Source organism: Quercus robur, chromosome 9 (genome assembly GCF_932294415.1).
Source record: "Quercus robur chromosome 9, dhQueRobu3.1, whole genome shotgun sequence".
NCBI classification, from domain to species: domain Eukaryota; kingdom Viridiplantae; phylum Streptophyta; class Magnoliopsida; order Fagales; family Fagaceae; genus Quercus; species Quercus robur.
Genome location: NC_065542.1, coordinates 56,094,067 through 56,166,155, shown reverse-complemented (window position 1 = coordinate 56,166,155; position 72,089 = coordinate 56,094,067). Strand labels below are relative to the sequence as shown.

At 35.2% G+C, this 72,089-nt stretch overlaps 3 protein-coding genes and 1 long non-coding RNA gene across 5 annotated transcripts in view; 3 read left to right on the top strand and 1 right to left on the bottom strand.

The window, feature by feature from the left end:
* LOC126699199 (uncharacterized) overlaps positions 1-3,328 on the top strand; it is a 5,959-nt gene extending 2,631 nt beyond the window's left edge. The window contains exon 3 of the long non-coding RNA XR_007646711.1: positions 2,347-3,328. This is a non-coding gene — a long non-coding RNA (uncharacterized LOC126699199). The remainder of the gene's footprint in view (positions 1-2,346) is intronic.
* Positions 3,329-4,053: 725 nt separating this feature from the next.
* On the top strand, positions 4,054-4,437 carry LOC126701241 (extensin-like). Its single transcript, XM_050399344.1, has one exon. The coding sequence runs from the start codon at positions 4,054-4,056 to the stop codon at positions 4,435-4,437; it is 384 nt and encodes a 127-aa protein (XP_050255301.1).
* Positions 4,438-33,041: 28,604 nt separating this feature from the next.
* Positions 33,042-45,849, top strand: LOC126699197 (protein ASPARTIC PROTEASE IN GUARD CELL 2-like). Of its 2 annotated transcripts, none has more exons than XM_050396870.1 (2): positions 33,042-33,282; positions 44,030-45,849. In XM_050396870.1, the coding sequence occupies exon 2, from the start codon at positions 44,037-44,039 to the stop codon at positions 45,303-45,305; it is 1,269 nt and encodes a 422-aa protein (XP_050252827.1). In that variant the 5' UTR covers positions 33,042-33,282; positions 44,030-44,036; the 3' UTR covers positions 45,306-45,849. The 2 variants fall into 2 exon arrangements, with proteins under 2 accessions (XP_050252827.1, XP_050252826.1); XM_050396869.1 differs by lacking the exon at positions 33,042-33,282 and adding an exon at positions 34,114-34,447.
* LOC126701240 (protein ASPARTIC PROTEASE IN GUARD CELL 2-like) lies at positions 41,614-42,744 on the bottom strand. Its single transcript, XM_050399343.1, has one exon. It carries the CDS (start codon positions 42,742-42,744, stop codon positions 41,614-41,616), a length of 1,131 nt encoding a protein of 376 aa, XP_050255300.1.
* Positions 45,850-72,089: the final 26,240 nt, after the last annotated feature.

The following is a 72,089-nucleotide window of genomic DNA, read 5'->3' as shown; positions in this document are numbered from 1 at the left end:
TGAACTTATTTTTGCTGAAACTGAAAACTGAAACTGAAAACACTGTAGCAAAATAATTTTTAAAGGTGTGAATAGTACTGTGAGACCCATTTTTAATGAAAAAGTTGCTGAAAAGTGTAATTTGTGGGATTCGTGAATAGTGCACGAAACACTGTTCACAGTTGACAAGTCAACTATTGCGGGCTGCACCAAAAAAAAAAAAAAAAAAAAAAAAGAGCTGAAACGTGATTACAAAACGCAAACGGGCATTTCAGCCGAATCCAAATAGCCACTATGTGCGGGTCACATGCTAGCTCTCTTAAAACTCAAAACCTTCAAAATTTTATCACCCCAAGATTTGGGAGGAATCAAAGAGAATTGAATTAAGTTTAATTAAATTTTACTAAAACTCTTCAAATACCTCTATTTTTAATATAATAGTAATGTTGTTATAAAATTATTCATTTTATTCCTTCTAATATTACTCCAAAATAAGGTTACTTATATTTTATTCATTTTCATTAAGGACGAACTTAGTTGGGGGTCCAAAGGGGCCTAGCCCCCCCTGGCCCTATAGGGCGATAAAAGAGTAGGTTATTTTCTATTAATTTATATATTAAACACTTCAACTTTTTTTTTTTTTTTTTTTTTGTATCCTTTCATAAGTATATGCTAATAATTAATAACTAAATTATAACTAAACTTATAATTTTCGTTAATTAGATAAAATAATTTTCATCTAGATTAATTAAATTTGTTAAAAATTATATATAAATTAACTCCACTATAAAATTGATTATATTATCAATAATTTACAAATAATAAATTAGATCTTATTACCTTATTTACAAATTTATATCTAGGTGACGGCAATCCAAAACCATAATTTTGTCATGCACAAAGATCTTTCATCGTACGGTGCCAAATTCAACAAAGTGTTGGCAAATTCATTTATTTTTCTGTAGCCTCATTTTCTCAAGCGTATAGAATTTTTATTAAATTAGAACACAATTTACACTGTTTATCTCTCCACCTGTGTCTCTCAGGATCACTCGTTTTCATGTTCTAATTTTTTTTTTTTTATTTGAAATAGAATTTTACTCTAGTATAATCTAAGTATATATATATATATTTGTGTGAAACTCTCTCTTGAAGATTTGAATCCCGATACTTACTCTCCATACTTTACAAATACTTATATTTGTAAAATGACTATCGCGCCAAAAGTGCGCTGTGGTACTCGACTTCATATCTAATTAATCCAGCATAATTTACAATTATTTAGAAAATAAAAAGCTTATAACTTGTTTGGTAATCCAAACCAAGGATAATTTTTCTTGATTCACAACCGTCAAAACTAAACGATACGTACAGTTTAGTTTTTCTTTTTATAATTAATTAATTATTCAAACATCGCGGGCTAGACTAACTGGTGATTGGCACGAGAGTCAGACTCTCGGGATTTTGGGACAGTTAGGAAGATTCTAGGTTATATATATATATATATATATATAACTGTGCGTAGGCCTCATATGTGCTCATATGGAATGCTCTTAGTGACTCAGCAACAACTAGGATACCTGGTGTGGAAGATTAGTAATAGCTCATAGCAGTATGGTGATACAACTTGTTAGAATGTGAAAATATTGGTAAAATTTCTAGTTTATTGGTTTGCATTACTTATATGTGGCTATAATGGCTTTATCATTTACACCCAATGGTGAAGCTAATTTTATATATATATTTTTTCCAGGGTCTAAGCTAAATGTATTAATAATTTTTAGATTCACACACACATACATATATATATATATATATATATATATATATAAATAAAGTATAAATGCCTCTAACATGATTCATTAAGTAATGTATTATTTTTTCTTTTCTTTTTTTTTTTTTTTTTTGAGAGGGAACGTATTATTTATTCTTACATAAGAAAAACTTTATAAAGTTGGTTTTATATAATTTGAGGCAAACATATTCTTTCTTTAACTCATGTGTAATTATTCTTTGAATTTTTAAATCAAGGTTTTTTTTTTTTTTTTTTTTTTTTTTTTTTTTTTTTTTTATAAATATTATTAAATGAGTTAAAGATTACAATTAATATTATTTTATATGCCTTAGAGCACCCGCAGCAGATGTGCTAAATGTGCCAAATGCCAAATTTTTGGCACATTTAGCACACCAAACACAAAAACGAAGCTTTATCAGATGTTCCAAATGGTAAAATTTATACCACATATGAACAGTACCGTTGCAAATTTGCAACGGTACGGACGAAATGTGGTATAAATTTATTATTTTTTTATTCGGTTTTTCTCTCTCCTCTCACTTTTTTAATTGATTTTTTCTCTCCCCAACCAGTGATGTTTCCTCTCCTCACGAACACCTCTCCTCACAATCGGTCTCTCTCTCCCAAACCGGTGTTCTTTCCTCAAATCAAACCCAGAAATTCTTTCTTCAAATCCAAAAATCAAACCCAAAAATCCTCAAATCCAATTCCTAGTTTAAAACAAAACCCAGAAATGGAATCCTCACAAACCCAGAAAGAACAAAGGAATCGGCGATGGAGGCGAGGTAGAGCTTGGTGCCAGGGACGGCGAAGCCATGAAGATCGGTGTGCGAGCAATAAGCGAGGTTCGTGAGGGCGAGGTCTGCCACCGGAGTGTTCGTCACGATTATGGGATTGGAATCGACGTGGCCATCGACGTTGAGGTGAGATTGGAATCGTGGGTTGCCGGTGCTAATGGGTTTTGGTTGCCGGTGCAAGTGGATTCGGGGCTTTGGGTTGGCGGTGCTAGTAGTTTCGTGGGTTTGGGTTGCCGGTCTAGTGGGTTTTGGTTGTGTTTTCTGGGTTTGAGTTGGTTGTGTTTTCTGGGTTTGAGTTGCTGTTTTCTGGGTTTGATTCATGGATTTTCTGTGTTTTCTGGGTTTTAATGGGTTTTGTGGTGGGCGGTGGTTTTGTTTTCAATTTTTTGTTTTGCAATGGATTGTGGCTGCCACGATGGTTGTGTTTTCTGGGTTTGAGTTGCTGTTTTCTAGGTTTGATTCATGGATTTTCTGTGTTTTCTGGGTTTTAATGGGTTTTGTGGTGGTGGCGGCGGCGGCAGCGGTGGCGGTGGTAGCGGCGGCGGCAGCAGTGTGTGGTTGTTAATTACTGTGTTAGATATATTATTTTATTGTATTGTTTATATTATTTTAATGTGTAGTAAATATTATTTTAATGTATAGGATTGAATGATAAAACATCTGATAAATGGGATGTTGTAAAATGATGTGGTAAAATAATAAAGTAGGTCTTTAGTGTGGCAAAATGGCATAAATTATACCACAGCTGCTGTGGATGCTCTTAATATGTACAATGTAATATAAGGGACATATGATAATAAAAAAACTACTTGATTTTTTTTTTTTTTTAATTATGGATGATAAAGTAGAACATGTTACAAGCTTTTAATCATAAAAATCATAGAACATTTTATTATAATACAAAAAAAAAAACAAAAAAAAAAAATCATTCATTCCCACATCCCTAACTCTATAAATACAAAATGAAAAAAAAAAAGTTGGGAAAGAAAAAAAGATTTACTTATATATTTTGAGACTATATACTTTAATTTCTTCTAAAATTAACAAATCATATATGGCAAAAAAGTAAATATTAAAAGAAAAGTACAATAATCCTTTAATTGAGTGTTTGTACATTTAAAAAAAAAAACATATGAGGGAGGGCCAATAAGTATAATTTAAAGTGAAGGGAGTGGGGGAGAAATATGCAAAGCCATATATAATATTACTTTTTGACCAATGTTTAGCAATATCGTTGGTAAAGACTAAAGAGTACACATAATGTCGTAATAGTTAACGTTTGGGCACCTAGTTTGCCATGCTCGTGCTCTCTCGCTCTTACTTCAACTCTATATATATCCCCCAGTCTCCAGCTGAACTTTCACAGAACAAATCCTAACGAGTTCTTCAATTTCTTTGATCACAAAAACACCTCGTCCTCCATTCCCATCAAATCTTTCCATCTTTGAAATTTTCTTTGATCCAAATCTTCGACTGGAACTGATGGCTTATCCAACTGGACCTGGTCATGGGGTTGTGGGTGCATATCAACACCAACCTGCACCTACTTATGGCGGATATCCACCTCCACCTGCACCTGCTTATGGCGGCGGATACACATACCCACCTCCACCTGCTTATGGCGGCCAATACACATACCCACCTGCACCGGCTTATGGCTGTGGAAACCCACCTGCACCGGCTTATGGTGGCGGGTACCCAACTTTTGTTCCTGCACCATATGGTCCATATATGCCATACACTGCTCCGGCTGCACAGCCAAATAGTCCTATCATTTCTGGTACTGTGGCAGAAGTGATTGAATCGCTGGCCATAGGTATGTTCAGGGGTGCAGTCACTAATACCTTGTTTGGTGATGGTAATTAATGGTTCCAATTTCTGATTTTAGTCCCTAGGATTGTTTTATGTTTTGAGTGATGCTTTATGTTTCGGGCTTTTGTTTTTATATTTTGATTGTATATATTTAGGTCTTATGATTGTACCTTTGAATTGCTGAGGGTTTGGAGGGAGGGAGAGGAGAAAGGAAATATGGTTGAAATATCCTAAAGATCAATACATTAAGCCACTTTCCTCTCTAGTCTTCCCCATCTGAAACCTCCATATTAGGTTTGGGTGAAGTTAAAACTTTGTAATTTCTATTTGGAAGGTTGTAATATTGTTGGGTATGAAAATAAAAGTATGGTTGTGTTTGTAATTTCTGTTCCGAAGGTTGTTAATTATTTGATTGTTGGTTAATTATGAAATAGAAGTATGGGTTTGTGTTTTGTAATTTCTTTTGGATGTTATATTTGAGAGACAGGATACAGTACTTCATCTTCTCTAAGCTCTGTAAAATTCATCTTTGTAATTTTTGTTTTGACCTTTGAAGAAAACTTATTTTCTATGGTTTGTACACAATTTATTCTTTTTTATTTATTTAATTAATTAGAAAGAGTTTCACACTATTTATCCATTCTGTTTTATTATTTTGGATGTTCTCAAATAATTTTCTGGGTATTGAATCCCTGATATGTGTGAAGGGGAATGATGCTAACAATTTCATATGGAATAGATATTGGACTTGTTGGTTTGAGATGTTGGGGGATTTGTTTTCCTTTTTTTTTTTAATAATCATTTTCCTTTTCCTTTATGTAATACAATTTTGACGTTTTTGTGAGTTACATTTTTTTGTTTGGGGGGGGGTTAGGATTTAATTTTAGGTTTAAAATCCTGCAAGGATTCTTTGTACCCTACAATTATAAATCATAATTTTTTTAAAAAGTGAAAAAGTAGGTAATACCACATTAAACATGATCCTAGCTAGCTAATAATTTAGCCCAACTAATCTTGGCGATCGAAACAAGATTCCAATAATGGGAAAAAAAAAAGTGATGGAAGATATCCACCCTTGCCGTGCACCAACACTACCGCTGCTGGCATTTTTTTAAGTAAATATTGTGACATATGTGGTTTGGTTTAGGGGCTATTAATTAAAAGCTTGTCAGTTTGGACAAATTAAGTTGTTATTTTGGATTTGCACTGGGTTTGGGGGAGTGTAGAACGTGGCGATCTTAATTGGTTGTTGGGTGAAAGAAAAAGGGTCTTCAAGTTTCTTATATATGTTGGTTAATTGTAAAGGTAAAAATACTAAGCACAAACAAAGTGAAGCAATGGGTATGCCGACGGAGGTGGTGCCCTGGTGGAAAGATGGTGTATATATTGCTCTAGATTTTAGGACCCAAAAAAAGAGGGAGAGCAAGATTAAAACCACTATATAAGCGACTAAACGAGGGTTGTGTTTAATACGAACTTACCTATTCTTTGATTTGTAAAAGAATCTGATTTGGAGAAAATAGAATTGTACATAATTGGAAATTGTGATGGGTAATTATAAGTTTATATTGTACTAATAATGTAAACTAAGAATTTTTCATTTTCAAATTTATTTAGGTTTTATAAAGAATACTTGTAGAGTTTAAGTCCTTATTAATCCCCAAAAGATAAAAGAATTTAAATCTTTATCTTTATTTAAATGGCTTGAAGTTGGTTGGCCGTTTTCATTAACGTAGACGTGACTTAATTTGGTACTTTCCTTCTGATTTGGATTTTGGACGTACTGAGTTTAGGTAATATACTAATATATTGTCTACAAAAGTAAGAAAAAGACTATATGTGCCGACCAAGAATCTGAAAAATGCTTGTATGAGCTTGGACTAATTGAGCTCTACCTGTTTTTGGATAGAATCAGCACGCAATACATTGACTGTTAGGTGCGTATATAAGACCTTTTCTACTATATATATGGCACAAAGTCTCTATATTTTTGAACTCACAAAAAGAACTTAGTTTTTTTTTCTTTTTTTCAAATGAATATTTGGTATGTTCAGGGATTTGGTGATGTCCCATGATGCTCTTGAACTTGGTAGTGTGGGGCTTATCTTTTCCATCGTAACTCACAAGTTGTGCCTTGACCAATAGCGTTTCTTTTTTATGGTTTGCGTTTCGTGCTCAGTTCCGACGAGGTAGGAGGTCTCTAGTCTCTACGGCTGTTGCAGTGACGGTTACGTATGCCCACTCAGCTCAGCGACTACAACTGAAGGTGTTCTTCGTTTGCTGATGCATCAGTCTAACTAACCTAGACTCTCACCGCAATAAAATACACAAAGAAATGTCAAACCTAAATAACATAACCAGTCATTGTGGTGTGGAAATATGTCTTTTTGGGTATAAAACGACTTCATCATTCATCAAAAATTCAAAATAGCTAGTAGAAATAGCTGGAATAAAAGAGGTTAGCTTCACGGCATACACATCAGTTGAACCCATTAAATAAATAGATAAATAAACTCTAGTCATCAACGCAGACCAAGCATGAAAACAGTAAACACGTATCAGTTTTAAATTTATCAACTTTTTGTTGGTGAACTCAGAAGTAATTAAGGAAACCGTGGAAAGGAAGTAAGGAACATAATTCGCTATGAGTCTTTGTCATATTGATTGTAATCCTTTCATACTATATATGTTTGAAGGAATTTCATGACATTATTACCCACTCATCTTCATTTTCCGTTGAATGATACAACTACTGGTACACGCTGTTACAGATTCCACCTTATAGCTCACTTCCCAACCCATGACAAACATAAGGTGCCAGATTAAAGTAGTTCTACGTACCCTATTAATACCGAGATCACATCTTTATTTGATTTAGATGATCACCCACTACATAAGCTTTAAAGTGTTCTATATAAACAATCCCACGAAGTTATTTATGATGTTAGCATGTCCAACTAGAGTCGAATCAAGTTGTGAAGTTGAGAACCACTTCTAGTAGATAACTTTACTTATACATGTCAAAACCAATAACATGGTCTTAAGAACATAAGGAAAATAGAGAATTCCTATAAAAATAATTAGTTGAAGAAGGTTGAATTAAATCTATTGCTTAATAGTACATAAATAATTATAAGCATATATATGTCAAGAATCTAATTCAAGACTCACGCTCATTTCATTAAACTTCTAATAAGATTAGCACTTGTACCCTTTTTCCCCTCAAGGTTGAATATAATTCAAATTGTCACACAGTAAAATCAAAATTAACATGAAATTAAATAGTTAAAATTTTCAAACTCTCAGTACAATGTTTTATAGGATTGCCGCATAGAGAATGTTAGAAATACAGAATAATTGTATTGTATTTCATGAATAAAAGAATATACATCACTGCCTTTATATAGGAGGCATATGTGTGCAGTACAAGTAGAGTGTAGTACAAGTACAAGTGTGCTATACAAGTAACCTAATTGGGCCTAAAGCCCATAACACAATACACGTTAACAGCCCCCCTCAAACTCAAGGTGGATGTGAGACCAACTTGAGGTTGTCAACCAAATCACGAGTGCGTCCCTTAGGAAGTGACTTGGTGAAGATATCTGCAAGTTGATCTTTGGAGGAGACGGAGAAAAGCTTAAGAGCACCATGGACAAGATGATAACGGATAAAATGACAATCAATCTCGATGTGTTTAGTCCGTTCATGAAAGACATCATTATGAGTAATATGAATGGCACTCTGGTTGTCACAATAAAGGGGAGTAGCAGAGGAGGTAGACACACCCAAATCCTTAAGGAGCCATCGTAGCCAAAGGAGCTCAGATGTGGTATCAGCAAGAGCACGATATTCTGCTTCAGTACTGGAGCGGGCCACAAAAGTTTGTTTCTTGCTTCGCCAAGAAATCAAAGAAGAACCAAGGAGAAAACAGTAACCTGTAGTAGACCTGCGATCAGTAGGATCTCCTGCCCAATCAGCATCAGAGAATGCACGGAGTACAAGAGGAGACTGAGCTGAGTAGAAAAGGCCATGAAAGAGGGTGCCCTTCAAGTATCGAAGAATGCGCAGAACAGCAGCATAGTGAGTTGATCGTGGAGCAGACAGATACTGGCTCACCTGATGAACAGCATAGGAGATGTCTGGACGAGTAACTGTGAGATAAACTAGGCTGCCAACCAATCGTCTGTAAAGAGAGGGATTAGACAATGGTTTCCCCCCTGAGGGAGTCAGATGCGCATTAAGCTCAACTGGAGTGTCAACAGTCTTGCTATCAGTGAGTCCAGCTCGAGACAAGAGTTCAGAAGCATACTTAGCTTGAGTAAGATAAAGTCCATCAGTAGAATGAGTGATTTCAAGACCCAAGAAGTAGCTGAGATGTCCAAGATCTTTCATCTCAAATTGCTGACTGAGAAAATCCTTGAGTTCTTGAATGCCAATGAGGTCATCACCAGTTATGATCATATCATCCACATACAGGAGAAGCAAAATAGTGCCTTTGTCAGTGCGACGAAGAAATAAGGCAGAATCATAATGACTGGCCATGTAACCCAAATGAGAGATGGTAGAGCTGAATTTGGCAAACCAAGCTCGGGGAGCTTGTTTAAGGTCATAAAGTGCACGTCGAAGGTAACAAACCTTGTTTGAGTCAACAGAGAGACTAGGAGGAGGTTGCATATAAAATTCTTCATGTAAATCCCCATTAAGGAATGCATTTTTGACATCCATCTGAAAAAGATCCCATTTACGGGCAGCAGCAACAGCTAAGAGGGCACGGACAGATGAGATACGAGCAACCGGAGCAAAGGTCTCTTCATAATCAATCCCATACTCCTGTGTAAAGCCTTTTGCAACAAGACGAGTTTTGTAGCGCTCAATGGACCCATCAGAGCGAGTCTTAATCTTGTAGATCCACTTACAACCAACCACAGATTTCCCGGGAGGGAGTGTCACCAAATCCCAAGTACGGTTTTTAGATAATGCATCAAGTTCTTCTTTCATTGCAATCTGCCATAAAGGGTCAGTGGAAGCCTCACGATAGGTGTGAGGCTCATGTAATGTAGCAAGAGCAGTGTAACAATGATAGTCAAGTAAATGTGTAGGAATAGATCTTACTCGAGTTGAGTGACGAGGTGGAATGTCTTGTGCAAGATCTTCAGGCGGAGCAGGAGCAGGGGACCCAAGCTCAGGGTTGGGGTTGGGTAGCTCGTCTTCAACCTGTTCATCTTCCACCTGTTCATTAAAGGGTGAACTAGGAAAGGGATCAGTGATATCTGGTGGTTGGACAGAGAAGTCTACAAGAGAATCAGGAGCAACTACAGGAGGATCAGGAGCATCTACAGAAGGAATATGTGCCTCATCTGGAAAAAGATCTAAAACAGAGGAGGAAGATAGGGAGGCACGAAAGTGAGAGAGCTCGACAAAGAGGCGATGTTCCCAAAAGACAACATTGCGAGAACTACGAAGACGATGAGAGACAGGGTCATAACACCGATACCCCTTTTGAGTTTCGCCATAGCCAAGAAAACAACAAAGCCTTGACCGAGGCTCAAGTTTGTTATGCTCATGTGGCTGAAGAAGAACGAAACAAGCAGAACCAAAAGAGCGAAGGTGGTGATAGTCTGGACATGACCCAAAAAGGCGCTCATATGGAGTTTGATTTTGGATAACCGGACTCGGAATGCGATTAATAGTATGAACAGCATGAAGAGCAGCTTCGCCCCAAAAAGGAGCAGGAACTTTGGCAGAGAGAAGAAGAGCACGAACAGTGTCAAGAATATGACGAAGTTTCCGTTCGGCTCGACCATTTTGCTGAGAGGTACCTGGACAAGTTAGTTGATGAACAGTGCCATAGGAATGCAAAACAGCTTGGAAAGCATATTGAGTATATTCAAGAGCATTATTAGATCGAAAAATTTTGATGCGTTTGGAAAACTGAGTTTCAACCATTTTTGCAAAATTAGAATATACTTGCAATAATTCAGAACGATGTTTCATATTAAAAATCCAGCTATAGCGAGAGTAATCATCAACAAAGACAACAAAATATCGAGACCCACCAATACTAGAGACAGAAGAAGGGCCCCAAACATCAGAATGAATAAGGTCAAAGATATCAGTGGATATTGATTCACTAGTATTGAAAGGCAAAGCTGGTTGTTTTCCTAGTTGGCACGAAACACAATCAAAATTTTTCGTAGACACTGAACCTAACAAACCTCTAGAAGCTAATTGTTGTACCCGAGAGGAAGATGCATGACCAAGTCGAGCATGCCAAAGTGCAAGGGAAGGAATTGAAGAAGCAGTAGCAGCTGCAGCAACAGAAACTGGAGCAACAAGTGGAAGACGAAGGTTGTCCACGGTAAACATACGCCCAACTCTGGGACCAGTCCCAAGCTCCTGTCCCGTCCTCGGATCCTGCACAATACACCCAGAATAATCAAAGATAATGCGATAACCCAACTCAGCTAATTGTCCAACAGAAAATAAATTATAAGAAAGGTCAGGAACATTAAAGACTCCAGGAACCGAGAGATTGGAGGTCGCAATGGAACCTATATTATGACCAGACATTGTGGAACCATTTGCTGTGCGAATATTAAGAGGGTGCGGTGCAGGTTTAAGGTCAGAAAATAAGGACGAGTGAGGTGTCATGTGATTGCAACAAGCAGAATCCATAAGCCAAGAGGTAGGAGACATACCAGATAAAGCTGAGAGAGAAGAGGAATAAGATGCATTACCAACCGTACGAATGACATTGGCGATGATATTTGTAAGGTCATCTCTGGAAATGGTGAAAGTGGATCCAGAAGACTGAGACTTTGCAGAGACGGGAGCCATAGGTTGGACACTCTCAGTGTTTGCAACAGTAGCAGCAGAGATGGAAACAGCTGATTTGTTGCGTTGATAGCAAGTCTCAATATTATGGCCAAATCGTTTGCAAAAATTGCAAAAACGTTTGTTGGATTGTCGGCGACGATTGTTGCAAGAGGAAGAAGACTTGTCCTTATTCTTCATTTTGAAGCAAAATATGCAAAAATAGACTGCAAAAATGAAATCTACGCGAAAAACTGGGTAAGGAGAACCTGGACAGAAAAAGTCAACTCTGGAAAAGTCAACGGTCAAAGTCAACGGTCAACAGCTGGTCAACGGTCGGTCAACGGTCAACAACCAGCAGATGACGTCACAGGATGACGTGGCGATGACGTCAGCAGAATAGTGGATGCTGACGCAGTTAGGGCTGACGTGGCAGAGGGGATGACGTCAGCAGACCAGTTCCGGCGCGTGAGAGCGCGTGGCAGCGCGTGGCAGATCGTGGAGGCGCGTGGCAGGCGCGTGAGAGCGCGTGGAAGCGCGTGGAGGCGCGTGGCAGGCGCGTTTAGCGCGTGATCAGCGTCGCAGCAGCTTTGAGCGGCGCGTGCGGTCTCCGATGGAGTCGAGGCTTCCACGATTGTGTAGATCGGCGCAGGACGATCTCAGTGGTACCTTCAAAAATAAAATCGGAGCAATATTCGTGGCAGCGATGACACGTGCAGTGTTCTGTGCGGTGTTGGACTCCTCAACGACAGCGGCTGCAGGTCCGGAAACCAAGGACGACGGCTGGAAGACGTCGGAGTTTCAACGGCGAGAGGCTGCGGCGACTGCTGTGATAGCGGAAGCGATGTTGAGAGTGAAGTGACACCAATACAGACAAGACTGCTAAGAAAAGGTCAGAGCAGTGGCTCTGATACCATGTTAGAAATACAGAATAATTGTATTGTATTTCATGAATAAAAGAATATACATCACTGCCTTTATATAGGAGGCATATGTGTGCAGTACAAGTAGAGTGTAGTACAAGTACAAGTGTGCTATACAAGTAACCTAATTGGGCCTAAAGCCCATAACACAATACACGTTAACAGAGAAAAATAGAAGAAATCTCTTTTAAATAAAAACTTCTATATTACCTAAATGGATCTTCTTTGAAAACCACATCCCATTTGGTTCACTTAGCAGAAACAATTCACCGTAATATTGAGTGCTAACATCATGCACCTCTGCATGGGAAATATATTCTTCTTCATTCCACTTGAAGTTTTTAAAAAATCTGTCGGTTGATAAGCATTCCCAGCTCCTGCAATGCTACACATATATAGAAGCTAGTACCATACGTATCAAAAACTAAGATGAAAAGGAAAAAAACGTATATGTACTTTATGATCATCATTCACGATTTAGTTCAAAATGTACCTTTAAGGCTTTAACAGCAGTGGTAAATGAATACACAGAGGGGTCAATTTCATTTACGAAAAATGATGGAACAATTTCAAAGAAATATTGAATTAAAATGCAGATGTGCATGAAAGAAAGTGGTATAACCTCTTAAAGGGTAGCCAGCAGATGAAGAAGCGATACTTGAAATGGTTTCTTGTATTGAGTGGAATTTACCATGAATGTAAAAAAAAAAGTACCGCATCATTATACTTTGCAAGTGTTTAATATTTACCTGTAAAAAAGAAACGCTAACCATTTATTGAACCATTGATATTTTTATTGAAAATATCAGAAGGTATCAACCAATTAAGTATAAGCTTCTTCACAAACATTCATTAATATGTCTCCATAGGCTTTTTTTTTTTTTTTTTATGAACCAGTCTCCATAGGCATGTTAGTTATGTTAATTAAGGAGTGTCAACCTTCTATTTTAATTATTTGATATTAGCTTCTATTAAACCAAACATGTTTGGTGGTTAGCAATCCAAATGAAATCATTGAAGTTCTCTTTTGTCATTTTTATGTGAATTATGTCACCGCATTAAGTGATTAAGAGGCTTAATTACCGCAATCCGCATAGGGTTTATTACAATTATTATTAATAACTCTTTAGGAGTTGTTTATATTTTATCTTATTTACTTAAAGGATGATAAATTAATAAAGACAACTACAAACCTATTAAATTCTAACAGTGAACACGTTGAATCATTGGAGATTTTTTTTATTAAAAAGTTTGACTAAGTCATTAAAATAGAAAGCATATTTTTAATTTTTTATGGAGGACCATTGCATATCCATTCATCTAATTCCGGTCTCCACTCCATCCTACAGTTCTTTTTTATTTTTATTTATTTATTTAAAAGATCCATCTTACCATTCTAGTGAAGTCACAGGTAAAAAAACGGCCTCTATCAACATGGAAAAGTTTAGGATCACATAATTTTTATAATTTCTTGCCACAATTGTGATGTGACAGAATGTAATTGGTAAAGAAAAAATGATGGATCTATATATAAATGATAATTAACTATTCATAATCTATCAAGTCAGAATTGTGATAAAAAAATTATAAAATAATTTATGGTCTTCATGCTACTCCTTTCGTCAGTGACACAGGCAGTGATGTCATCAGAAAACTTCCACAGTCAAAAACTTCCATTTAGAGCATCCACAGCAGATGTGGCAAAAATTATGCTATTTTACAACATCAAAGACCTGCTTTATTATTTTACCACACCATTTTACAACATCCCATTTATCAGATGTTTTATCATACAATTCTATACATTAAAATAATATTTCCTACACATTAAAATAATATTTCCTACCCATTAAAATAATATATACAACTCATCAAACACAATCAACAGCCACTGCAAACCACCAACAGCCACCATCACACAACCACCACACAACCACCACCACTTTGATTGATCAATACCCAGCCACAGCCACGGCCCTACGCCGCCACTGCACCACCACGACCCAAACAATCAACGACACAAACCCATTACAAAATCACCCTAAACAACCACGGCCCCACGCCGGACCCCATTACAAATCACCCCAACAATCAACGACACCAACCCAAGCACAATCACCGCCACTGCACCACCACGACCCAAACAATCAACGACACAAACCCAGGCACGATCGCCGCCACTGCACCACCACGACCCAAACAATCAACGACACAAACCCATTACAAAATCACCCCAAACAACCACGGCCCCACGCCGGACCCCATTACAAATCACCCCAACAATCAACGACACCAACCCAGGCACGATCGCCACCTTGGCCCAATCGGTCCACCCGATCGTGTTGAAAGCGAGAGCGAAGAAGAAAGCGAGCGCGATGAGCCACGGGATCGGATCTCCGAAGGCGGAGAACGCGGCGGCGAACGTCAGAGTCTTGGTGAGCACGGAGGCGCCGAGGTCGAGCAGGGCGACGGTGCCGAGAGAAACAGGGAGTGGGAGACGGAGAGACAGAGTGAGGTTTGAGAGGAGAGGAACCGGAGACTGAGAGAGAAGAGAAAAGAAAAAAAATGAAGGGAGAGGAGAGAGAAAAAGAATATAAAACAATAAAAATTTTTACCACATTTGTCCGTACCGTTGCAAATTTGCAACGGTACTGTAGCTATGTGGTATAAATTTTGAGATTTGGCACATCTCATAAATGATCATTTTTGTGTTTGGTGTGGTAAATGTGCCAAATATTTGGTATTTGGCACATTTACCACACCTGCTGTGGGTGCTCTAAGAATACTGCACGGCTCAAACAGTAATTACTCCTTTGAGAGTGAATTTTAAAAAGCGAAAATATCAAAAGTCAAAGTACAAAGGTTAAAAAAAAAAAAAAAAAAAAAAAAAAGTGAAAAATGAATTAACGAAGGGGGTGTATGTAGGGCTGTACATGGGTCGGGCCGAGTCGGTTTTCGACCTAGTCCAGAACTGACCTGCCGGCGTCGGGTGGAAGGCGAAGGGGCCTGAAACCGACCGCCGGTGTCAATCGGTTGAGTCGATTTCGGGTTCGGGTAGTGTTCGGTCGGTTCGGTCGGTTCAGGGAGTTGCCGGATTCTGCAAACATCACCGGAATCTTCAAAAGAGTCGTCGGAATCTTCAAAAACTCAGTACGTTTGCGCCGAAATAAGCTTGGATCTCCTCGAATCTCATCGGATCTCACCAAATATGGTCGAGATCTCGCCGAAATCAGCTTGGATCTCCTCGAATCTTGCCGGAAATCAGCTTGGATCTCCATGAATCTCGTTGGATTTCACCAAGTATGGTCGAGATCTCGCCGAAATCAGCTTGGATCTCCTCGAATCTCATCAGATCTCACCAAATATGGTCGAGATCTCGCCGAATCTCCTCAAATCTCAGCTTGATCTTGCCGAAGTGGTTGGATTTGTATATTACATCGGTCGGGTTAGGTGGCTCGGGTTTTGGAGAAGAAAACCCGCCACTCGACCCACCGGCGTCGGGTCTTGAGCGAGAAAACCCGTCACTGACCGATGGGAGGGTCGGTTCGGGCTGAAATCGGGTGAAAATCGGGTGGGTTTGTCGGGCTGGTGGGTCTGGGTCGGGTCTGGACAGCCCTAGGTGTATGGTATACTATTTTTAAAAAAAAGCACATGTTTTTAAACAACATTACACGTATTTCTACATATTTTTTTGTTCACACGTATTTCCACGCATGTTTTCAAACAACAAAACACATATTTTTAAGTGCATGTACCAAACACCTCTTAATGATTTTAATTACAAACTCTATCTAAGAATTTTTAGAGCATCTTAATCCAAGGCCACAATGGCTGACAGATTGATAAAAACCCCAAAATCACACGTTACAACCATCCATTATGGTAAAAAGGTCAACTAGAAAACTATCCTTGTCTCTCTTTGAACATGAAAATGATATTCGCAAGTGATTCAGATGGAAATATTAAAGCAACTGAAATTGTGATTTATTTCATTTGTTTTATCATGTGTGTGTAATAGAGTGTGTAATAACACTACTCTAAAGATTAAACCTTAACCTCTCTTCTAGCTACCTGAATAACAGCATCGTCAACAACTATGGGTCCAACTCTATGCGTGTGAGTGATGTATATTAATTGTTCGTTTCGGCCTACATTTGGTATGGGTCAATGTATTGTTAAGACAATTGAAGCCCAAATTCAATATCTGAGCTTTCAATATTACGTATCTCTACAAAAAAGAACTTTCAATATTAATCCATGTCCATTCTAGCCCAAAATGTTGGGAAATTGCCTCAAATTCTAATTGTGACTTGAAAAGTCAATTAGTTTTTCTAGTTGAAGAATGAAAAATTAATTTGGATTTCTTTATTGTAAAAGGAAAGACTATTCCTTGATGTGGAAGGAAATCTATTCTTTGTTAAAGAGGTAATGTATTCCTAGTCTAAGAGGAAACAACAAAAGAGTTTTATAAATAGACAATATTACAAAGAATTTGATGGTTTTGGCTTTGGCTTTGGCCCAAGAGTCCTCCCTATGGGGAGAGAGAAAATAGAGCGTGAAACCGAGAGAAAATATTTTCGCTTGGGAGGAACACAAGAGGAAGGAAAGAGTAAGGTACTGCTGCCTTCGAAATGACACAAAGAGAGTATGTGTAAGAGTAAAGAAAGAGGAAGTCACACAAGAAAGAAAAAGAAGAGAGAGCAGCCAAGAGAGGGCTGTGCGTGGAGAAGAAAATAAAAAGAAGAGAGCAAAGTGTTGCCGCCTTTGAAAGAGATAATTAGTGTGTGTGTGTGAGCAAAGAAAAATAAGAGAGATTTTTTCTTTAACCGTGTGACATACACAAGAATTATTGTAATTGATTTGATAATAGTGAAATTATTCAGAGTTTGTCCCGTGGTTTTTTTTCCTTCAAAGAGAAAGGATTTTCCATGTAAATATTTGTGTTCTTGTGTGTGATTGTAATTTTGGATTGCTAATATTGTTGATAATATTATTTAGGACTCAACACAAAATTTATCTAATTTACATTTTTTTTTTTTGTGTGTTCCCAAAAAAGGGAGAAACTCTCGAAAGATTTAGACATATCAGCCATATTCTTAAAAAATATATATGAATGGGTGATATATTAGAACAATAACTTCAATAAAAATGGTTCCTCCCAAGACAAGTCCTTTTTTATTTGAAAGGGGAGGGGATCATAGTTATCAGAAACAACTGGACCGATGGTTAAACTGTCAAGCCAATGAACGAACAGAAATTCAGGCCACTATGAAAGAAATACCAGATTAGCAAAAACACTCAATTAAAGTTTAAAAAAACAGAAACAGATGGTGTTTCAGAAAAAACCACATGATAAATGACAAGCTTAGATTTGTCATATTGGCACTAAATGGTCTTAAAGAAGTTCCCAATTAAATTAAAAAACATAGCTGCAATTAGGGCTTTATTGGTTAATGCTATAATGTTTTGGAATCAATGTAGAGCATCTAAAAATTGCATTCAAGCTCTGCCAAATTGTTAGATACTTATTAGATGTTGATGACTAGGCAAAATTTTGATTTTTGAAATTTGCCCCCCTTGGTATAGAAAATGTAAATGCAATATCATCGTGTCCATGTGTCTGAATCTATATTCATTTATAGGGTACACACTATTATCAAAAAAAATTTATTTCAACAGTTTTAATCTAAGTGTTTTACTTATATTAATGAAGGAATGGAAAAGATTGGTTGTGTCGTTTGTTAGCTTAATTGCTTAAGTCTCTTATCCTTGTGTCTAATTAGGGATTTGAGTTTGAATCACGTCTATGCAAAAATAGATTGTTGTCTTGGTTTGATGAGAAAAGGGTTTTATTTTTAATAATAATTAATTTATTTCTTTTAGGGATGCTAAGGCACTACAAGAAAAGGCAGCAAGGAAGGCGGCACAATCTGCAGGAGGGAACAATGCCGGTGGTGGTGGATTAAAAAGATGAGAGATGTTAATTGTAGGGCCAGTAGATATGGGGATGTGAGTTTATGGTTGTTGGAGTCATCATCATGTGTTTTATGTCGTTTGAAAACAAACTGATTTGAATGTTTGCTTGGAGGGCATATTCATAATCTTGGCTTCTAAACCTTCTATTTGTCTCTGATTTAGAAATGAGAATTCCTATGTAGCTTTGTGCAATTGGTTTATGTTTTTCAAGTTTTTATTTTTTCTCTTGCATTTTTTCCACAGGCAATTAGATTTTAATAATGGGAAAAATTATCGAAGGTCTCAAGAGTATTGGTTTAAGATATACTTTTTAAAAAAATTTTATACGAAAAGAAAAAAAAAATTATTTTGATGTATTTTTACATTTTACATTTTCCATAAAAGTGAATTGACATGGTAACTTGAACAAGATTTGTTGTGTAGGAGTTTACGAGAATAGTTAGATGATGAATGTGTGTTGAAATACATGATTGAATAGTTGGATGATGAATGTGTGTAGAAATAACATAATCATGGTATGACAGTTGAAATTGCTAGTGGGCACTCACGTTCATGAGCAGATTGCAAGGGTTATGGTTAATCATGCTATCTAAATATCTATGTTGTCATTTCATGGTTTAGTAGTCTGGCACAAATTTGAGTCAACTTGTTATGCGCAGTACGTTTCAATGTAAAATATTTTCAAATGTAAATAAAAATGCACAAATCAAACCACCTATCAAAGCCAAGCACCAGTCCACCATCACTAATAAACCATCTTTTGCTTGAAAACCCAAAAACCGAATCAAAAGTAACTTTCAACAGAGAACACACTCAAACCCACAGATCTACAAACTACCATGCCCAAACTCCTGATTTCAAACCCAAGCTGAAAAATTCAGATCCTAACAACCCAAAAGGAAACCCAATCTCCAAACCCACATAGAATCTGAAATAAGAACACAGGGAGAGAGAGGGAGATGGAGAGAGAGAGAGAGAGAGAGAGCGGCGGCCATCGTTGTGCTCTGTCGCCATCAATGGTGGTATGGGTCTCCGGGGTTTCAGCCTCAGCAAACATGAGTAAGGAGGGGGAGAAACTGAGGTAGAGAGAGAAACTTGAAAGTGAGAGCCACCCCAGGTGGTAGTTCATAGTGGCTTGGTGGCGGTGTAGGCAACCTTAGGCTTCGTTGAAGGAAGTGTGAGAGAGGAACTAGTGAGCCACTATGACTGTGAGAGAGAGAGGCTTCCTTGAGTGAGATGGGTTGTGCGAGAAGAAAGTGAGAGAGGGGTAGAAATTGAGAAATAAGTGTCGGGGAGTGAGGGGGAGAAGAAAGTGTAAAATGTTTTACCGATTTTTTTAGTGTAAAATACAGTTTTTGTCTTTAATTTTTCCTTTGGCCGAAAATATTTTACATTTGACCAATTATTTTATTGTAAAACAAACATCTTACATCAAAACATTAGTTTACAGTGTTATTCATTTTCTTTTCTTCTTGAGTTGGCCATATAGCCAACAACTTTGCGTGAATGTGCTCACAAGTAGTCACAAAATAAGGAGGAGATATTTAATGATGTATATGGTCATATGTAAAGAAGCTGTGGCTGTTCTTGCTTTATCTTTGTGTTTCATCTGATTATGTAAAGACTATGTAGACATCGCCTTCTTTGGGCTTAAAGGGTTTCGCCTGCTGCTCTGCGGTGCTTTATACGGGCATGAACATAGATAATTTATTTAGATAATGTTCATGCTTTGTGATGATGAGTTCCCATGTAGCTTTGTGCAATTACTTTTATTAGAGATGTTCATGCTGCTGCGCAAAATTTTATATTGAAGTTTTTGCAGAGTAGATTCTCTTGGGTGTAATTAATTGATCATCACATTTCCTTAATTATTCAAAGGGTAGTATTAACGGCACCACAAGGTACCCGTTAAGAAACAACTTTATGTTAATAAAGTCAACTTTTTGTTAGATTTTTAACTAATTTTATTGCAACTATAGTGTAGTTAACTCCGTGGAGCTGTTTGTCTTTATAAGTATTTTTGTCTTTCACGGGAGAGGTGGGTGGGGTTGATCATATCATATCAGCATGTTGAGTGAAATTTGTATTGATTAGAATTCATGTTCTCAAAAGCTACCTTTATTTTGTTTGAGGATTAACCTGATTGATACGCGGTTAGCTCTTGAACTGCAATTCCAAGAGCTGAATTTGTCATTTTGGTTGACCACCAACAATCTTTATGTTAAAAACTTATAACCTCATTGGCTTTAAGTAATTGTACCATGCTTATACAAAAGGTAATTGTTTTCCTGATTGCATTTGTTTTTTAAAATCTCCAAATGAGAAAATTTTGCTGGTCCCTGCACTATCTAGAGTGAGGAGTCCTATTTAATAACGTTCTATGGCCTATGGGAGCCACAAGGTTGTCCTAGTCATCGAGTTGTACCCAAACTTAATGGAAATTATTTCTGCGTAGTAGTGTTTAGTCGTGAGATATGATAAAAGTACGAAGGACTTAGTTTGGATTCAAATTTATGATCATAACACTTGTTAAGATCAAAATCAATATTGAAAATTAGAATTTATGTTACCAAATTAAAAAGATCTAAAACTATTTTTGAGATTAAGTGTAATTATTAGATCTGAAATCAAATTTAACCTTTTGCAAATAACTTTGGATTTTAGAAAAGAGCCTTCATTTTGATCTTGAAAACAAATTCTGATTCTTGAAAAAGATTTGAAATTTGTTAAGTCAAAATATTATATTTGAAACCTAGATTTATTTTGATAAAACATGTGTAGAAAGCAAAAGGTTTAAAAATAGAGCAGTAATTTTCTTTCTAAAAAAGTGTAGGAAGCTTATTTTAAGAAAAACAATGTGGGAATTTTATTTTAAAATAGTGAAGAAGCTCATTTTTAAACAGTGCAGAAACTATATTTTAAAACAGTGCAAAACTGTGTTTTTGGAAACAGTGCAGGAAATCAAGAACTTTGGCGTGATGCAAAAGACTATTTCTATCCTGAACATAAAACAAGAAATGGATTTTAAAACACCGAATTGGTTTTGAAATTTGATTTATTTGAAAACATATCTAAGAATCAATCTTAAACAACAAATTAATATTCTCATGAACAAAAAAAAAAAAAGAAAAAGAAAAGAAAAGAAAGAAGATTTTTCTACAATTTTAACCATTCTTATGGATCTAGCATACCCAAAAGGTCTAAAACCTATTATAGACATGCATAAAATTCTAAGAACAAACAAAATAGAAGTGATATCATCTAAACTCCAAAGTATCATAATAAGATTGTAACTAGACTAGTTTACACAAGCATGGTATTAATCATAAAATTTCATATCTACAAGAACATTATCAATAAGCAAGGATCACATATATATACAAACTCAAACAAAATAAGAATAATTACCAGCATATAATATCATAAACAATGGTAAAATTTCTTTAAAGATGTAGATGAATGATGCAAGAAGGTATGTTTAGGACTATGTGAATTTGAACACTTTGTTATTGGCCAAAATGACTAAATACCATTGTTTATTGAAATATATATCAATTTACCATTGTTTCGGAAATATATAAGGATTTACCACTTTTTGGGTACTCGAGTTTAGAGAACTTGAGTTTCATAAATTTGAGTACTTTCAAAAAATAGTCTTCAAATTTGTGGAAATTTATATGGGGTCTTTAATAGATAAATATTAATTAAACAAAATTATTTAATACTAATCAAATTAAGGTTAATTTGATACATTAAATATATAAATAATACTAACTAGACTAATGTTAATTTCATATAGAGAATTGAATATCATAGTTGAATTATAAATATTAATAAAAAGAAATAAAAATATATTACAATTGGAAAAGATACTTTATTTTGGATATAAGATGATGCATAGTTAAATAAGGTTGTAATCTAATTTTTAATTTTATATTTTGATTTTAAGAGAGAGAGAGAGAGAGAGAGATATTATTTGGTGTATGGTTTTGTAGGATATTAGTTTACAAAAATCAAAGTCTCAAACTATTAGAAGAGATTAATCTATAATTGATAATTTAACACATTTGCAATATCTTTTTGAAATATTTTAGGGTTTCAATTGAGTTAAGATTGTCTCGTACTTTGAGAGTCTTAATAGAAATGAAAAAGAAAAATGCGCTAATTAAAAGTACTATAAAATGTTCAAAATATAATGTGATATTGTTTCTCATTGAAGAATTTCATCAATTTAACTAATAAATGTTTATATCACATTTTTTGTGATTAATAACATGACAATTTGTAAGCTAATAGTAAAATTTGTACATCACTAATAAAAAAAATATATAATCTTTAGAAAATATATATAATTTTATAAAAATTTGGGCCTTTAACTATAAAAAATGGGACATTTTTTCCCAAGAAATATTTTTTTTTTTTAGTGGGGTCTTAGGCCTTGAGCCAGCCCTGCTCGTAGTATCAATCAACTGATGGTGCAGAAGTTGGCACTCTGCCTCCAGACTTCTCAGGCGTTCTGTTTGGCTCACAAAGTTCATTCTTGAAATGCCTGACGAGCACTGGTTTTGCTCAAACGAAGCCCCTTCCTCGAAAAACATAGTCCCTAGCTGGTTTTCATGGAAGTAGCTCCAACTATGTCGCCCGCTGCATCTGGAAGGTCGATCCTCAATGGTTTCACATGAATTAAGATCTAAAAGTATCTTGAACAAGAACACCAATCTAGAATTAAGATCTCAAAATTGAAAACCAAAAACCACAGATTGCACAAAAACCACCGCCACTGCCACATTCACAAATTAAATAAAACAATTATATTTAATTTAAAATTTTTTATTTTCAGTATTTTTACCTTCTTCCACAAAGAACATGTTTGATTGCCTTGTTAGTTGTTAAAAAATAAAAATAAAAATCTCAGCAAACAATCTCTTCGTTCTTTTTTTAAAGAAAATGAAGGAAAACCCAAGGAAACCCACCAACGAATACCCATCTGAATCCAAATCAAAATTAAACTCCAAATCAAAACCCTTCTGAATCGAAACCCACAAAAGAAAACCACAAACAATCAATATCAATCCTCCTATGCTTTGATTGGACCAGATTTGAAACCATGAACACCCATTTAGCACATCTGAAACCCAAAAACACACAAGACCACCCATTTTGCCATCTAAATTGAAACCCAGTGGAGGCACGATGGAGGCCATTGCGAGAAGGAGGAGGCGGTGCTGTCCTTAAGGTCGGTGACAGATTTCGTCATCATTGAACGTTTTGGGTCTTTGATGATTTAGAGAGATAAAAAAGAAGAAGAGAAAGTTGGATCAAAATGCAGTGGCAAGAGAGGAGTATATGTGTTTTTACCATCACCCAAAGTTGTCCACTGACCATTTCTCTAAGAATAATGAATTTGCTGCAATGGGGGAGGTAGAGGGACGAGGCTCTGCGCGAGAAGGACGAGGGTCGGATTTGGGTTTTCTGAGGATGGATTGCAGGTTTTCTGAAGATAGATTGCTGGGTTTGTGTTTGCGTTCTTACTGATGTTTGGGTTTGGGTTTGTGTTTGTTGTTTTTGTGTTTGGTTGACAAGAAAAATTAGTTGTTGGGTTTGTGTTTGTTGCTTTTATGTTTGGTTTGGTTGATCTGTTGCTGGGTTTGTGTTTGTGTTCTGGGTTTGTGATTTTTGGATTTTAATTTTGTGTTTTAAAATTTGGGTTGGTATTCTTGTTCAAGATACTTTTAGATCTTAATTCTTGTGAATTTTGATTTTTATTTCTGTTTTGATTTTTTTTTATTTAGTTAAAATTAATAAATTAATTTTTTAAATTTAGATGCTGATGTAATATTTTTAATACTAAATAATATTTTTTATTATTATTTTAATCACTATGTCAACTTTTAGTGTGTTAACAGTGCACTCTATTTGTCACATATGTATTTTTCATCTTTGATGTAACGATAGAGACAAAACCAAAGTGGAAATCGCGTAAAAATGTAGAAACGAAAATGTAGTTTTCGCCTAAACAAAATTATTGTCAATTCCAATAATTTTTTAGGTGACGGGAGTTGAGGCTCAGACTAAATCGTTCTCTTGAAGCTACCATTTTCGAAATTTTTGGTATAATTTATTTACACCATTTGTGGAATGAGAAATAGCACTTTCTACCCAAAAAATTTATGCATAAAAGATGATATTTTTTCATGAAAAAATAAGATTATATATATATATATATATTCTAACAAAAATAGATTATGACGGAGCAAGCAAAAATATATGTTTTTTTTTTTTTATGAAACAGCAAAAATATCTGTTGGAGTGTGGGGGTTCAAGAAAGTTCATATGTATGTCTCGGCCCTCTACTCACCTGACCATGCAAATAAATAAATAAATATATAATAATAATAATAATAATAATAATAATAATAATAATAATAATACAGTAAAAGGGTTTTTTTTTTTTTTTTTTTTTCAAAAATTTGTTCTTTTGGATTAAATTAACAGTGGTTAGTATGATGTAGTTTTATAAGTAGAGAAATAAAGTTTCTTTCTTTGTTTAGTTGATTTAATGTATTTGATAGTTGTGCTTGATTTTCAGGTATTATTTATTTGTTAGATTTTTTTTTTTTCTTTTTCAGCTATTCATGTTAAAGATGGTTTCTTTTAGATGTATTTAAGTTTGCAATATGTGTTGGCTTACTTGGAATTTTCACAATTTGTTTCGTTCCTTGTAATAATTTTTTTTCATGGTGCAGGGATGGATGTGATGCTTTTATTTCATTGTTTTTGCTGAAGGAATTGATTTTTATAAATAGTTTCTTCTTAATAGTCTCCTATGAGGTATTCAATCTATCTTTTTGTCATTTTCTTTGTTTAAGTCTTTGGTTGATTTATTATGGAAAATTATGATATTCTGATAATTGGTATAAAGCCTACATGAGTGTGTATGTGTTTATTGCGGAGGACTTGCTGGTGGTTGGCAGCAATTCTTTTTTATGACTTTATGGTGATTTATGTTAGGCAAAAATCCAAAACTGATCCTCTAACTTTCAACCTTTTTTATTTCAGTCCTCTAATTTTCAGTTTTATCATTTCAGTCCTCTAACTTTCGATTATTGTCAATTCGGTACTCCGTTAGACCTCAGTTATCTGCTGCTAGTAAGTGAGCCGAAACGACGTCATTTTGGTTTTTTTTTTTTAATAATAAATTTTGGAATTAAAAGAAAAAAAATGTTATTAAAAAAAAAAAAAACTTAAGGGAATGACGTCAAAACCAAAGAATATGACACCCAAACCCTAATGAAAGCTGGTCGGTTGAGAGAGAGAGAGACCGAGTCGAATTGAGAGAGAGAGAGAGAGAGAGAGAGAGAGAGAGAGAGAGAGAGGGTTTGAGAAAGAGACTAAGTATGAGAGAGAGTTATATCATCACTTACCCAAAATTATATTTGGTTGGAGCTGGAGCTGGGGCTAACGGAGTGCACCCTAGCAAGCCAGAGTGGACCTTATCTCGGTTTCTCTCTCTCTCTCTCTTGGTTTCTCTTAATATTGGAATCTCAATATCGGATTGTTTCTCTCAAATATCTCGGTCTCTCTCTCTCTCTCTCTCAAATCTTGGTTTCTCTCTCTCTCTTTCAATCTCACCTCATCACCACTGTTGCTGCCAACCTAGAAAAACTCTCCCTTCTTCCCCAAAATTCGCAGTTTAGGGCTGTGAGCAAAATAACACGATTTTTGTTTTGATTTCAGGCAAGGGGAATGATGTCATTCCCCTAAATGTTTTCTATTTAAAAAAAAAAAAGCAATTTTCTTAATTTCTTTTAATTACGATTTTTTTTAAATGAGTCAAAACAACGTCGTTTTGCTCATTTAATAGAGACACTTAACAACTGGTTAATAGAGTACTGAATTGACAATAATTGAAAGTAAGAGGACTGAATTGACAAAACTGAAAGTTAGAGGACTGAAATGAAAAAGGTTGAAAGTTAAAGGGTCAGTTTTGGATTTTTGTCTTCATGTTATATAAATATCTGTGTGTGTGTGTGTGTGTGTGCATAGTCATGTTTTCATGAGAAAGTAAATGGCAGGTGTTTTAAATTTTTTCCGGGCCAATTTAGTCATTCAAGTTTAAATAGCTTAATACATTGATGTGTCTTTTTTTAGGCTAGGTGTCAATTTCTTATTGGTCTTAGAAACACCACATGTATGTTGAGTTGGAGTTCTTGAAACACTATATACTTTCTTATTAATGTGGGTATTAGAATATGGCATTATTCAAAGGCTCTGGTTTATACAAATCCATTTTTAGAAAAGTTTTATCTGAAATTGAAAAAATTGTTAAAACTTTTTCAATTTTTAATAAACTTTTTTCAAAATTGATTTATTATTTTGTGTCCTTAGAGCACCCATTAATTATTAAAATCCTTATTGAAAATATGGATAGCAATATAGCATCAGCAAATAGGCAATGAATGATATATATTCAATATTTAGAATAAAAAAATATTTTTTTGTTAAAAATACTCCAACACTTTGAAATTTTGAATGCCAGAGATTTTTTTTTTTTTGGTTAAATGTGCCAGAGATTTCACAAACCTTAAGGTGCACCAAACAAAAAACCTATGATCCGTTGATGTAAACATAAAATGAAAATTATGAATGGAGGTCTGTCATTGTCATTGTCATTTGCCAAAGGTAATAAAGCTAAAGCAAGGGTTATAGAGGAAATTCCATGTGAAAGCAAAAGCTAAGGTCCGTTGATGTAAACTTATAATGAAAATTATATATGAGTGCAGGTCTGTCAATGTCAATGTCATTGTCATTTGTCAAAGGTAATAAAAGCTAAAGCAAGGGTTGTAGAGGAAATTCCATGTGAGAGCAAAAGTTAAGGCTAGAAACAATAATTTTCAACATTTAAACAACATAATACATATTTTTAAAATATTTATTTTTACAATATTTTTTTACTTATGGATATTTTCATAACATATAAATAATGTTAATAACATTACCCAAAAAGGGTAAAAAATGTGGTGAAGTTAATGCATTTGTGGGGCAACCAAAAAGAGTTTGGGATTTTTGTCGTAAGAGTTTTTGTGCTCGTTAAATGGTGGTGGATATTCTCACTTCATTGTGAAGTGATATCAAATAATCTTTCTTGAGTAGATTTTCAATTAGTCTAAAATGATTTAATTGAAAATTAGGCTATCCACAAATCTTAAAAAAATTATTATATTGGAAGAACAAATATTTCTACAACAACATATCATACACGTGTCATTGCTAAGCTTGAAATCTTATCTATAGGGGTGATAGGCCTAGGAGTACATATCTGTAAAAGATATTGGGCCGGGGGCCAATTTCGAGAACATTAAGTAATCTGAGGACGAGTGAACACTGTCATAAGGGTCCGTGATAGTAGGTAAAGAGGTAAGGTCTGATCATGATCGCCCAGGAGCGATCTGAGGAGGAATGTCACCTTGGTTGAGCAAAGTTGAGGTCAGAAGATGTGGTCTACAACTAAGGACAACATTTCAGACCACTCCAAGGATGGAGATAAGTATCAGGAAGGGACAGGATAGAGAAAAGCTATGAAATATCTAAGGAAAAGATGCTACCACCGCATTGAATGCTCTGCAGCGAACTCTCTGGCCGCATTAATGAGAAATTGATACCTGAATAGTAGTTTTCAGCCTTACAGCAACTACTCAAAGACTTCAGGAAGGTGCTGATGGGACAAAGATCAATACCAACAATCTGATTTGCACATGGAGGGTGGAGATGAAAGGGGAAGATAGTATAAAATGGAGGAGGTACCCTAAGAGAAGGGGAGCAAAGAACAAAGAAAGAAACACAGTAGCAATCAAAACCGTATCTGTAACCAATTTCAAGTAATACATACAAGAACTGATCTCCTTAGATTGGGTCGATGATGAATTTTCTTAGATAAATCTAGTCTACCTTTATTTTATTGTCTTCCAAATCCATTATTATTGTTACCCAACTCACTATAACCTAGTTTTTCAATCCACTCTTTATAAATTCATTGTATTGGGCTTTGAGCCTAGATCCACTTACTTTTTGGGTTTAGGACTCAAACTACGTCTTTGTATTGAGCTCGTTGGGCCTAGATCCACTTACTTTTTAGGCTTAGGACTCAAACTACGTCCTTACATTATCTATATAATAATATTTAAAATTCGAAGTGTAGCAATTATGAAGGTTGAGCCACAAAATTCAAAGTGTAGAAATTATTTTTAATTGTTTAATTTAATGATTTGTGGTATTTTTTTTTTTTAATGCTTCTAAAAAAAAAGGTATAGACTAATGAAAGGACATTACAACCTAGTTTGGTCACGGGACCAATCAGGGGCGGAGCTATAGCATGGCTTGGGGGGGACATAGCCCCCCCAATAAAAAAAAAAAAAAATTAATATTATGTATAAGTATTAAAACTTTAAATATTTAGCTACAAAAATAGAAGTTGGCCCCTACAAATGTTTGAGTTAGTCCAATAATGTTCTTAAAAACCAATAGAATTTGTCAATTGGTCTAGTAGTTATAGAGACAAAGTAGTTTTTGTTTTCTCTAATTCATTTTTTGTACATGTTTAATATCAAACTAGACAACTTTTATATATTTATTGGAGTTTAAAAGATGATAAGTTCCCCTAAAAAATTATCTTGCGAATATATATATTTGAAAGAATATATTTATAAATTATGACATACTCTATATCAAAATATTAATGTTTATATTTGTATATGTATGTTTATGCATGTGTATGATGATTTATCTTGACTGGAAACTAATATATTAATACCAAAATGTGGCCCCCAAACAAAAAATTCTAGCTCCACCCCTGAGACCAATGGCTTACACTCACAAGTTACAACAAAAATTTCAACCTTTTGCACGGTAGGGTGGACTTTAATTCTATTTACATCATTACCATTTAGTGCAAGAGTTTTGAGAGTTGACACAACCAATGCACTTCAAATTTGTTTTCTAATGGAGGAGAGGAGAAGAAAGTTGGGTTGTGCTATATAAAAATAAAATACCAGTTGAAAAAAGAAAATGAAAAACCTGATATGTTGAAATAATAAAACTCTCTGCCTTCTTTACAACCTTATCTTTGATTCTTTTTTTTCTTTTGCTGAATACCAGTACGTAATTCATTTCAGGCCTTTTATCGTTCCACTATATATGTGACTTTCTTGACAATTAATTAATTATAAGATTAGGTGCCAAAAATTGATACCTTTCACCAAATGGGACAAAGTCACTGCCTAAAACTAATAGTTTGTTCTTTTGTTTAGTATGTCCATTGAATTTTAGAGTAACGCAATATATAACTGTAGAAGGTGTCCTTCTAGGCCTTCTAATCCAGATAAGGGCAGAATTCAATTCCAATTTTATATATGGGATGAGGTCAAGACTCAAGAGAATTAAGTAATGGTGGTGACAGTGGTGGTGTGGACATAGGTTGCAACGACAACTATAATTCAAACGGTGATGGTCATCGGCGGAGGAAGGGCAGGGAGCTAGGGTCCCTTGATTTTCAAATTCTTTCCCTTCTCCCATTATGGTCTCCTATGAATATATATATATATATATATATATATATTTTTTTTTTTTTTAAAAAAGGTCTACAAAATTAGGAAACCTCATTATTAATGTCTCTTTTTTATTCAATATTAAAAGGACAAAATTTAGATACAATACCTTAGGTACTGTTTCTTAGGTTCCCCTCTAAAAATTCAGCCGTGTGACTACTTAATTTAAAAATATACTTCCATTCTATTAGAAAAAATCCACATGATAGAATCTTAAAAGGGGAACCCAAGAAACAGCACCTAAGTACTGTATCTAAGTCTTGCTCATATTAAAAATATTTACCCCCTCACACACATATATCACTTTTTTTTTTTTTTTGGAGAAACCACACATATATCACTTTAATAGCAATTAAATCATATATTTCCATAAATATATAAGTACATTTAATAAAAATTATTTTTCTTTCATTTTGTATTTAGAATTGTTAAAAAAAAGGGTATTTACTATTTAGAGAGCTGGGGATACAAAAAGCATATATTTTTGTCTTTAATTAATGAAAAAAAAAAGTTTAGAATTATATAAAACCCTACTTAAAAAAGAATTATATAAAGCTAAATTCATGAAATGTTCTGATATATGAGAGAATAACATATATATATATATATATATGTGTGTGTTATTTTATAGATTTAAAAATTATTGATATATTTAGCTTGACCTCTTAGACTAAGGAACACGGGACATGCATGGAGTATTTTATTGTTTTGATTATGCATGCAAAGGTCAAAATAGCTGAGGTTGGACTTTCCATTTAAAAAAATACTTTTATATTATTTGTATGTACTAAAAACTTTAAATATTTAGCTACAAGAATAGAATTTGGCCTCCCCAAATGTTTGAGTTAGTCCAATGATTCCCATAAAAATTAATAGAATTTATCAATTGATCTAGTAATTATAGAAACAAGTAGTTTTTATTTTCATAAATTCGTTTGTTTACATTTTTAATTTCAAACTAGACAATTTTTGTATTCCCATTAGAGCTTAAAAGATGATAAGTTCCTTTAAAAATTACCTTGCGAAAATATATATACAAAAGTTGTTAATTTTACAAACACAATATATTTTTTAAACTATGACTAACTTTAGTATCAAAATATAATTATTTATATATATATGTATATGCGCATGTATGTGATGATTTATCTTGACCGGTGACTCCGATATTAGAACCAAAATTTGGCCCTCCCAGCAAAAAATCCTAACCCCACCTTTGTCTAAGGCTGTGGCCACATGTGGGACGGTGTTCCCTATTTACCTGAGATGGAAATGTATGTAAGCTTTTCTCTTTTTCTTGAGATGGGAAATGTGTGCTTTTCGAGTGTTATAATAATTCTTAGAGTCAAAAAGTACAAAAACGCCAGCCTGTTCGAATATTTTGTATCAGATCATGTAGACATTTTCTCAAGATCATAATATACTTTTTGTCTCTCTTCCTTTAATGGCCCACTCCCTTCTGGATTTTCTCTTTCCCTGAATAAAATAGTATAACTTTCTCTCACGAACCTTGAGTAGCCTTTTGCACTTCAACTTTGGAATCCCCACTTAGACTTACATTTGTAGCCGCGCCAGTCTCAACTTTAGGCCGTGCAATGAAAGAATACGTAATAGGTTGGACTTTTTATGCATGACAAGTCTAGTGTTATTTTTTCTACAATTTTATCCGTAACAAAGCTACGTGAGTGAGAAAATTATAAACACACACAAATCTATTATTTTATTTATAATAATAATAAGTTATAATGTAGCAAAATTATGATAAAGTTATAAAAATATTTGTGTCTAAATGATGTAAATGATAGTCAAAGTCAATTAAAAAGTACAAAAACAGCAGCTGCATGGAAAAATCGATTTTTTGTCTTATTTTTTGGGCTGAAACATACCTAGTTGCATGCAACTGGAATCTTAATATCTCACTCGCACTCTGTGGAGTGGGGACTCAACTTTTCAACTAAAACACATCCACCTCTTCAACCCAGCATTAGCATTGAAAAATGCTAATGCTATATCTAAGCCTTTTTTAGCATTTTATGATTTAAAATGTGCTGCATCAAAGGATGTTAAACACAACTATTGTAAAAAATTTTACAATAGTGCTACAGTACAATTCTATCTTTAGAATTGTACTGTAGCACAATGGTATAAAAAATATATATATTTTAATCCTGAGCCATTTCTCTCTCTTCACTCTCTCTTTCTCATTTGCTCTCTCCGCTCTCTTCACATTCTCTCTGCTCTTTCCTCTTCCAAACCCAAACATCATCTGCTCTCTCCGCTCTCTTCAATCTCTCTGCTCTTTCCTCTTTCAAACCCAAACATCATCATCTCTTTCTCATCTGCTTTGTTTTTTTGGCTGTGACCGGTGCTTAAAGGAAGTGGTGGGTATGGCTGAGGTGAGTTGTGGGTCACGGAGATCGGAGTGGGTCATGGCGTGGGTCACGGAGATCGGAGATCGGAGTGGCTGAAGTGGGTCACGGCGCGGGTCACGGCATGGGTCGCGGAGTCGGAGATCGGAGTGGGCTGAAGTGGGTTGTGGGTATGGCTAATTGGTCACGGCGTGGGTCACGGAGATCGGAGATTGGAGATCGGAGTGGAGATCGGAGATTGGAGATCAGGTTCTGTTGTGATGCTGGTTTTTTTTTTTTTTTTTTTTTTTTTATTGGGATTTTTGTTCCGGTGGGATTTTAGAGAAACTCATTTGTACATGTCGCTGGAATCAGTTAATCGAATCGCCGGCGGATATTTGGATTATTTGTGTTTGTTGCTCTGTTTAAGGTTTCATGGTTGTGTTTGTGCGTGATGGTTCTGTTGTGATGCTGGTTTGTTTGTTTGTTTGTTTGTTTTTTTTTTTTTTTTTTCCTGGCTATGACCGGTGCTTAAAGGGGTTGTGGGTGGTGGTTGGGTCCGGGGTTTGGGTCGTGTTTGGGTAGTGGTTGGGTTGTGGGTTGATTGGTGGTGGGTTGATCGGTGATGGGTTTGTGTGGTTCTGTGAGACGAGCTGGTGCTAGAGGTTGAGGGAGGCTGAGGAAAAAAAAAGAAACGGTTGGAAAGCCTAGGAAAGTAGAACTGAAAAAAAAAAATTGGTTAAAAAGAAATAATAAAAAAAAATTAAAGAATAATATTTTAATAAGAATAGAGTTTTAGGATGTGGGAGGTATTGTAAAATTGGATGGTATAAGTAATAAAGTGGCTTTTTGGGATGGTATAATAGTATAGGATAGCATTTTTCAATGCTAGTGCTCAGACACCGTTTTAGCTTACTGCAAATGGAAAAAGTAAGAGAAAAGGCTTTCATACTACAATTGGAAAAAGGAAAAAGGAAAGGAAAAAGAAAAAGAGAAAAGAAAAAGAAAAAGAACAAGGGAAGCGGAAGCGGAAGAAGATTATGTGCAGATTTCTTGAGAAAGAAGCAGCTATCAGTTCTCTTATTATAGGCAGATTGAGAGAGAAAAGAAAGAAGATTTATTTGAGCAGAGAGGACTGAGAGAGAGACAGAGAAAAAGAGCGTGAAGCTACTCAACAAGCTTTCACCCAGAAAGAAACAGTGAACGATCAAAGCTTTCAGTTGTTCCAATCTGCAGGTAAATCAAAATATCTCTTTCTCTCTTAAACCGCAGTCCACCGCATTTCTGATCTCTCTCTTATACTTATACTAGGTTGTTGTAAAAACACTAATTTTGTTTGCAATAGCATTCAATTTTTCCATGAACCCTAGACTTGATTAGTGTATAATTGATTAGGGTTTTATTTATGAGTTTGTGTTACCAATTTTTGGTTTCTTAAAATAGTGACTAGAAAGAAGTTGAATATGCTGGACCTTCCACGCCTCCACGGTACCACCTACTTCAACTTCATGACCCATGACCCCATCAATCAATAATTTATCCAACACGGCAACTAGGCCTGTTCAGGTACCGACCGGCACCGAACCGATCTGACCACTTCACAAGCCCACCGTAGGTGTTCGGCGCAGTGATCGGCGACGATCTGAACAAACCGAGGGCGTCCGATGCGGCGAGCGGTGGCTGTTTGGCACTCCGTCGAGAAACCGCACCGCACTGGCATATATATATATATAAATACACACACTATAATTTAACATGTATGTATCAATGTTTACAGTTTTTTATTTTCATGTTTCAGTAGATTGAAGAAAAACCAAAGAAGCCATGAAAGCAAATGCAAGGAATAGGAAGAAGAAGAAAGCTGCGCTGGACTTCACTTAAGGATAGGTTTTCTTTTTTCTTTTTACTATTTTATATATATATATATATATATATATATATATAATCTGGCACTAAAACTACGTCGTTTTAGGACCTGATATTAAATTTTAATACCAGCTCCAAAACGACGTAGTTTTTATAATCAGATTTAAATAATAATAAAAAACCTAAGTTTATTTACCCAGCCTCTCCATATCTCTCGCTCATCGTCTCATCCGCCTGCCTCTTCCAGTCCCAGCCACAAAAGTCTTCATCTCACCTCTCTCTCTCCCCTCAACGTCCGCCACTTGCTGCCGCCGCTTGCTGCCGCCACAACTAGTGCTTGATGCCGCGTTTTTTGGAGTTTCACCCTCTCCTCTCTCCTCTTTGTCACAACACAAAACCCACAACACAAAATCCACCACCATTTCAGCTTTTTATCTTCAAGCATCTCTGTTTTTGCTGCCACCCAGGTCAGATCTTCAAGGTGTTGTCTCTGCCTTCATTTCCCGGTGGTCGATTACTCTATTAGACTTCGCAGGTGAGTCAATCGATGGTTAGATTCAAGAATCTTGAGCTTGTTTGGGTTTTAATATTTGGGTTTGTAATTGGTTTTGAATCTTTTGATATTTAGATTTGATCTAAGTTTTGATTTATGGTTTGAATCCTTGAGTTTTCTGGGTTTGATTTGGGTTTTAGATCTCTCTTCCTATCTGTGTGTGTGATAGACAGGTGGACACCGACCACCGCACCGACTGGAACCGCCACCGATGTCGCCGGAGAACCGTTCCTCAGGTGCGGAGGCGGCTTGGGATTTTAGGAAACCGAAGATTCCGGTGCGGTGCAGAAACGGCCACAAAAACCGGCCGCACCGCACCGTGTACAGCCCTAAGTCGGCAACTCCTCTTTTGAGAAACGACACCCCAACCTTCCTTCTCTCTCATTCTCAAAAAAAAAAAAAAAAAAAAAACCTTCCTTCTCTCTCTCTCTCTCTCTCTCTCTCTAAAATATCCGGGAAAAGACTGGAATAGTGTTAGGATACAGAATCACATAATCTAATCTCATTTATCATTTTCTCCATCTCATCCTCCTCTTGCAGCAATCTTTGTTGTCACTCCCATCCCATCAACAAAAACACAAAAAAAGAAACCCAATTTTTATTGGCCTGGCACGCACAATTGCAATCTCTTAATTTCAAAGTTTCAAATTAGTTTGATATGAGATTTTTATATTTTTTGAAATATGTGTGAGTGAAAAAATATGTGTTTAAAATGTGAAAATGTGAGTTTGAGTAGAGTGACCAAAATAGGCCCTAAATCCCCTAAATCTGAAAACTTGAACCCAAACCCACAAACCCCATTTGCCTATCTCTCTCACATAAACAACAAAAATTGAAGTAGATACATAGCTGCCATTGCCATGGGATTTGACTTGTATTTTTTGAAATATGTGCGGGTGAAAAAGTACGTGTTTAAAATGTGAAAATGTGAGTTTGAGGAGAGTGACTAAATAGGCCCTAAATCACCTAAATTTGAAAATTTGAACCCAAACCCACAAAGCCCATCTGCCTATCTCTCTCACACAAACAAACCTTAAACAACAGCAAGATCAACAAAAATTGAAGCAGATACATAGCTGCCATTGCCATGGGATTTGACAAGTTGAATATGCACAACTTCCAACCTACTAGTTTTTTTTTTTTTTTCAACCCTGCCTTTCATTTTTGTTTCAGGATTAAGATAAACACTATTTCCTAGTGCTGTCTCTCAATTAAAAAACAAGACATTCTATAGTAATGGTACTGTGCGTATAAACTATACATATAGGAGCCTATACATAAGCCCAAAAGTTCTAGGCCTAATTTTGCTATAAAAAAAATCTAGGTCTAATAGCATATAAATACAATACCATATGTAGTAAAAGCTAGTACAATCGTAGTAGAAGAATAGAACAATAAACCTAAACAAAAGAAGTGGTCTAGAGTCTCTAGACCTTGGACTATAGCTTCTTTTATTTTACCCCTGAGCAATACAGTTTGACTGTACTTTAGTTAATCTGTAGTAGGGTGGCTTAATGCCTACTAATTCACCCCAAAAAAATGACAATTAGTAGCCTACTAATGAATTAACATATTTTGAGAATACTCTGAGCGAGATTGATAATGAATTATCCAAAGGTCTTGGGGCCTAAATTCAAATTTCAATGTTGGTGAGTCAGAAGTGGAAGTTGTTGGTAGTTTATCATCTATTAGCATGCCAGAAAAGGTGGATAAAGAGAGTATCGAGAATATGGTGGTTATACAAGATTTGGAGAGTCATTTAAATAAGCACATTCCTTTGCATGAGTTGAATGAGTTGGCTAATAGTGGAGTTTATTTTAATATGGGCTGTGAGAAGCAGGATAAGGTTAGGAAAACTCGTATTGGTAAACTTCGGACTTGGACTAGAATTCCAGAGTTCAAGTGAGTTCAAATAGAAAACTCACTGGGAGTGTGTCCTCTTCATCTACGGATAAGAAGGTGAAGTTTGTTGAGGAAACTAAAAGCTTAGTGTTCTTTTAGCTACACATTTGGAATCGGCGGAGGTTGCTAAGCAACCCCACCAGGAACAATGAGTTTTTTAAGTTGGAATTATTGGATGTTTGGGAACTCTCGTACAGTTAATGTCTTGAAAAAGGTAGTTAGGATAGAGAAGCTCAAAATTTTCTTCCTCATGGACACGAAATCAGATAGAGATTGGATGGTGTGGGTCCGTGGTCAATGTGGATGGGGCTATTTTTTCTTCTCAAAAAGTTGCTAGGGTAGGGGTTATTATCCAAGATCATGAAGATAAGTTCATTGTTAGTTTATGTAAAAAAATTCAGGCAACGTTCGGAGCCATTGAAGTTAAGGCTAAAGCATTTGAATTGGGTTTGCTGTTTGCAAAGAAAGTTGGTATTTAGGACTTTGTTTTGGAGGGTGACTCTTTTATATTGCTCAATCTTTGTATGAGAATGTTTCGGCTCCATCTTCAGTGGCACCTGTGGTGTATGGAATATTAGCCGCAAGTGTTGAGTTTTGCAATGTTCGTTTCTCTCATGTTCATTGGCAAGGCAATAGACCTGTTCATCTTTTAGCAAAATATGTTTTAGGCATTTATGACTATTTAGCTTGGATTGAAGAGAATCCTTTGTTTTTTTGAACAAGTTTTTCTCCATGGTGTATCTTGTGCTTTGATTTAATGAAAGTTCTAGTCTGTTTATAAAAAAAAAATATATATACAAGCCCTGCACATAGTGTGGGTTATATGCTAATATGTAATAGGTTGGACGTTTTATGCATGGTATATCTTCTTTTCTTGTCTTTCTACCTAATTAATTAATTAAATTGTGTCAATGATGGTCAAAGTCAGTCAGAAAGTACAAAAACAGCAGCCTGTATAGGAAAATCGATTTTTTTTGTGCTGAACCATATATAGTTGCAAGCAATTGGAATCTCAATATTTGTGATTTGTAATTTGTTTTATTTATTCAATATTTAAATTCAGCTCTTCTACTAGTATAATTTTTGCCATAAGAGGATATACGTAAGAGATAGACATAATATATATGTTTAATTTATTTCGTCATTACTCTAGGTGTCATTATTTGGACAAGAAATTTTTACTCTTTCAATATGTACAAGTGCAAATTCTATTTTATTTGGTATTTTGATGATATAATATTAATTGCTTTAAGCCTTTAACACCAAACTAAAATGGCAGTATAGAAAAAGGGAACCCTTTTTAGTGGGACACAACTTTTTGTTATATTTTAAAACTGAATCTTAGTATCTCACAATGTCTCGAATCTTTGTGCATGCATTAAAAACAAAATAAAAAAATTTACAAAAGAGGACGTATGCATTCTCAGATAAATCATTAGAATTAGATATTATATAAGAGAAATGTATGAACCTAAGCCCTATATATGTGTGTGTGGAGGACCAAATCCGTAATACTTTCTCTAGACAGGTACCACGACTAAGTTGTAGGTGAAATTGAGGGTGTAGAGCAACGGGAAACCCTAGAAAGGGTTAAAATGATGGATTGATGGATGGATCAGTTCCTAAGACTATTAAGACCTATTTAGCAGGCCACACGAGGTGGTTCTTTGATTATTGGAGATGCATGCATGGACTAGAATAGGTTTTGTGTTTCCATCTGTCCCAAAAAACCCTGTTTCTCCTCTATTTCTCTCCCCAAAAATGTTTCATCCTCCCCCCTTTGAATTTCCCCTCTTTTATACTCTTGAGTTAGTGGTTGGTAATAATGGGAATCTTCTACCTTTGCATTGTTCCTACCATTTTTTAGAATCTGGGTGGCAATTTGGGTCTGGTCTAGTGCTCCAACATATCTAATTTGTAATTAGAAGGTGGGCCCTCCTAATACCACCATTGTAGCAATTTCCTTGTAACTTGTGCCATGCATTGAAACCTGTGCTTCAATGGCAGACTCATCCAATGCGTCATATCTCTTCGTTCGAGCTCCACTAACTAGTTACCCTTATTATCCCTCCTTAGTAGGGATAGTGAGGTTGGTGGGCCTTTAACACGATTTTTTGTATTATGGATTTTTTCGGGACCTTTTATACGTCACATGTTGGGCCCTTAGCCTTTGGGACATTGGCCTAAATTCAATCTGGGCCAATTATCATCCACCCACAATAGTCCCTTATAATTCCACTTTCGTTGTGTCTGATGGTGGGATCGTGGTTTAATCCTTGGCACATTGGATCGTGTTGTCATTGTTGTCAATCCTTAATGATGTTAGTTGTTAGGAATTAATTGCATTGGATTCGACCTTTTAGTTTTTGCTCACCTCTTGACACTTGTCCAAGATCGACAATTATGATTGAATTTCTTTTGGTTCCTAAGGAATGCAAATTTTAAAGGGTAGAGGAGGCGGCGAATATTCCCGCTCATTCTATCTTCATAAATGCTTTTTGGAGGCTCTAAGCCCCATTTTCCTCCATTTCTTTCCCTTATATAAATAGTTGCCTCCCGAAACTATTTGTTTACTCTCACTGTAAGTATCTTCTTCCCATTATTTGCTTCCTTACTTTCTAGTTTAGTTATGGGTGGATTTGCCCATTTGCTCAATAATCCTAAAAGTCTTAGTGCCTTTAGGACTAAATATGGGGATCCTAACGATGTAGGCATAGAATACCATCACGAGAGTGACATATCACTTAGGACGAGACCAAAAATTGTGTTCATCCTGTTAATAGCAATTTTAAAGGGAGAGTTTAGGTTACCTTTGAGTCTCCCCTCAGATTTTTATCATTGAACCTGGCCATTTCCTCCTTCGACCTTCGTCTCTTTTCCCGTCAAGCTCTAATGTCCTAAAGGGGTATTGGTCAAGATCCCTTATCACCCATTACCATGGTTGCCACTCATCAGCACAATATGAATGACCTTAATGATTCCCAGGAAAGGTGGCACAGGCATTTCTTGACTACCCAAATTGGATTTCGAGGGTCCAACCCCTTCAGTCATCATGAATTACTTCAAGAGCCTTGCTTTGGCCAACTACTCTAAGTGATCTCAGAAAATTCAGCATTGCTCGATGATATGGCTCTTCTCTTTATGGTAATTGCAATAAAGATTTTGATTTCTTCTTGAAGGGTTACTGCTCATCTTACTAGGCCAACGAAGGAAAGTCTTGTGCTTTATCGTCTCCAAGATTTTATGCACCGGCTCCTTGAAAGCTAAGTTCACAACCTCCCCCCAAGGATTGGGATTCTAAAATCTGGGATCTTTTCTCTACCTTGGAGGAAAATTTTCTGTCCTAGTCTCCCTTCTGTGAAGCACAGCGACACAACCCTTCCCCCTTACTTGGAGCTGGTTGTCATTGAGCCTCTTATATTCTTCTATCCGTTCCATGAGCTGTTGCATGTCTTCAAGGGTGCATGAGGGGGGGTTGTGTTAGTGAATTCCTCAAATAGGAATTTACGGGGAGCCACAACTTAAATGTGCTCACTGCTACTTCGTCATTTCTTCTGCCTATATTGTTATACAACTCCCAAAATCGATCATAGTAAGCACAAAGGGTTTCCCCCTTGCACATTGAATTGATAAGAGAGAATCGATGGGCTGTGGAACTCAGTTGCAGGTCACGAATCTGGCCCCAAAAGCCTATGAGAGCTCCTCAAAACTATGGATAGAACCATTCTCCAGTCTATCAAACCATCTCATAGCTGTCAACCCTAGGCTCAAAGGAAAGATCTTGCACATTAACTATTCGTTTCTAGAATATAAAGCCATACTCTGATTGAAATAACTTACATGCTCTACAAAATCGGTCATACCATAGTAGATCATGAACGTAGGCCTGATAAAGTGGCGCGGGACCCTCGTCCTCCCTATCTTCTCGGAAAAAGGAGAATGTGAAATCTGCCGTAGAGCTCGGCTCATTGCATCCAAGGACATCGGCGGCCCAAAATTGGTCTGGACCAAATATCATCCACCCACAACATATATACACGCGACTTTATACGATCTTTTTATAATTATCATGCATATGAAATATTTATAAGATTTATTTGTCTAGTTTAAAATGATAAAGCTGAAGCAAATATAGTGACCCCATGACTTTTATCCCTCCTAAAAAATAAATCTGAAGTTCATTTTAAATCCTAAAAAACATAGACCAAAATCTTGATGTTGATTCACTCAATTTTTTCTAGCTCTGTTCATTTATCATTGTTCTCTCCTCTCTCTCTCTCTCTCTTGTATTTTACATTTACGCATAGGAAATTTATGGTCTATTTGGGAACAGCTTATGTGATACCCCAATTTGATTGATTGTGTGATGTGTGTGGGTGTGTGATGAGTCCCACATTGGGTATTTATTGGGTTGAACTGAGCTTTATTAACAACTACAAGAAGCCTCAATTGTGACTAGTCCTTTTGAGGTATAACAGAGGTGGCTAGCGCTTTTTCTTGGGTCGTTATATATGGTATCAGAGCCGGCCTGGTCGTTACATGTGCTGAAAATCAAACAAACTTAGGTATAATATCAGTATATCACAAACCTAAATAAAATCAAAGCAAATAAATGCACAAACCCTGCAAAAAGATCCACAACTTGCTAATCAACATACATAGATCTTCCTTCATAGCCGAAACAACCCTTAAACTTGTTCATGAACAATATTTAGTTATTTACAATCAAGCTCCAATCCCTTAAAGTTGTTCAACGACAATCGGATAATTGTATGCATGAAATGAAGAAGCCTAATTGAGCTAGCTGGCTTACACAGTATTTCACCCATTGCCCTTTGTAGCTGGTTCATGACCAACACGATCCCTTTCTGTTTCTTTGAACTTTGAAACTAGTCCTCTCGAGCATTGCCAAGATGGATCAAGTGACAAAAAAGCAACACTTCATTTTACATTTTTCATTTGTACCAAGAAAAATTCTACGGAATTTTTTATTTCTACTTTAAATGATGAATTAAAAATTTGACCCATCAGTTATAACTATTACATTGCACAATTTTGTAATATCAGTTTAATGAAACTCAAATAATGGGAAGCACTTGAAATGAAAGCAAAGCCAACATAAATATATTTATAAATGCCTTAATAACAACATAGTTCACATAATGCCTTAATAACAACATAGTTCACATATTGTCTTTCACTTGATTCTTTGAAAAAAAAAAATGAAAAAAAAAAAACCCTGTCCCTTACATGCAAAGGTCAGGACCAAATCCCAAAGTTCTACCAACTGTATCATATGAAATCTTGATCTGCTCTTGCTGGATATTCCCGATGATGGAAAATGAGGCAGGTGATGGAGCGAAAGCAAAACAATATGTTCCCATATTGTCTACAGCAACAAGAAAGTTTCTTGGTGGAATCACGAGTGATACCTCACCAATATCACTCCAGAAATGGAAAGACACTGATGGCACATCTATTGTGTTGGGTAGGCTAAAACAAGTATCAAACAAATCCACTCCGGGTGCTCGAGGGATGTCCATGGTTTGTGCAATAAAAGCATCACAGAATGCTTCATAAGCTACTTTTGGAAATCTACTCACGGTGGTCCCCGAGTCTATGATCACTCCTCCATCACCTAATTCTGTTAGATGAAAAATATCTTCGGAAATAGGTAGTCGAATGCCTCCGACTCCAAGCCCTATCATCCGAACATAGTAAAAACTTGGGTTCTTTATGCTGGAAAGCAAAGAAACCCATACAGAACCTGTTGAGATAGCTTCTTTTCCTATCACAAGTGATCCAGACACCTGGCTATCTCTGCTGGGTAAACAATAGCTGAAAAATCCACCAACTGGAATCTCATACACAAGGGATAAGGGTCCAGCTCCCAATCCCATAATCCCAGCCTGATGACCAAATGTGCCCTTGTTCGTATAACCACACCCTATAGCCATGTTTAGGATTCTGACGTCCCCAAACACTATAGTTTCAAACACAAGGGTTCCCTTGGACTCAGACACATCAGCATATGATGCCCGGTATGAGCAACTACGCTCGTGATCACAATCCTGCTTTCCATTGAGTCTATCACAAGCTGAAGAATCACATGGTATTTCTGTGTAACTAGAAGATCGTGCCAAATCAAAAATAGGGTCAAATTGGCTATGGCATTGCTGGCACTTTTGGCATTGTACCCAGATTAGGTCACTCCCAGTGTCCATGATTACATGTTGGGCTATTGGTGGGGAACCTATCTCTATCGGAATGATGTACTCACCAACTCCTTCATTCACACCAGAAACAACTTCTCCCACAAAATCGACTTGCTCCATGTGATTCATAAGGTACACAACCCTTTTGGCATCACGTTTCATTCTTTGTTAAAACCAATGGCTATAGTTGCCATTTCTTTCTCTATGTAGCAGCTCTAGCTTGGTGGAGTTGGTTGTGGTGGTGGTGGAAGCGAATGTGGTGATCCCAGCTAGAATTAAAATGATCACAATGAATGCCATAGTGTACCTGTATTAGAAACCCTCAATTAGTGGATACTAAGGTTGCATTTAAGATTAAAGTTTTAAGTCAACTTATTTTACTATTTAGTTTATTTTTGCTACTATTTAACTTATTTTCGGTACTATTTATGGGTCCCATTGTACTATTTTAGTTAACTTTTACCTTTATTTACAGTACTTTTAATAAAAAATATTTTAGTTTCAACTAAATAAGCTGTGATACCCCAATTTGATTAATTGTGTGATGTGTGTGGGTGTGTGATGAGTCCCACATTGGGTATTTACTGGGTTGAACTGAGCTTTATTAACAACTACAAGATGCCTCAATTGTGACTAGTCCTTTTGAGGTACAGCGCAGAGGTGGCTAGCGCTTTTTCTTGGGTCGTTACATATTGTATTAGAGCCGGCTCAGTAACCCTGTGTGGGCTCGGAGACACTACCCCACAAAGTGGGTCCTAACGAGGACGTTAGGGATTTAAGTGGGGGAGATTGTGATGTCCCAATTTGATTGATTGTGGGATTAGGTCACTAGCCACGTCTGCGCTATACCTCAAAAGGACTAGTCACAATTGAGACTCCTTGTAGTTGTTAATAAAGCCCAGTTCAACCCAGTAAATACCCGATGTGGGACTCATCACACACCAACACACATCACACAATCAATAAAATTGGGACATCACAATCTCCCCTACTTAAATCCCTAACGTCCTCGTTAGGGCCCACTTTGTGGGGTAGTGTCTCCGAGCCCACACGGGGTTACTGGGCCGGCTCTGATAGAAAAAAGCGCTAGCCACCTCTGCGCTGTACCTCAAAAGGACTAGTCACAATTGAGGCTTCTTGTAGTTGTTAATAAAACCCAGTTCAATCCAGTAAATACCCAATGTGGGACTCATCACACACCCACACACATCACACAATCAATCAAATTGGGGTATCACAGCTTATTTAGTTGAAACTAAAATATTTTTTATTAAAAGTACTGTAAATAAAGGTAAAAGTTAACTAAAATAGTACAATAGGACTTATAAATAGTACCGAAAATAAGTTGAATAGTAGCAAAAATAAACTAAATAGTAAAATAAGTTGACTTAAAACTTTAATCTTAAATGCAACCTTAGTATCCACTAATTGAGGGTTTCTAATACAGGTACACTATGGCATTCATTGTGATCATTTTAATTCTAGCTGGGATCACCACATTCGCTTCCACCACCACCACAACCAACTCCACCAAGCTAGAGCTGCTACATAGAGAAAGAAATGACAACTATAGCCATTGGTTTCAACAAAGAATGAAACGTGATGCCAAAAGGGTTGCGTACCTTATGAATCACATGGAGCAAGTCGATTTTGTGGGAGAAGTTGTTTCTGGTGTGAATGAAGGAGTTGGTGAGTACATCATTCCGATAGAGATAGGTTCCCCACCAATAGCCCAACATGTAATCATGGACACTGGGAGTGACCTAATCTGGGTACAATGCCAAAAGTGCCAGCAATGCCATAGCCAATTTGACCCTATTTTTGATTTGGCACGATCTTCTAGTTACACAGAAATACCATGTGATTCTTCAGCTTGTGATAGACTCAATGGAAAGCAGGATTGTGATCACGAGCGTAGTTGCTCATACCGGGCATCATATGCTGATGTGTCTGAGTCCAAGGGAACCCCTGTGTTTGAAACTATAGTGTTTGGGGACGTCAGAATCCTAAACATGGCTATAGGGTGTGGTTATACGAACAAGGGCACATTTGGTCATCAGGCTGGGATTATGGGATTGGGAGCTGGACCCTTATCCCTTGTGTATGAGATTCCAGTTGGTGGATTTTTCAGCTATTGTTTACCCAGCAGAGACAGCCAGGTGTCTGGATCACTTGTGATAGGAAAAGAAGTTATCTCAACAGGTTCTGTATGGGTTTCTTTGCTTTCCAGCATAAAGAACCCAAGTTTTTACTATGTTCGGATGATAGGGCTTGGAGTCGGAGGCATTCGGCTACCTATTTCCGAAGATATTTTTCATCTAACAGAATTAGGTGATGGAGGAGTGATCATAGACTCGGGGACCACCGTGAGTAGATTTCCAAAAGTAGCTTATGAAGCATTCCGTGATGCTTTTATTGCACAAACCATGGACATCCCTCGAGCACCCGGAGTGGATTTGTTTGATACTTGTTTTAGCCTACCCAACACAATAGATGTGCCATCAGTGTCTTTCCATTTCTGGAGTGATATTGGTGAGGTATCACTCGTGATTCCACCAAGAAACTTTCTTGTTGCTGTAGACAATATGGGAACATATTGTTTTGCTTTCGCTCCATCACCTGCCTCATTTTCCATCATCGGGAATATCCAGCAAGAGCAGATCAAGATTTCATATGATACAGTTGGTAGAACTTTGGGATTTGGTCCTAACCTTTGCATGTAAGGGACAGGGTTTTTTTTTTTCATTTTTTTTTTCAAAGAATCAAGTGAAAGACAATATGTGAACTATGTTGTTATTAAGGCATTATGTGAACTATGTTGTTATTAAGGCATTTATAAATATATTTATGTTGGCTTTGCTTTCATTTCAAGTGCTTCCCATTATTTGAGTTTCATTAAACTGATATTACAAAATTGTGCAATGTAATAGTTATAACTGATGGGTCAAATTTTTAATTCATCATTTAAAGTAGAAATAAAAAATTCCGTAGAATTTTTCTTGGTACAAATGAAAAATGTAAAATGAAGTGCTGCTTTTTTGTCACTTGATCCATCTTGGCAATGCTCGAGAGGACTAGTTTCAAAGTTCAAAGAAACAGAAAGGGATCGTGTTGGTCATGAACCAACTGCAAAGGGCAATGTGTGAAATACTGTGTAAGCCAGCTAGCTCAATTAGGCTTCTTCATTTCATGCATACAATTATCCGATTGTCGTTGAACAACTTTAAGGGATTGGAGCTTGATTGTAAATAACTAAATATTGTTCATGAACAAGTTTAAGGGTTGTTTCGGCTATGAAGGAAGATCTCTGTATGTTGATTAGCAAGTTGTGGATCTTTTTGCAGGGTTTGTGCATTTATTTGCTTTGATTTTATTTAGGTTGGTGATATACTGATATTATACCTGAGTTTGTTTGATTTTCAGCACATATATGGTATGATTTTGGACTTAGGCATTTGGGTTTGGATTGCTAAATACTTGAATTTTGATTTAATTATACATGCGCCCTTTATTTGTAACGTGTTATTGTTGAACTTGGATTTATATTGCAGTAGGAATTTATAGTTTTGTGTATTGTGTGCTTGGTCCATTGGATGCCACTTACACTTAGGCCTCTTGACTACAAAGTGCTGGTGGTGCTCGCCTATCTCTTTAACCTCTGTCCTTGGTGAAGGAAGGCGTTGAGCCAGGTTCTTTGTATGGCAGCAGTGCTAACAAAAATTTGACCATAGGCAATCTTGTAAAGGGGAGTATACCATTGATCACTTGGTGTTGTGTGTGTAAGGCAAGCAATGAATCAGTGGGTCATCTTTTGCTACACTGTGCAGTTCCTCACAATAATTATGGTTGTTTGTTATTTCGGCTTTTGGAATGCAGTGGGTGATGCCCAAAAAGTGATTAGTGTATATATATATATATATATATATATATATATTTATTGTTGCTGGAAGGTACTATACAGGAGATTTAGGAATAGTATCACATGGAATATGACCCTATGTGTCTTGACTGGTTGATTTGGGACGAGTGGAATAGTTGAATATATACTTGAGGGTGTGGAGAAATATTTATTGAGCTAAACTGTAGTTTTTTGCACATTTTATTTAAATGTTATGATATCCTATGATTAATATATGCATCCATTATATATAGATTTATTAACCTGAAATTGGATATATAATTTTCTTAATTTGGAGGCAGGAGGATACAGATGTAGATAATGTCATCTCTTGCTAACATACCTGAGAAGTTAGCTAGATTTTCCACTTTCTCTGTTTAATATTTTTGTATGTTGCAACGAGTTTGCTTAGTAGAGTTGTATAGTTTTGGCATTGGGTTACAAAATGAGCAATCATTTTGCATAATTTTTATTTTGTAGACTATTTGTATTTGTTATTTGTCACCAAGTATCTGATTTTATCAATAGGCTATGATACTTTACAAGCAAAGTACTTTCTTTGGCAATGAATGTTGTCTGAGTCGTGTTAAGGATGTTTATATATAGTCTACATGCTGTCAAATTTTTTATTCTTTATTTTTTATTTTTTATTTTTTTATAATAGTTTTAGGTACTCTATATGTTAGTGACTATGGCTATGCTAGACATGACATGAAATTCTTTGAGAGTTTGAGTCAATGGAAATGGGACCCATAATGTGACTGACAGCAATATAATAGAAACTTCAGGGATTAAAGGTCGCTTTCCTTTTCAAAAAGAGCCTCTCATGGATGCTAAACTGATGGGAGAAGAATTACTTCCACAATCTGAGGCAGATAAGATTGAAGCTATGCTTCTAGATCTAAAGGTTGTTTGCACCACAGTACCCCCTGTAACATATTTATTGTGTGCAACCCCACTTTTGATGGATATTTACATCTGGAGAGGGTGGATTGTATTTGTTTACTGCAAAAAATAATAGCCAGTCTTAATTGTTTTCCATACACTGACTTGGAAGACTTTATATATACTTTGTAATGGACGGTATTCTATCTCCGTTGAAACGCCAAACTTTTAATGGTAAATAACCGGTTGATATTTATGTGCAGAAATCATCTAAGTTTCACAAAAGATCATTTGAGTCTGCTGTTGACTCTATTTGGGCTATTGCCACCATTCATCTTTGGGGCAGATCTGAATGTGAAAATTTTGGTTGTTTTTATCTTTTAAACCATCTACATAAAAAGTATTCTATCTCTTGTTCTACAGCTTGTGACTGTACGCACTGACTTGAATGGTCACTTGAAGGCCTTGAAAGACTATTTTCTTTCAGCAAAAGGAGATTTCTTCAAGTCCAGATTCTATCTGATAGAGAATCTTTTTTATTTTTTTTTGATAGGATCGTATTAAATACATACTAAGAGCATCCACAGCAGTGGAGCAAAAAATATAGCTATTTGGCACTTACAAAAGTCACTTTATTTATTTTACCTCCTCATAACCCACAGCAATGGAGCTATATATTTAGCTATTTGATTAAAATAATACAAATAACTCATTAAAATAATAATAAAAACATCCACACCAAAAAAAAAAAAAAACACCAACACAACACAAACATCCACCACCACTACCACCACCACCACCAACAGTCCATAGCAGGAAAGAAAAAATCACCAATCCAAATCCTTAATCTTTTTTCTCAACCCAAACCAAGCAAAATCACCAATCACAAACAAAATAAAAAATAAAAAATCACCAATCACAAACTCAAGCCACCACCCACAATTAGAAACCCACCATAAAAAAACCACTGCAAAAATGAAACCCACCACCACTGCCACACTCACTGCCACTAGCCACCACCGCCCACATCCACACCCACTACCACTGCCATCACCACCCACAACCTCAACCCAAATTAAAACCCAATCACAAACCCAAAGCCAAATCACAACCTAAACCCACCATATCAACCAAAACCCAGCAAAAACCGAAACTCATCTAGAGACAAGGCTAGAGAGAGAGAGAGAGAGAGAGAGAGAGAGAGAGAGAGAGAGAGAGAGAGAGAGAGAGAGAGAGAGAGGGTTAACCCACCATGGCTAACCCCCCGCTATCGCGCTGTCACAACCAAACCCACTAGATCAACTAAAATCGAAAATCATTAGATCATTTGAGCTTGGATTTGATCTAGAGAGAGATAACGGCAGAGAGAAAGATCGGCGCTGGGCAGGGGCTTAGGTCGGCGGCGAGTGAAGGAATTGAAGCTTGCAACGAGAAGAAATGAAGAGGGTGAGGACCAACTGAGGGGAGAGAGGAGGAACGGGTAGAAATGGGGAAGGAGGAGAAAGAAAAAAAAATTCTAACCATGTGTGAACACAAATAAAATAATTTTTTTTTTTTTTTTTGGTTTTGAGCTACAGTACACATTTATCTTTAGATGTGCACTGTAGTTGAGAAGCAAAAAAATTTAGCTATAGCTCCACTGCTGTAGCTCTATTTTTGTCATTAGTGGTGCTAAAAATAGCAATATAGCTATTTAGCACAACTGCCGTAAATGCTCTAACAATTGATTCCAAATGACATGTGATTGGAATTATTAATATTTTAATATTCAGGATTTAGTGAATTGATTATATTCAGTTTCATAATTAGGGAAGATACCAAAATCTGCCGTACAAGTCCATAGCAATTACAAGATATTTTAAAAGCTATCCTTTAGAATAAGACGTGGAAATTGAATAAGGATTTTTTTTAGCTCAACTCTGTTTTTGGGTATAAGCCTTGAAAGTGGTCAATTTATTTAGTTTTTAAATTCAATAGTTACAATGGGAGATGAGAGATTTAGATCTTAGATGTTTCTGTTGAAAACGTTAAAATTTATTAACTAGTTGAGCCACATTGTTGTTGGCAGAAAGTTAACAAACCATTGGCCAAGTTCACATTAATACATAAAACGAATTACAGTTGCAAGTCTGCAGCCTCTTTCTCTCTCTTTTTATTCGTTTTTTGTTTGGTCATCTTCTATGCATGAACTCATACTCCCATTGCATTTTATGTGGATAGAGTAGCAAGAGCTGAACTTGAGACCTAAATCAACAAATTACCACCGAAAACTTCCAAGATAACCATTCAAGATCTCAAATTGTGGATAAAGGATAATAATATCACTTTTAGTTAGTAACTCGCCCAGATAGATATATTACTTTTAATTAATTCCTCTTTGTTCTTGTTCTCTTTTTCCTTTGTTGTAGTTTGGTGTTTGGGAAGAGGAAAATGTGGCGGGAAATTTGAAAGTGTTTGGACAGAGAGGAAGGTTAGAGGCAATAGAGAAAGTAATGTTGTAATGGGTTTTGGAATTTGGAGAGAGAGAGGGAGTACTACTACTACTAGTAGAAAGAGCGTAGCACACATTACTACAATAAATTTTTGCTTGCAAGCCTATAAATCATTAAATGTACACTCATAAGTTAGTATTTATTAATTTAATAAATTTATTTTCTTCTTTGAAAAATGTGCGCTCTTTTAGTTTTTGGATATGTTCACCACGCATCTTTGGTGCGGTGGTCACTCCACAAGTATAAGTGTGCTTGTGGGGTGTGGGGGGCAAAGTTCGATGTTCAAGTCTCCAGGAGGGAGTTTCACATATATATACATTTAGATTAGGCTAGAGTAGAAATTCTATCTTGTATTAAAAAAATAAGTTTTTGGATATGGCTTATGTCCACTGGACATGTGTCCAAAATAGGACACATGTCCATATCCTAATATATCTAGTGCAACCGGACACAATCCCAATCCTTACTTTTTAACTTGTGTCCTTAGGTACTTATTAATAAGACCCTTATAGAAATGGTCATTGAACTAAGTGGTTTGGTGCCTTGTATTAGGGCATTAGTATCAGATTAGTGATATATAGTTCCACTACAGGCCTTTGTGGTCAAGTAGTGATCCTTTTCCCAAGTACAGATATGGGCTAGCAGCCCCTATTAGTCAGTTAATTAAAGAAAATGTAATATTAACAAAATAAAATGATAAATTAAAGAAACAATAACAAACTCTTCAGTCAAATTGATTCAATCATTCGATGGATATGGTTCATGACCAAAACAGATTCACGATTTTGAAGAACAAATAATCATGGACCATGTGATGGGCCAACAACAAATTTAAATGGATGCCTAGGCGGCAACTCTAAATTGAGAAATGACCTTTCAGCCCAAGGTTTATAAAAGCTTGTTTTTATCATCTAGAATGAGTGAGTCTAATAAGACTTGGGTTCAAATTATTTCCCACTCTCATACTAGGGCCAAGAGTGGGCTAGGCAAGAGTTGACCAAGGCAAATTAACTAATCATTTAAAGATGGTACAATAAAGTGGTTCCTTCATGAAAGAAATAACCCAAACACTTGACAAGGGTTTTTGGGCCACTGAATTAATCCAATTCTAGCCTCAAGTCCTGGCCCATATTAGGGTTGGGGATAGTTAGGTTGGTGTCCAACAACAACACCACCTCCCACCCAAAAGAAAATGTTAGGGACAATTTTCTTTTTGAAAATTGTATTTTTCTAAGGTCCAATATATATAAATTTACTTAAAGTTACAATGGAAGGGATATTTGAACTTGTTTTTCAAGAGTTTGTAGTAGAGTTAAATTTATTTTGTAATACAACAAGTGGTTATGAGTTTAGCGATTTAAGACTACTCTCATGATTAGGGGTGTGCATGGGTCGAGTTGGGTCAGGTTGAGGAAATTTTTTGACCCAACCCACCATGGTAGGTCAAAAGTAATTCAACCCAACCCAACCCATCACATAAGTCCAACCCAACTCACATGGGTCGGGTTGGGTCGGGTTGAACCCATGGGTTTGACAAATTTTTTATTATTATTAAATTGAGTAGAAAAAAATGATTAATATATTAAAAAAACCTAAATATTAGTATTAATGTAACTCCTTAAAGGCAAACAACACTAATGACTAAATAACAATAGTAATTTATTAGGATTTGTGTGAACTAATTGACTTTTATATAAGATAGGAAGAACTGGCTATTTAAAAAAATTTATTAATTATATAATATATTATATATATATATATATATATATAATTAGTATTAGTAGGAGGAACTGAGGAAATGCTGCTCTACAACTATTTTTTTTTTAAATTATTAAATATATATATATATTTAAATATATATATATATATATATATAAGTGTCCTACAATTGATTTAAAAAATTATTAAATATAAAATATATTTTAAATATATATTATATATTAAATATGGGTGGGTTGGGTTGGGTTTGGCGGGTTTGTAATTTTATGATCCAGACCCAATCTGACCCGCCATAAAATTTTTTTTGTAACCCAACCCAACCCACCAAGCCTTAAAAACCGACCCAACCCGGCGGGTCGGGTTGGGCTAGGTCGGGTTTGGCGAGTCGGTGGGCTTTCTGCACACCCCTACTCATGATTATTTGTTTTGTAGTGGTTTTGTCACGGATTGCCAAAGGGGGAGATTGTTAAGGACATATTTTAAGTAATTGGATAATCCTTTGACAAAATGCATTTTACATGTAATTGGGTAGATCAAGGATGAGTTTAGTACTTCAAGAAACATGTTGTTCAAGCCAAGTATTAAAGCCACAAAGATTGGACCAAGAAATAAATGAAGAAAAGTTGTTCATTAAAGCTCAACGAAAGTGCGACAGAGGCTCAACGGAAACAGTATCTATTGGTACTTAATGAATAAAGCTCGACAGAAGCTGAATTTGTCAAGATCTACGAAATCAAAATTTCTAGATCTGATTTTCGGCTCATGCTAATATGTATGTGTAGGGTTTCTTTTCTTACAACCCTAAACAAATATAAGGCTAATTTTAAAGGCCATCATATATGAAGAATACATGCAGAAAGTGACCTTGTGCCTTATTCTCTCTGTAAGAAGTTACTGCATCTTTGCACCTTAGGGTTTTGTAACCAAGTACTTCTTGATCTTCATTGTTGGATGAACTGAAGAACTTTATAGCAAACAACATTTTCTTCAAGTTGCTGGAGTTAGTCATGTACTGGGATTTGTGCATTATTAGTTAGTCATATATTGGAATTCGTACAAAGGGGTGACGTTCATATATTGAAGAATTCGGAGGTTCTAAAGTGGTAGAAGGTTTCTACTGTAAGTTCATCTACGGGGTTTGTAGAGTCTAGAGACAAAAGTTTTGTACTAGATCTTAAACTTCTTTTTACGATAGTGGATTGCTGTTCGGAAAGATTTCCCCCCCCCCCCCACCCCAGGTTTCTTACTGTGAAACTAGTTTGTTTTATTGGTTTTCCTAGGTCATCATATCTTATCTTATTTACTATTTCGTTGTGCATGATATTGACAAGATATTGATGTTTGTTTGCTTTAAAAAGGTTTATTCATAATAAATCTAATTAACAACTTGGGTTTAAAACTTGTTAATTTTAACAACTGGGGTCTAAATTTCCCATCAAACTACCTTATGTCGCAATCCAACTCTTTAAAAAATAAAAAAATAAATAAATAAATTACACCATTTTTTTGGTAAAATTTGATTGTGGAGAAGCCCAGTAAACTCATTCTCTCATGGATTGTCCACAATTGAAATTGGACTTGGAAAATGATTCAATTTAATTTTAAGCCTAGATAATCATAATTGAGCCCAACCCAAGTACTACGCTTGGTCCTCAGACCTAACTCTTGTTTTGTATGAATTTCCTTTAATCAACTACAACTCATTGGATGCACTTATCTTTCCTTTTTTTTTTTTTTTTTTTTTTTTTTGAATCTCACTTTTTACAGTTTTACTAGATTAGTAAAAGAAACACACTAAAAGAGCACTTATTTTAGCAACAAGAAAACAACTAATAAAAATTTGTTGGGTTCTAAGACTTTAAGTTTAAATGTATTAGAACATCATTTTATAATGTTGGCAAACCATAATCAAAATGTTTAGTCTTATTTTAGACTTGCTCAAAGTATGTTTATATGTAAAGTTGGAATCAAGTGTATTGTAGAATTTACTGTGTAAATCTGCCTAGCTCGATCGATCTCGATGGATCGAGAAGCTATCGAGCATCTATTGAGCATACAAAAACTTCCTCGATGGATTGAGAAGTTGCTGAGAAGCTATCGGGACAAATTCTCAAAAACTTCAATCGATCGAAATTGCGATAATAGCTATCAAGAAAGGAAGAACAAGTGGCTCGATAGATAGCCTAGCTGTCGAGAGGTATTGAGAAGCTGTCGAGATTTCTCAAAACAGTTTTTCAAAGAAGAGAAAAACACAAATATGAATGCAATCAAACATGCTACTCAACCAAAGATCCAACCAACATTTTAAGCTCTTAAAAACATCTCTCAACAAGAAACATGTCAAGCGTTTAGATCCAAAACACACACACACACACACACATAAAACAAGTCTAACCAATTTTATATTTCAAAAAATAGTCAAGACAGTTTAGTAAGCATATATTAACATATATATTCCTTGTGATGGCTAAATCATATTGTACCTGCACATGTATCAAGAGTAGCAAAGAATATTGCGTGTTATGCATGAAAAATATCGCAAGATTGCATAAGTGTCTACAAGTTATGACGATTTGGGATATGAAAAAATCACTTTAACTCACACACAATCATAACTGCTTGATGGGGACTATCACATTTGAGATACATCCTATAATTCTCACATCTCCTAGAAGACACACTTGCAGCTATATATAAAGCATTTTTGATTCTTTTTGCTTTTATTTTATTTTTTTTTTGCATAATTTCTTTTGTTAAACATATCATGCATCAACATATAAGAGATAGGAAAGAAATACCCAATGATGTTAAACTTTTGACGTTGCACTTTTGCTATGCCGAAGTATACAAATGTCATTTCATGATTGGCGGACAATAGTGATGAGATGGTTATTTATACCTTTCTCTTAGGATTTTCTAGTCATTCCCGTCAAAAAGAGTGATATGAGTGTTAAGTACAAGAGATTACTTAATCTTACTCATCACAATCATGAGCCACAAAACTCACTTGTTTAGTTCTTCATAGAGATGCTTATCTAAATTACAAAATACACAAAGTTTAGAAAATTATGTTTCAATGGCCATTCAAGGTACACAAGTACCATCGTACACAAAACACACAATGTTTTTGTATTTTTCTAATTTTTCAATTTTTTTTATTTTTATGAAAAAAAAAAAAAACAGAGCAAAACTGAAAATAAGTAAACAAAAACATGTTAAACAAATAAAATTAGATGCAAATGCATGAGGAAGGAGGAGGAGAAGAGGAGATCAATCCATGGAGATAACACCAATATTTTGGTGAAGGAATTCAAACCGTTTGCCAGTTAGATGTTTGGTGATCAAATCAACCTTCTGATCTTCAGTGTGAATGAACTCAAGAGTGAGAGAGTACAATTTTCAACAAGCTCCCAAATGAAGTAATGTCGAATCTCTATGTGTTTAGTTCGAGAATGTTGAAAAGGATTCTTAGAGATGTTTATGGCACTGGTATTGTCACAATAGATATTAAGATGTTCTTGACGAATACCATAATCAAGGAGGAGTTTTTGCATCCATAGAAGTTAGGTGCAACAGCTACCAGTAGTTATGTATTTAGCCTCTGTAGTGGATAAAGAGATGGAATTCTGCTTTTTGCTCATCTAGGAGACAAGATTATTACCCACATAGAAACAACCCTCTGATGTACTCTTTTTATCATCAGCATTCCCAGCCTAGTCTGCATTTGTGTCTTTGCTATACCACACACCAAAGCCAGCAGTGGTTTTGACATATTTTATGATTCTTTTCAAATTAGTCATATGAGATTCTTTGGGATTAGCCTGACATCTAGCGCACACTCCCACACTGTAACTAATGTCAGGTCTACTAGCAGTAAAGTAAAGAAGACTACTTATCATACTTCTGTATAGAGATGAATCAACACTTTTACTTAACAAATCAACAGTGAGTTTAACATTTGGGCTCATAGGGGTTCTAACAGAACTAACAGATTCCAAACCAAAATTTTTCACAAGATTTCTAGCATATTTAGATTGAGATAGGAATATACCTGACTCTTGCTAATAGATCTACAACCCAAGAAAGTGATTCAACTCTCCAATCATGCTCATCTCAAACTCGGCCTGTATAAATTTGGAGAAATTATGAGCAAGTTCATCCTTAGTCAACCCGAAGATGATATCATCAACATAGACTTGAGCAACTATCAACTCGCCTTCTTCCCTTTTGATGAAAAGAGTTTGATCAACTTTTCCTCTTGTGAACCCATGTGACACCAAGTATTGTGTGAACCAATCATATCAAGCTCTGAGGGCTTGCTTTAAACTATAGAGAGCCTTCTTGAGGTATAACACATGATCTAAAAAGTGTGGATCAATGAACCCTTTTAGTTGAACCACATAGACATCTTCTTTCAGGAACCCATTCAAGAAAGCAGTCTTTACATCCATTTGGTAAAGCTTGAACTTCAAGTGACATGCCAGGGTTAGGAGAATCCTGATGGACTCCATACGGGTGACTGGAGCAAATGTCTCATCATATTCTTCTTACATTTGAGAGTATCCTTGAGCCACAAGATGAGCCTTGTTGTGGATTACATTACCCTTCTCATCAATCTTGTTGCGGAAGGTCCACTTTATGCCAATGATGCGCTCACCTTCCGGTCTAGGTACTAGAGTCCAGACATCATTCCTTTGAAACTGAAGTAGTTCATCATGCATAGCCTCAACCTAGCTTTCATCTTGAAGAGCTTCTTCAACCTTAGTGGGTTCAGCCTGCAACAAATAACAAGAATATGACACAAAGTTAGCAACACATTTATCAACTGTAAGCTTCCTTAGTGTAAGTTCATTCATGTTTCCCACAATAACTTTAATAGGATGATTCAATTTAATCCTGGAGGAAGGCCCTTTCTCTTCATTGGATTTAGAATCAAGTGAAGTAGGTATGTCTGCTGAACCTTCTACAACACTTGGAGTGTTGGGAGTACTTGGAGATGTGGGCACTTGATCAACAATTTGTTGAACATCCGTGGGCTCGAGAGGAAGAATTTCTTTCGAATTTCCTCACTGATTTTCTTAGAACCAAACTTTGAGGCTTCATCAATCACAATATTCACAGTTTCCATCACCTTCTTAGTTCTTTTGTTGTAAACCCAATAAGCCTTGCTTGTAGAGAAGTATCCTAGAAATATTCCTTCATCGCTTTGGAAGTCAAATTTTCCCACATTCTCTCTATCCTTGAGAATGAAACAAGTACTACCAAAGATTCTAAAGTACTTAATATTTGGTTTTCTTCCCTTCCATAACTCACAGGGAGTCTTCTTGGTATCGAGTCTGAAATACACCCTATTAATAGTATGACACGCAGTGTTGATGGCTTCTCCCCATAAGTTTCTAGCCACATCCTTGTTGTGCAACATGGCTCTAGCCATCTCTTGAATAACCCTGTTCTGTCTTTCTACTACACCATTCTATTGTGGAGTAATAAAAGCAGAGAATTCTTGAGATATACCTAATCTAGTGCAAAAGGACTCCATGTAAAAGTACTTAAATTCTTTATTGTGGTCATTTCGAATTCGATCAATCTTTAAGCTCTTCTCATTTTGCAATCTTGTGCACAAGGCTTCAATGTACTCAGGAGCATCTGACTTGGATCTTAGAAGAATGACCTAAGTGAACCTAGTGAAGTCATCTATCACAACCATGATGTATCTCTTCCCACCAAGAGACTCGGTTCTGGTTGGACCCATGAGATCCAGATTTAGTGGCTCCAATGGTCTAGATGTAACGGATGTTTGAGTACTCGGATGTTTGGCTTTCGTCTGTTTCCCAGGCTGACATAGTCCACACATCACATTGTTCACTCAACTGAGCTTTGGCATCCCTAAAACTGATTCATGCTTAGATACAATTGAAAGATGTTTGTAACTAACATGTCCCATCCTTTGATGCCATAGATCTTCATGTAACCTCTCAAAATTCTGTATGTTTCTCTCCTTATAACTGATTATCTAATTGGGCTAGCTTTTGGGCCTTTCCAATTGGGCTCTAGTATGTGGCTTGGAGTGGGACGAAAAGGGAACAAATAAGACACTAACTACAATGGGCCTTGGGCTTTTCTGTCAACTTTTGAAAAGTCCAAAGTTACCATTAATTATATTTAATACCACTATATAAATATAATTGCACTCTAGGCCTTTTGAATAAATTATATCCTGAAACTTTATTGTAAATGCAACTCTTTCATAAAATATTCGTAATAATACAAAGTCATGAATGTAGACTGCTACTTTGTAAATTATTACATCTTAATTCTTGAGTATCCGGTTTAATCTTTTTAAGTTATTCATCATGTAATTCCTTACTAAAGTGGTTAGGCCTAACTCTCTAAATAACTGAACCCATTAAACTTATCTCAAGAGAATATTTTATATCTCCGTTAAGAGACTATGAATTTCATCTTAAGAATATATGTTCCATCAGCACTAAATGTGGCTGCCCAACATACTGAAGTTTTGACCGTTACTTTAGATCTCGCTCTTGATATATCAAAACAACCTACACTTCATATCAGGTCCATTATTATCTTAGGATTAAGAGTTCATGTAAATAGAAGTCGTGAGATTTATTATTCATTTGACAGTCGTTAGTAGAATAATAAATCTCACAGTGGTCCAGTTCAATATGTTTTAACTTTTAAAATATATCAACACATCAACTAGAAGTCTCCACTTCCATGATCAAGACAAATCATCTTAGTTGATATGTTATAGTCTTCGCATATGAAATGCCCAATTTCATCACCGACTACGAACTAAAATTCTGAGTTTACAAAGAACTTGTGATTTATATCTTTTGTGACTTTTTACATAAATCACATACTATGCATCTTATGGACTATATAATAATGTTCGAATATTCATGTTACCATTATTTTAGATAATAATAAAACAAATTTATTAATCACAACATTAAATCATACATAATGTCATACATAATAACATACATAGCATCATACAATAGGATTTAAGGGTACTAATCCTAACAACTAACACACCAACATGAGAAAGATGTTGGCTGCAAAGTTCTTCAGTTCATCCAGAAGATGAAGATCAATAAGCTTCTTGGTTACAAAACCCTTAACGCAAAAACGAAGCAGCTTCTTCAAGAGAAAGATGAATTAGGACAAATTGTCTCCGGTCACAATTTTAGAGAATAATCACTTTACATTAAGTTGCATCACCTTTGACGGCCCATAAAATAATTCTTATATATGTCTAGGGTTGTGAGAAAAGAAACCCTACACAAATAACTTGGATATGCGTGAAAAACAGATCTAGAAATCTGAATTTTGAAATTCTAGATAGATACAGCTTCAGTCAAGAGCTGTCAAGAATTATACATTAAATCTCAATAGATTTATTTGTCGAGCTATCAGTCAAGCTTTGATGAACAGTACTTCTTCACTTGTTTCCTGGACAAACTCACATGACCTTAATATTAGACTTGAACTCTTGTTCCTTGAAGTATTAAACATATCCTTGATCTACCCAATTACAAGTAAAGTGCATTTTGTCAAAGGATTTGCCAATTTTACATGACATAAGTTCTAACAAGTTCCACAAATGTCCTAACACGTCATAAGGTAATCTATTATAATATTTGATGCACACACTATCTTAGGTAATATGCTCACAATTTATGTGATTAACAATATGAGACTGCCACCTATCATACATCAATGTGGTTAGTAAAATACTATATAAAATATGAGATTTTGATTTTATGTTTTCTCCTACACATAAACATAATCTTTTAGAAATTGTTTTTTAATATAATAAATTATGTTAATGTGGTTTTTAAAGTTATAAAAAGTCCAAAATTTTGTTAATCTAAATTAATTCTACTTCATGATCAAATAACCCAATAACAAGCAAAATTATTTTAAAATGAAGTTAGATTTTTTCCCCAAAAAATATATATTTGTATATATGTATTGCAGCCATAAGGTAGTACGATATTCAAGTAAATTCATGCCCACTTGATGAAACATAAATATAAAGACATTCAAGGAATAAAATGGAGAGTAAAAATCAAGAGATAAAGAAAAGGCCTTCAGCACGAAGGAAAACCTAAATTTAATTTGAGGCTATTTTAGGTTTTCAAGCAGAAAAGTTTGCTGAAAATTAATCTTGCAAATAGCGCGATATTAAAAAACAATTGTGAAATTGCCTTTTTTGAAACATGAAAATCTGCAGATTTAAAAATGTAGTCCCTTATTTATTGTCTAGCTTAACATATCATTAAAGTCAAGTTTTGCTAAACTACCTTTTTTAGCTCTCAAAATGTCTAAACAATATGGCTCTTAAAACTCAAGATCAAGGTTGTCAAAATTGGAATCTTACGTAAGATCGTGGGAGGTAAGTAGGATCGTGGATCATAGGATCAGATTCTGGATCGTAAGATCCGACCTATTTTCAGATTTTAAGCAAAAAACCTATTGATAGTAACTTTGTATGTTATATAATCATTTAAAATATGAATCCATCCATTAAAAAAAATATTGCATCATAAAATGTAGTTTGCACGCACTACATCGTTCTTATGTCATTCTAACGAAACAAAATATATCTAACTTTTGACATAATATATCTAAACCGTTCAGTACATGTTTAATTAACAACTAAGTACCAAAATATTATCTATACATATGGAAAATGTTTTCCAAATTCTAAGTTTCAAATCCAAAATAAGTTAGGCTAGTTAGCATATAAAAACTAGCTAACTACAAATTTACAATATGTAATTCAAAAGAGAATTCTCAATTTAAGGTAAACTAGCTAATTATAAATATGAAATCTAAAAAAGAATTCCCATTCTAAGGTTATTCTAATCTAATCACTGCCATTGTCATATCCCATTTCATCATCTATATCCTTCCTAGTATCAACATCCACAACGTTAAACTTAAGTACTACAGGTTTTTTTGATATTTTATGTTGACATAGGGGTAAATTTGGAACTTCAATTCATTATTGGGCTTCTGATAACCCATTGGGCTTGTGGGTTTAGGTGGATTATTTTACCCAAATGAATCCAACTTAAAAAAAAAAAAGAAAAAAAAAAGAAAATCAAGCCAAATGGTAGGATCGTATGAGATCCTACCATTTGGCTTGATTTTTTTTTTTTTTTTTTTTTTTTTTTTTTTTTTTTTTTTTTTTTTTTTTAAGTTGGGATCCTACCATTTTTGCGATCTTGTTACGATTTTAAACTTTTATGTGAGATGGGATCATAAAATCGTGCGATTTACGATCCGGATCGCGATTTTGACAACCATGCTCAAGATTGAGTTACCGCTAATGGTGAAAATTATTTAAACCATTTTTCAAATTACCTAAAACCAACATTTCTTTCCAAGGATAGAGGATGCTTGTTTCTAAATGGGATGTGCCCTCCCATATAAATATTGCCAATAGGGGATCCTATTCTATTGAGCAGAGAAAACCCAAGGGAAGTCCTAGTTTTCCTATATCCACACAAGCATAGAGAATATGGAGCTTGCTTCTTCCAAGATGGCTTCCATGGTCATGATCCTACTGGTCATTGCATCTTGTTAGTTCCTTTCCCTCTCATGGATACAATAGTATAATTTTTTCACACCACGTAGAAGTAGCTAATGAAAATTATGAAATTATTTTGAATGCAAGTTTGTCATTGTCCAAGGTGCTAAGAGCTGAAGCAAAGGCAATGGGGAAAGTTTCGTGTGATTCTACTGAAGACTGTAAAAAGGCAGCTAGTGCCTGTTTTAGTAGTGGCAAGTGCGATTATGAGGCTGCCCTAAAAGTGTCTACGATCGACGCTTGTTCTAAGGATAGTGACTGTATCACGCCCTGTGATGTTCAATGTAAGAATGCTAAGAAAAAAACACACTTCGCGCAGTGTTTAGGAGGAAAATGTGTTTGTGTGTGTCAAACACTCTGAAATTTTCACTTCAATGCGTAGTGTTAAACACTTTGACCATGTAGTCAAAGTCGCGATCGATTATGAATAAAATGAAATCTAGCCATATTTTGCAGCTGCTTGTGGAAATATTGTTGGGAGTATTGGTTAATCATGGACTTGTTTGGTCACTTTTTTATTTATTTATTTATTTTTTTGTCTAATATGAATGAAAAATTTTAATCCAACAACTGCAAGAAAAAAAAAAAATTAAACCACCGCAACTAAGCCAGCCTCTTGCCTAATAGGATTAACAAAACATGGAGGGCAATTGCAAAGATCAAAATGGCCAGAAACTACAGATCTTATGCAGTATTTTGCTAAAGAGTGGACTACCATATTAGCATCTCTAGGTAGTCCAACAAAAGGATGGTTTTGGGATAGATTCAGCCAAGTTTAATAATTACAACGAATAGCTTGAATGCACTCCTGTGAATCTCCTTCAAAGACAACCTCCTAATGGTTGAGAATGAGTTTTATATGGGAAAAATGTCTTTGCATGTCGAGGCATTTATCAATTTCCGGTATGTCATTTTAAAAAAGATACTGACTATGTTAGGTGATTGCTTCAATTAGGCTTGTTTTCATTAGCTTATCACAAAAACCTTTTTCTTTGGGGTTGGGGGGTTGATTTCTATTTTTCCCATACCAAACAATTGATTATAAAAAGCCAAATTTTGGGAAAAAAAATGTTTTTAGTCAAAACGAATATAACCTTAGTTCATTTGCTGATTGATTATTTATTTATTTATTTATTTTTGGGTCTATCTAATTTATTGTCGTAAACTAATTGTCTTATTTGGTCTGGTCCCATGGGCCTACGCGACCTTCTTCTTTTGCTTTACGATCGATCAATCTCTCTCTCTCACTCTCATCAAATTTTCAATATTTAAGTTGTAAAACATAATGCAAAAATACACTTTTGATCCCTACATTTTGGGCTTATTCTCATTTTGGTCCCTCTGGCAAGTAAAGTGTGGAGTTTACAACCACAAGTAGGCAAGTTAAATTTCGACCAAACCACAGATGGGCAAGTTGTAATTCGCCCTTTGGAATTAGTTTTGTGCATGCATTGAGTCATATTAGCCGTGTAGTGCAATTAAGAGAAATTTTAATGTCTTAATTAAGAGAAAAAATAGTCAAGGGAGAAAAATGGACAAAGTACCAAGCTTAAACATTTAATTATACTCTCTCACCAAGTTTAAACTCCATACTTAAAAGTACCACTACAAAAGGGTCTAGCTCTTATATTAAATTAACAAAAATATGTGCTACAATACATAATTGAATATATATTTTGTCAATTCATTATATAGGTGTGTGTATATATATTGAATTTTTATTAATTGTTTTCTTGTTGCTAAAATAAGTGCTCTTTTATTGTGTGTGTCTGGGGTTTATTTTTACTAATTTGTTAAAACTGTAAGAAGTGAGATTCAAAAAAAAAAAAAAAAAAAAAACTGAATAGATAAGTGCATCCAATGAGTTGTAATTGAATAAGGAAATTCATACAAAACAAGAGCTGGGTATGAGGACTGAGGGTATTACTTGGGTTGGAATCAATTATGATTATCTGGACTTAAAAATTAAATTGAGTCATTTTCCAAGTCCAATTTCAATTGTGGGCTATCCATGAGAGAATGAGTTTGCTGGGCTTCTCCGCAATCAAATTTTACTAAAAAAGTAGTGTAATTTGAATTCTTTTTTATTTTTTATTTTTTTAAAAAGTGTTGGATTTGACTTAAGGTAGTTTATTATAATATTTGATGTACACACTATCTTAGGTAATATGCTCACAATTTATGTGATTAACAAAATGAGACTGCCGCCTATCGTACATCCATGTGGTTAGGAAAATACGTATGATTCTATTGAAGACTGTAAAAAGGCAGCTGGTGCCTATTTTAGTAGTGGCAAGTGCGATTTTGAGGCTACCCTAAAAGAGTCTATGATCGACGCTTCAAATTTTCCGCCTTGTTCTAAAGATAGTGACTATACATTGTGATTCTACTGAAGACTGTAAAAAGGCAGCTGGTGCCTATTTTAGTAGTGGCAAGTGCGATTTTGAGTCTGCCCTAAAAGAGTCTATGATTGACGCTTCAAATTTTCCTCCTTCTTCTAAAGATAGTGACTATACATAAATGTCCAAGAAGTATGTCTAGAGGCAATACTAATGACTATCCAAATTACCATGAAATCCAATTCAACATCAACAGAAAGTAAAGAAGCAAAGGCAAAGCAACCTATCTGTCAACCAAGGCAAAGCAACCTATTTGTCAACCAGCCTCTAAGCTCTTAACATTTTTTGCTTTTAGAATTCAAGTATCATTATTCTGAATCTGAACAGGTACAATTTAAGAGAGAGAGAGAGAGAGAGAGCATAGGCAGTTTAGAATTAAAGCTCAGCCATCATTTTTGTGCCTAGTCTTTAATAATATTGTAAAGTCCTTAAGAGTGTTTATAAAAGCTAATTGGGTTCATTATTTCACAATAATCAACTTTAGTAGTTTCTTTACATATTGAAGCAACAATACATATCCTTAACTATGGTCATTCATGGGCATTTACTCCATAGAATTAGAACTGCAACAAGCGTGCTAAACAGTGTGGTTATTGTGAAACCACTCTATTGAAGCAAATGCAATGATTGACAATGAAAATGAAACCACAAATGGATTACTCACCATTTTTGCTTGCACTACAAGATTAACTGCAAATCCATCTTTACGAGTATGCAGTATTGAATATAATGCTGCACGCTCTAAAGGATGTCCATCCGCTTTTGCCAGCAATATGAACAACATATTTATGTAGTGATGAATATTGGTTCCACATAAACTTAAGATAAGTTATATCATTTAAAAATTAGTCATAATACTTATTACCTTCTTTGCAGCGTGCACGGCAAAACTACATGAACTAGTAGTATGTAAGTCCTCCTGTTTAGAACGACGGTCCTATTCTTTTCTGACTCTATCTACAAAATTATGGAGTCAGAGAATACCATCAGAAAAATCCCTTACTATGAATATGGAGTCAGAGAAATTGTGGAGTCAAAAAAATACCATCAGAATAGCAAGACAAAATCTTTGATAAGCCTAAAAAGGCAAGACAAAATTATCTTTCTAACTAGAAAAATAAAAACTAACATAAAAGGAAAAGGAAAACACTTGTTTTATATGGGTAACTCGAACTCACACACCTACATGGGATTCAACCCATAAGCTATCCTCCACCTCTTATTTAGGTAAGAAGCAGCAAAAGCAGCAGCAGCATTATAAATTAAAAAACACCAACAGCAAAACACCTTAATTAGAAATTTCTAACTCATTTGTGTCTTAGTTGGCAGAAATTTTGCTTCAAGACTGAAAGGAGTGGTAAACTAATCCAGGGGGTTCTTAGATTGAGGAAAGTCCTCCTTTTTTAGTTTCTACTTTTTTTTCTTTGCTTTATTTCTTTTAAGATTTATCTTTAGTTACTTTTGAGTTCTTGCTTTATTTCTTTTGAGTTCTCTAAAAGAACTATTTAGTTGGCAAACATAATGACATTCATGAGTCATGTCTTGGGGTGCTTACAAGTAGTAGGTTTAGCCTACTAAATAACCACTCAAGATAAATAACCATTAACCACATTGCATAATATGTGTCATATAATTTCCAAGATTACATATAGCTTATGCCAATTACAATGAGTTCATTATGCTCTTATTGACATATGGTTGATCAAGGACTCACTGTCCCAATATTGATACCTCAAGAATGGTCTCGATTTTATTCCTAAGATCACCTTTTGGACTTGATCTTGAGACCATATTTTGGTCTCGACATTAAGACCAATATAATATTATTTTTTGGTAGAAAGGAAAGTAAGAGTGAAACCTATATCATCATATGTATGCTCACACTATCACACAAACACTAACACACAACTAGTTGTATGAGGGCTTAGTTGGGTTGGAGTTTATTTTTTTTTAAAAAAAAAAAACATAAAAGAAGGTCAAATTCTAATCATGGACAGCTAAGAAACAAGAAATATTCATATACCAACAAAAAAGAAACATGACAATCAATTCATAGACATTGGTATGGTATAAGAGAAGAAACAAGAATTAGTAAAGGTTGTATCTAGACATAAGAATTTAAGTCAAAGGATTTAATGAATTAATACATACACATCATGGATTTTAGTTTTGAGGATTTGATTTTAACAAAAACACTTATCATGCACCTAATCATTTGAAATTCATATATCAATAGAACTTAAAATCTACCTATAGCAAAAGCAGCAGTAGCAGTATTATATAAGACTATCTCAGCCATTGGCTAATACATGACCTATCTCAGATCACCAACTTTGTTAGGTCACAACTTTCAAGCAACAATTAGTAAAGTACAACTTGTTCTTTGGAGTGATTAACCACTAAAAAAGTGCCATGTGCCCTTACGGCATTTATGGCCCTAGGCTGGCTTGTCAATCAAAGCTCGTTTTTCAGGAGCTAAGTTAGACAGTCACTCCATGGGTCCATCCATGAAAGAAGGTGACGGACCCATAGAGTGAGGGGGCAACTGAATAGGATAAAATTAAAGAAGACAGATTCATTCACTTAATCCCGCCATAGGCGACGGAATTGAAATAATAAATAATCAAAATGAAAGGGGTAAGACGACGGATCAATATACCGGACGGAAAATAGGTGAGACAGGTGGAATCTCAATAGTAAACGGATTCTAGATGGACAGATATAAGAGGGTAGATATCGAGGCCACGTGGCATCTACATGGCTTAAGTGGTCTCCAAAAAACCCTAAATAGAAATGTCTTGCACCTCACAATTAACCCTAATCAATGGAATCTCAAAATGGGTAGAATCCCGCAAAATACATGTGTTTATGAGGATCTTCCTCATAAGGAAACATCTTCCTTAGCAAGAAACGAAGGTCAATTCCACACTACTATAAAAACCCAAAACCCTCAGAAAACAAGGTATGCATAATTTACCCCAACTTTGACACTCTAGTGTTGTAAAAAAGTTCTCTAACTTAACCTTCGGATGGTATTTGGCCGGTACCACACCGGTACTCTCTGTAAGGTCTTCTTCTATTACTGTGTTGTGCAAGTTTTGTCTAGAGCATGTGAGGACTGTGTGGCTTACTGACAATTTTCGGCATCATCGGGCATTGTACTGCCCTTCTATTCACCTCTTCAGCAAAAGCTATTGCTATTATTCATCTATTAACATAATCTATTCCTTTAGCTCAATGCAGTTGCTAATTCAAAAGCTAATACAGTAATATGCAATCTTTTAGTACTTATCCTGACATCTCACATGAAGAGAAAGTAGACAGGACCTCTACAAGTCCTTCTGCAAAAGCTCAATTAGCTAAGGACATTTGGTGGAACCTAGGGGGGTTCCCTTTGAGATATGTGACAAACTTCAAAATGTTAGTAAAATTCAAAGAAAAAACCACAAACCAAATCAACCAAAATGCTTAAACTTGAGTTACCTTAGTAACAAAACAAGCCACAAACTACATGGGCTTCATCAAGTGAATCCTCTTAGCATACATTTCATATGCAAGAACTGACTGAATTATCAGATACATTCCAAGATTCAACATCATAAATTCTACAAATTCGTCTGAAAAAACAACCAACAATGCCCTTTCAATGCATTCAGCTATGCAAAGTTCTTAAGAGACCTCATTTTTCAAGAGAATCAACAATCAATAAGCAAGAGTATAGGTTGGGAACATAACAAAAATCCTCTCAGGAAACACAATACCTTTAAATTTCAAAACAAAATATCAATTCATTACAAGCAATGGTGATTTGTTTGGTTAACTTATCACTCATAACCCATATCCCATATCCCATAACTCAATTTTCAGTTTTTGAAAACTCCTAAAAGTTGTTTTCAATTTTCATGACTCTAACTCACTTTTTTGAGTAATGAGTCAAGAGAATTTAGATAAAAAATTGAACCAAACAAGCATCCTCAAGGTAGGGCCCATTGAGTGATGAAAAGTGAGAATTGAGTGAAGAAAATTCCTAAACCAACCCCCTAAATCTTCATCAAACCAAATTAAAGATTCAAGGGTCATATGATTCCATCTAAAACAGATGTACATCTTGATTGGGAGCAACATGCCCAAGAGTCCAAGAGGCCATAGAACTGGTTGCTAGAAACTCCAATCAGTTCTATTACAATGATAGGCCCAAGAGGCAAAGATTATGGCTACACTATTCCTCCCCCCCCCCCCCCCCCCCCCCAACCCCTCTTTTGGTGAATGTAGGCTATATAATTAGCAATCCCTTAAAACAATAGAAATTCAAAGCCAACCACCGAAAAGAAGATTTATTTGATAATATGGGCTATAGTCCAGTTAGGTAAGTTTGTCAGAAGGAGAAGAAATTTCCTTTATGTCGTTGGATAGAAAACTTAAGAATGGAGAGAAAACATAAATAATTATTTGTTTATATGTGCTTAACCCAATAAACAAGTCAAGTTCAAACACACACATATATATAAATAAATGCTTGGATTTACTAACTGCATAATAAAAATCATACATAACTTTTAATACAAAATATAATATTTACGTTGTCAATATAATAATAATAATAATAACCGTGGGAGGGCCAAGGACCAAGGAACCCAATCTGAGGATGACAAACCCCCGAAAAACCCAAGGATAAGGGAATGGATGGCAAAGGGAAGGTACAAGGTGTGCAAGGGTGGAGGAAGGAAGTTTCCTGAAGAAGACACCTCTTACCTCTACATTCAATATTCTACACCAACCTAACTAGCTATATTGATGAGGAAATGACCCCTAAACAGTACAGCTCATAGCTCTTTCTACCACCTCTAGAAGGGTCCTGATGAGACAAACATCCAAAGAGTTCCCCTGAAACATACAGATGGAGGACTGAGATGTAAGGAAAATGGCTATATAAGGAAAGGAATCCTCCAAAAAAAAGAGATGGGCGATTACAAAGAAAAAAGAAGCAAGTGTGAGAACAGAGAATTATCCTGTAAAGAGATATCAACCTTACTTATCAATACAAGATCAATCCTCAGACTTGCTTGAGGAGAAGTTTACACTGAATTGTTAGCCTACTCCCTCTTATTTGTTACTTAGGTTCTATTAGCCTTAGACTTGTGATTATCTTAACATTGCACTTGACTTAGAAGCCCACTCTCTTAAAAATTCATTGTTTGGGCTTAATTTGAAGATCTGGGCATCACTACTCTAAGTGGGCTTGGGCTTTTCCTTTTGAGCCCTTAGAGTATTCTTATTAAAGGTGTTAAAAATGCTAAATGCTATTTTTTTAGCATTTTTAACACCTCAAATCATAAAAACTCATCAAGGTTTCTAAATCTTAAAAATTTTAGCAACTTGCTACAGTAAGATTTTATTTCTAACACCTCACTGTAGCAAGCTGCTACTATTTTTTATTCTTTTCTTTCTTTCCTTTTCACACTCTCTGTCTCGTGCTCTCCGTCCCATCTCTCTTTCACTCTCTCTGCCTCTCTGTTTCCTTTTCTCTTTGCATCTCGTGTTCGTGGGTCTTGGGTGTGACCGGGTTGAGTCGGTGTTCTTGAGGTAGACCCTGATGTCGACGTGATTGGTGTTCTTGGCTGGGGTTGAGATCGGAGAGGCTGGGCAGTTGGGTGGTGGTCATTGGAGAGGTTGGGGTGGGTTTTGGTTGCGGTTTTGTGGTGGGTTCAAATTGAGGTGAGTTTGATTTGATTTTGGGTCTTGATTTGGTTGGGGTGGGTCTTGATTTGATTTACAGTGCGAAGGAGGATGTCAAGTCACGCTGTGGAAGAAGATGACAACGGGTAGGGAAGTGGTGTCCGTGTTTTGTGGGTTTTGGTTCGGCGTGATGGGTCTACTAGCAGCAACGATGGTCGAGGTTTTTTTTTTTTTTTTTTGCAAAGGTTTGTGGTGGTTGTGGGTGGATGTGGATGTGGAGGTTTCTTTCTGCTGTGATTTCTTTTTTTCTATTTTTGATAGTGGTGGTTGTGGTATGGGTGGTGGGTTTTTGGTGGGTGGTTGGGTGGTGGGTTTTGTGGTGATTGCTAGTAGTGTGGTGGCTGGCGGTGTTGAGAATAGTTGGGTTGAGACAGAGAGAGACAAAGGAGAGAGAGACAGGGAGAGAGAGGAAAAATAAAAAATTATTGAAAAATAATAAAGAAACAATATTTAAATGAAGTAGTAAGAAAATAGAAGTTTTGATGTAGGTTGTATTGTAAAGTGATGTGTTAAATGTTATAAAATTGGTTTTTGAGATGTTAAATGCTAAATTTTTTAGAACTTTTGATGAGAATGCTTTTACAATAATAATAATAATAATAATAACTAGTCGCTAACCCGTGCGATGTACGGAAAAACTATTGACTCTGAAAAAAATGAAAAAATATTTACCTTCTATACTTTTCCATAATTTAAAAGTGTTGTCTAACATTGAACGTTATTGAGTTGCAAGTGCATAGTTACTGAAACTTACAAAGTAATTTACAATTCTTAAATTAATAAAGCAAAACTTCCAATAGTTATATATACACACACGTTTAAAACTAATATAAACTACAAATATATAAACAAATGCCATGATATGAGGAAGATATACCAAGTTTCAAATTTGAGTAGTAATATAACTTTCTTGTAGTAATAACAATATAGACAATTCAAAATTATAATACCTAATTCCATTATCTTTATGTTGAATCCATACAAATAATTAATTGTAATTAATCCAAACATATAATTAATCAACCAAAAATCATAGCTTTTAATAAGAAAACAAAAAATCACATGAACCTAAATAAAAAACATTTAAGGTAAAGAATTAAGATCAACATATGAAAGAAAATTAATTCTAAATATAACAAAAGAATAAGATAGAAAGAAAATCACAGGCACATATGAAAGCAAATAAAAAATTTGACATAAAAGATAAAATTCATTAATAACAATATAAAAAAATATCCACATATTTTGAATTGAAATTTTATTAATAATAACAATATAAACAAATTCGACATAAAATTCATTAATCAAAGAAGAAAGTTGAATTTTTGTTTTTGAGTCTTATTAAAATCTTTGTTTTTATATAGATTATCAACGTTTGAGTTTGAATTTAAGTTGGACTTATTAGAAAGATAAAGTTTTACTCATTGTTAAGTTTTGATCAAACAAAAATAATTTTGTTTTAAAAAAATGATAATGATGAGTTTGAGTTTAAGTTGGACTTGTTAAAGAGATAGAGTTTCACTCTTTATTAAGTTTTAACTAAACAAAAATAATTTTATTTAAATAAAATGATAATAACGAATATATATATATATGTGTGTGTGTGTGTGTGATCAATCCTAACGAATATCTTAAAAGATCTATAACTGACCACAAAAAATATATTAGATCATGATTTAGTTGTTGTGGTTGAGGATTATATTTAAAAAAAATTAAATACAGTACTTAAAAATTAAAAACCAAGCCTACAAAACCGCCTGAACAGCTCAATTTTTGGAGTGGCTTGAAAACAATGGTTAACATTTGGTTGTGTGAATGCATATTAAACTTAAAATAATTAAAAGTTAGTTTTGCTTATCTATATATAAATTATGAGGAAAACAGTTTTTGAGCACTGATTTTTATAATACGTTATCGTGAAAAAGTGTAGAATAGAAAACAAAAAAAAAAAAAAATGGAAATAGTAAGAGTATGAACCTTCAATTACGTCGTCTTCGTCTTTGTCATCATCTCTTTCAATTCTCTGTTTCTTCTGAACCTTCATGCTTCCTACCATGGCTTTAATTTGCCATGTGTGTTTTCTTTGTGAAAATTTTAGTGAGTATGAAGAGTTTTGACCTTGGCAAGGGTTTATATTTGTTGAAATATTTGTTATGGAATTTTAGTTGAATTAGAATTTTCAAACTCTTGAACCATATATCTAATAGAATTTTATTTAAACTAAATTATTGTAACACTTGATAAGATAATTACACATTGAAAAGAAATAATAAATATATAAGATATAAAACCTAAAATAAAAAGAATCTAAAATAAAAATAAAAAGAAAATAGTGATGACGTGGAAAAATTGTAACACTTGATAAGATAATTACACATCGAAGAGAAATAATAAATATATAAGATATAAAACCTAAAATAAAAAGAATCTAAAATAAAAATAAAAAGAAAATAGTGATGACGTGGAAAAATTGTAACACTTGATAAGATAATTACACATCGAAGAGAAATAATAAATATATAAGATATAAAACCTAAAATAAAAAGAATCTAAAATAAAAATAAAAATAAAATAGTGATGACATGGAAAATTGCGGGAGTTTTAGAGGTTTCGGTTTTATATATATATATATATATATTTATAGATAATAGCCGTTTACAAGATCCAAAATAGAGTACTTGAGCTCTCCCAATAACTAAAAAGAATATCATGCCTAAATCTAACTGGGGTTCACGGCAATGAAGGAACTGGATCAA

What these genes read in the sequence shown, in the direction of transcription:
- LOC126701241 (XM_050399344.1), top strand. Translation starts at nt 4,054, where the DNA reads ATGGCTTATCCAACTGGACCTGGTCATGGGGTTGTGGGTGCATATCAA.
- LOC126701240 (XM_050399343.1), bottom strand. Translation starts at nt 42,744, where the DNA reads ATGAAACGTGATGCCAAAAGGGTTGTGTACCTTATGAATCACATGGAG.
- LOC126699197 (XM_050396870.1), top strand. Translation starts at nt 44,037, where the DNA reads ATGGCATTCATTGTGATCATTTTAATTCTAGCTGGGATCACCACATTC.